This window comes from Podarcis bocagei, assembly GCF_964188305.1.
Source record: "Podarcis bocagei genome assembly, chromosome: 5".
NCBI lineage: Eukaryota > Metazoa > Chordata > Lepidosauria > Squamata > Lacertidae > Podarcis > Podarcis bocagei.
The window spans coordinates 102,327,023-102,398,600 of NC_138129.1; the positions used below are offsets into that span (position 1 = coordinate 102,327,023).

The following is a 71,578-nucleotide window of genomic DNA, read 5'->3' on the forward strand; positions in this document are numbered from 1 at the left end:
AAATATGTTTGGGGCCTCTGTTTGGACTCTGAGTTTGAAGATACAGGCTTTGTGGAAATTCTTCAGCAGTTGCTTTCAAATCTCCTTGTGGGAAGAGAATATGCTTTGATGGTGAAAGACCTTTTTCCAGATTCGACGACTGACATAAAGGACTACCAACAAGACCGGCGAAGAGGGACTGAAAGGGATTTGAAAGCCTCGGACGTGAGGAACCCAGGCTGAGAATCTTGACTTTGGACTTTTATTGGGAAGGGACAAAAACCGGGGATGGGAGGGAGGGAAGAAGAGATTCTTAAAAACTCTCAAGACTTTTAGGTTTGGTTAATATGACTTTTAATTAGGATAAAATCAAAAATCGATGGAAGAGAACTTGGGTCCAACTTAGGAAAATCATTTTTTTTATTAAAGAAAAGGTAATAAAATGAATAGGATGGTTAAGAGGAGAAATACCAACTTGCTGATACAATCTTGGGAATTGGGATGCACGAGGGGGGGTGGGGGGAAGTCAGGGAACAAGGTTATGAAACCAGGATCTGCTGAATCTATACATGTTTGTGTTATTTTTGTGTTTGTATTGTCTTTATAAAAGTGGAAAACCCAATAAAAATTTTATAAAAAAAAAAAAAGAATTGAGAGGATGCTCATTCAATCTGCAGATAACACCCATCTGGGATGGGTAGCTAGTGCTGCAGTAGACAGAATCAGGATTCAAGATGATCTTAACAGATTGGAGAACTCGTCAAAAACTAACAGAAATTTCAATAGGGACAAATGGCAGGTTCTGCACTTAGGAAGCATATAAGACGGGAGACAACTGGCTGGCCAGTAGTTCATGTGAAAAGGATCTACAGATTTTAGTGGACCACAGGCTTAACATGAGTCAACAATATGGTGCAGCACCAAAAAAGGCAATGTTATTCTTTTGGACAAAGAGGTTCAACATTCATTCATTCATTTATTGATTTTATATACTGCCCTATAGCCGGAGGTCTCAGGGCAGTTCACAATAAAAATCACAATATATAACATCAAAAATAAAAATAATTCAATAGCCCCCCCCAAAAAAGAGCCACCTTTTAAAGGGTATAGGATGTTGATCTATCAAGCAAAGGCCTGGTTAAAAAGGAATGTTTTTGCCTGGCGCCTAAAGGTGCATAATGAAGGCGCCAGGCAAACTTCCCCGGGGAGAGCATTCCACAGATGGGGAGCCACTGCAGAAAAGGCCTGTTTTCATGTTGCCACCCTTCGGATCTCTCAAGGAGTCTGGTGTCTTTATGATGAGCCAACAGTGTGACGTGGCAGCTAAAAAAGCCAATGCAATTCTGGGCTGCATCAATAGGAGTATAGCATCTAGATCAAGGGAAGTAATAGTGCCACTGTATTCTGCTCTGGTCAGACCTCACCTGGAGTACTGTGTCCAGTTCTGGGCACCACAGTTCAAGAAGGACACTGACAAACTGGAACGTGTCCAGAGGAGGGCAACCAAAATGGTCCAAGGCCTGGAAACGATGCCTTATGAGGAACGGCTAAGGGAGCTGGGCATGTTTAGCCTGGAGAAGAGGAGGTTAAGGGGTGATATGATAGCCATGTTCAAATATATAAAAGGATGTCACATAGAGGAGGGAGAAAGGTTGTTTTCTGCTGCTCTAGAGAAGCGGACACGGAGCAATGGATCCAAACTACAAGAAAGAAGATTCCACCTAAACATTAGGAAGAACTTCCTGACAGTAAGAGCTGTTTGACAGTGGAATTTGCTGCCAAGGAGTGTGGTGGAGTCTCCTTCTTTGGAGTGTTAGGATATTTCCGTTCCACCTTAAAAGGGAGCAGGCTTTGTGAGTCACAGAGTCTGCGCATTTCCTGTTCACAGGAAGTTTATGTTTTCTTTTGTTTTCACTCTCTCTGTGTCTGGAGACACTGAAGCAGGCAGTCATGTTTTTTTTTTGTTCTGATCAACGCTGAATAAAACTTGTAGATGAGTGCGACTTTTGCTGTGCATTATCTGCTGATAGAGTGTGCATGAGCTCTGGAATGTGGCAAGCTATTTCTGGAAGCTCGTGTCGCTAATTGTTGATACTGTACGGGAGATCGATGGATCGTCCGGCAGCCGGCTTGGGGGCCATGATGGACTTTGTCTCCCTGGCAGTATCCCAACAACAGGTTTCGGGCCCAGATTCACGGCACTTACAGGAGAGTAAGACTGCGATGGACTGCTGAGAGGTATGTGGAGGAAAAGTGAAAGTGAGGCTTTTTGTTGCCGCGGCAGAGTCTCTTTGATGTCCGGCTGGCCTAATTGGTCTGGGAGCTGCGCCAATCAAGCTTCGTGGTTTATGGATGCCGAGATAAGGAGTCTCTGAAGTGAAAAAGACTCACGGCTCCAGTGAATAGCTGAAATGGAGTTTTTCCAACTTCTGAAGCTAGAGAGTGCCCAAAGTTAAATCGGCACAATTATGAGACCTGGGCTGTGTGGTGTGAGAGTTTGCTGCGTCAGTTTGGAGTGTGGCATACTGTGTCTGAAGCCCCTCCAGTTCCTCTGACAGATAGATGGCTGGCCCAGAATTCGAAGGCCATAGACATAATAGTCTTGTCTGTCTCTCTGGAGGACATTAAGACGCTAGCTTCCACGACTGCACATAAGATGTGGAATGCTTTGAAGATAGCCCATCTGCCAGTCATCCCAGCCCAGAGTTTGACTGCATCGGAGGTCCTGGCTGTTTCCCAGAATGCGAGTGAATGCAGGGATGCCGAGGGCACCGGTTGCAAGCTGCGGGGGGAGCTGACTGTGATGTCATCCCAGGCAGCATTCCAGCCTCCAGGGGGAGCCAAGGAGTCGGCAGCTGAGAGCTCTGTTTCTCATGGGAGCCAAGGTCATCCTCACAGATACCGAAAGGCTAGAAGTAAACAGAGACAGATGCCTGTAGATGGCCAGAAGCAGAGGGAGGGTGAAGAGCCCACGCCAGTGGAAAACAAGGCTTTGTTTGCTGGCACAGCTTCACCAAAGTCTAAAGGCAAGGCTGATGGCCAGGAGCAGGGGGGCAAGCTGCAAAAGCCCACGCCGGTGAAAAACAAAGTTATGCTTGCTGCTAGAGCTGCTCCAAGGGCCAAGGCCAGATTTATTGTGGACTCAGGATGCACCCGCCATGTAACGAAAGACCGGCATCTCTTTATCTCCTTCAAACCTCAAGAAGGTGAGATCCATCCTGGCTGATGTAAAGATGTTGCGAATCGCAGGAGAAGGGATTGTGAGACTGGCAAGTCTGCACACAACCATCAAAGGTGTACTTTTTGTTCCAGGTGCTGCAGACAACTTGCTCAGTGTCCCACAGCTTACTGGGCGTGGCTTTGAGATTTCCTTCAAGAGGAGCATCTGTGTCATCAGAAAAGGCAAAGAGGACATTTTGCATGCAAAGTTTATGGATGGCTTTTTCTGTATAACTTATGACGACAGTGCTGTTGCTGTGTTTAATGCTGATTCTTGTTGTGTTGCACAAACTAACAAAGTTCTTCATGCAGGATGCATTCATGATGCACACAGAAGGTTTTGTCACCTCTCTTGGAAGGCACTGGCCAAGATGCCAGAGATGGTTGAGGGTTTGAACATCAAACCCTGTAAGTTTCACATGAAATGTGTATCTTGTGCAGAGAACAAGGAGTATGCTACATGTACAACCACTGCCTGTTTGACTGGTTGTGCAAGAAGCAGACGACAGTGAGCCTAAGTTCCTGTGAGGCAGAACTCAATGCTCTGTCATTTTCACTCATGGATTGTGAATGGTTGATGCAACTGTTTAAGGACATCAGAGTTTCTGTGAAATGTCCTATACAAGTGTATCAAGACAATAGATCTTGTTTGGCTTTGCTGAACTCAGAGAGTTGCAAGCAAAGAACCAAGTACTTGCAGATTAAGCTACATCGTGCAAGAGAGTGTATTCAGAAAGGACTCATTCAGGTGTCCTACATGGCAGGAAATGAAATTCCTGCTGATCTGTTGTCTAAGGTTGTTAACAGAGAACAACTTAAGGTTTATGTACAGAGGTTGCAATAGGGTTAAACCACAGGTACTACAGGTTACACGGAAAGGGGGAGGATGTTAGGATATTTCCGTCCCACCTTAAAAGAGAGCAGGCTTTGTGAGTCACAGAGTCTGTGCATTTCCTGTTCACAGGAAGTTTATGTTTTCTTTTGCTCTCGCTCTCTCTGTGTCTGGAGACACTGAAGCAGGCAGTCATGTTTTTTTTTTGTTCTGATCAACGCTGAATAAAACTTGTAGATAATGCTCTCCTGAGTGTGACTTTTGCTGTGCATTATCTGCTGATAGAGTGTGCATGAGCTCTGGAATGTGGCAAGCTATTTCTGGAAGCTCGTGTCACTAATTGCTGATACTGTATCTACGGGAGATCGATGGATCGTCCGGCAGCCGGCTTGGGGGCCATGATGGACTTTGTCTCCCTGGCAGTATCCCAACATGGAGGTCTTTAAGCAGAGGCTTGACAACCATATGTCAGGAGTGCTCTGATGGTTTCCTGCTTGGCAGGGGGTTGGACTTGATGGCCCTTGTGGTCTCTTCCAACTCTATGATTCTATGATTTAGGGTTGATTTACACACACAGGTTATATGTGTCTAGATGTTGTGGCGTAGCACAGCTGACTAGCACCTGCCCCCCCCATCTGCCCCCCATCTGTCTCTAGATAGAGTGAGTGCAGAGCATTCACATCCCAAGTGTCCTGTTCCTCCCATTGCTGCAGTCTCACATTCCAAGAGACCCCCAAACTTCATGTCTGGTGCACTCTGCAGCATAAAACAGCCTCCCCGCCTCATGCTCTGCCAACCCCCACCCCCACCTAGGCAGCCTGCAAAAGTTGTGCCTTTCGCCTGTCCACTTACCTCATCCTGTACTGCAGTTCTGCCCCTCCCTCCTGAAATTCTGGACTTTTGTCTCCATCTCTCCCCTCAGGGAGGGGCTTTCCTCATTTTCAGTCTGGCAAGTGAGTCTCCATTAACAGCCTGCTTAATGGGTTTATGGCTGAGCCAATCTAGTGATTAAATCTTGTTGTTCTGCCAGGCAGTTTTCTGGACACAGAAAAACTGGTTTAAACTGCAGGATCCCCACTAAATCCTGGAATTTAGGGGAGTCTTTCCACTGTAAACTTATAAGAGGATAGTTTTAATATATTTTTTTCTGGGGCTCTGATATTTGCACTTTTAATTTTCACATCATGCTGAGTTTGCTGCTTGACTGTTCTTTGCTCTAGTCAAACTGCTAATTCTATAGTTTATAACAGTTGAGGAGAGCAAGGTACTTGTCTCACTGAAATATACTCAGAGTCGCAAAGTGATTTCATGCTCTTTATTCAGCTCATAGTGGTGAGGAGGAATGAATGCAAGTCCCCTCAAAGTATCTGCTTTATATACATTATTTACACAATGGGCTGCACATGATTGGCTAATTCTGGAATTCTACTGTAAGCCAATCAGGTTGTGGATTCACTTATATCTGGAGCATGATTGGGTGGTTCCTGCCAACCAATCATACTGCTGCATTGTTCTTGGACCAATCAGACTGCTGCAATTTGGATCCTATTGTTCTAGGACCAATCAGACTGCTGCAGTTTGGATCCTATTCAACTCAGTACATAACACTCACAGTATCTAATGGGCAGAGGGACATAGGAGAATTCGGCTAGCCAGCTGAATGCCAGCCTCTTTTCTGCTTTTCCCCACAGCAACAGTAACTCAGATTGCCTTGCTACCCTCTCATACATGCAGAGTCGGCTCACTCGTGAGGCAAGGTGAGGCGACTGCCTCAGATGGCAGGATCCACAGGGGCAGCAGACCCCCATCTAGATCTTTATTCTCCCCTTGTTCCTGATGTAGATTTTTCCTGGCGGGCAGAGGGGTGCCATTTTGGGTTCGTTTCAGGTGCCAAAATGTCTTGTGCTGGCCCTGCCCAAATACCATGACCATTTGGGACTTCATCAAGGATTAAAATGCCAGTGTAACCTACAGAATGAATACACTGTGGGACTGCAGGCTGTAACATGGGCTGTGGGATACTGAATTGATTGTCTGGGAGAGGGTCACTGAGTGGCTGTTGGGTGGGAAGGCATTTCTGGAGTAGAGCAACTAGATCTCTCTGCTAGCCTCCCCCCTGCCATCTATCCAAGGCGGTGACTGGAGAGAATGATTGCAGTGGGGTTGCCTGTGGAACTGCTGCCTGCAACTGCAATGTGATGCTTGTCCCACAATCTGTCAGATGCTGGCTTACCCTGGAGCAAACTGAGCAAAAGCTTGCTTGGTGGGGAAGAATAACTGGAATGAGGTCACTGCAAATGAGGCTGTGCCTCTGCCCTTCCTGTCCCACATGCCCCTGCTTCCTGACCTGGCAAGTCCAAGATGAACAGCGAGAGCTAAAGGGCTCTTTCCTGGAGGCTCTCAGCTGGTGTCTCTGCCGACTTCCAGCCAGGTTGGACTGTCTTGACTGCAGCTGCTGCTTTTTCTTCTATTAAAAAAATGAAGTCTATGCAGCAGAGTGAAGAGATGTGGATGACCCAGAAAGTCTACATCTGCCTCCAGTGGACAAATAATCCTTTGAGAGTACGACCACCCCATCTCTAGGATTGTATTCTGGAATTCTATTCTCCTTGTTGGTTTCTTTGTGCCCATTTTCTGTCTCCTGCAAACAACTTGAGAGCTATCCATACAGTGTCAGTGTTTTGGAGAGAGGCATCCCTAAATTTCTGTTTGTAAGGAGGAAGATTAAACCAGCCCTCTTTTTATTTTATTTTTAAATTTTAAATTTATTTTTTTTAAAAAAAATACTCTTAAGGAGTATTTATTTAGACACCTTTTGTTGTATTGTATTTATTTTCCAATCCACGTTTTTATTTTAAAGGGGAGGTTTATGGTTTTATACCATAAACTGTTGATTCCCCCCCCCCCCGCATTCCTTTTGTTTCTGTTAGGTTAATATTTTAACCAAGAGGTAGGAATGAACAGGTAATGTGTAATGGATTGATTGCTTTCTAACAGCCATCCTTCCACCACCTAGCGGGAGTCCCAGAAAAAGGCTACTTTGTGTGGTTCTCTTAGCTCTTCTAGCTCCCTCTGATGGGGGAAATATACTATTACGATAGTTTCATTTTTAAAATTCAGATGGCTTTATGGAAAAATATTTTTTCTTGTTTGCAGTAAACACTTTAGGAGTTAGGGGTTCATTTGATTAGTGTTTTATTTCCTCCCAGGAATCAAATGAGCCAACTTTTTGTCCTCACACTTTTAGAAGAAAAGCCCCTTGTGTATAGCAATCTTCCGGGGTCTCTGGGTATGAGACTGCATTTTTTGTCATCCGTTGAAGGGGAGCCAGGACAAAACATCACCAGCCGTACCTCTGAGGCCAAAAAAACAGTTTCAAGGTTAGCATGAAAAGCCCTTCCCTCTCCACATAAACAAAGGCTCCAACTGAACTGCACAAACTGTTTGCCAAATACCTTTATTGTCAGCAAAAGTTAGGCGAGGCAGTTTGGGATAAAGAAGGTGGTCTGCAATTTGGGTAGTGCAGGCTTTGCAAAGCGGATTGATTAATTCAGCCTCTGACCCCCAACCCCCCGCGGCTGGTGCTGGCCGTGTCTTTGGCTAATATCCCAGGAGATGGAAAGGGCAAGCCACTCTCCAAAGCAAAAAGCAAATCACTATCTAGTTATGAATAAACCTCAGACACTCAGGGAGGCACACCCACAATGGGATACTTTGCAAGTAACCAGAGTCCCCTCCTTCCCCACCCCCACAGCAACAGACACAATGTACCCCTCACATTTATACTTATCAGCCAAAAAGGGACAAATACATCCTTTGGCAGATGGCCTACACAGGTCTCCGAAGGCCTTCACCTCCTCTCCCAAGTCATGACAAAAGCCCTCTCCTGGGCTCACAAGCCCACAGGTTCCGTCCAGAGATGAGATTTCAAGTGGGAGCAACACAGCTCTGGCCAAGCATGCAGGAGTCCAGGTCAGCCGGCAGATGGAGCTAGCTGCTGCATTTGCTCCCAGGATGGCTGAGTCTTCGCCTGCTAGACGATAGCTGGGGCTGTTTGGAATCTAGATGCTATACCAGCAGCCCCAGAAGAAGATGGCTCAAAAAATGAAGCAAATCCCCTGCTTTGCTCAGCTTGTCCTACCCTCGCTAGGCAGGCAGCCATTAAATGACCCACACTAAGCTGGAGCGATAGTTGGCTGCAGAACGTCCCTGGAATAAAGCCTGGTTTGTGTGACCGCAAGCAGCCATGTGAGGACAGCTCAGGCCATTGCCCAGGACACACTTGACGGATGAAGGGAAAAGGAAAGGAGGACCCAGGGGAGAGAGGCGGCTCTCTGTGCTTTTATAGCATAGCCTTTGTTATAAAAACAGAGGAAGGAATAGAACGCCAGCCTGACCCAGGGAGGAGACAGCAGGGCAAGCACAGCTACGTCATCCGCTCTTGTGACAGGGCCAAGCCAGGAGTTGATTTCACTATATCTAAACACACACGGAGATTAGTCTAAGAGAACAGAGTGGAAGTGGGCTGAGCAGGAAGCGGAGATGGAGAGAAGAAGCTCTCAAGGCTGGTCTTTTGCTTCAGAGTCTTGATCATAGATGTAGCTTCCGACAGCACCTGTGTTCACACCTGCAAAAACAGCAGAAGCATCAATGGAGGAAGATGGTTGAAAGCAGAGAGGCCCAGTTAACACCCAGCGGGCAGAAGAGGAAAGCAGAATGCACAACTTTCTGTGCTAAGTTTCTTTTCTGCTTCAAATGGTGTTGCTCCTCCCACTTGGACCAAGAGGAGTACGCAGATCTGACTTGTAACTGCCATCCCATGTGAGAAAGAAAGCCTCTCTCTGTTTGGGGACATAGCACAGCACTGACTAACTTCAAAAATACTCCATGTATGTGGGCAATGATGTTTAAGTTTGAGATAAAACTGGTATCTATTATTATTATTATTATCATCATCATCATCATCATCATCATCTTCTCATTGTATTTTCTTTTAATTATCTCTTACTACATCAGTTTATGTCAGGCCTGCTAACCTTCTTGTCTCTTGTTTAACAACCGAGTTCTAGAAAATCCATCTGTCCCAATATCAGACTCACCTTTTGGTCCAAAGAGGATCCCATAGCATGGCTTGTGGCAATAAGGCTGTCCATCATGCTGGAGGGAAGGAAAATGGGAGAGAAATACATTGCTGTAAACCATAAGACTAGTCTCTCCACCACTGGAAGGCTTATTTGGGTGGCCAACTATTGCATGACCAAGGAGCCTTTCCTACTGGCCAGTAACAGGTATGTGTGGAAGTGCTGGGGGAAGGGAGAGGCAGGGGTCTTTCTCAAAGACCCCTCCCAAAAGCAGATGCTGGCCAAGGATCCAACTTGGCCCATGTGGCACCGATCATAGTGAAATGCTGAATCTCCCTGCCTGGACATGGGTTTGTGCCTAAGGACCAGGGCAACCCAAAAGGCTTGGGCCGGCCTCTGTTGTGGCTGGTACCCAAGGATTCTGCATGTCTGAGATCTCATAGGCCAAAGCCATTAATATGAAGCAGTGGTATACTGTGCCAGAACAACATGGGAGCTTTCGCATCCAGAGCTGGAACTCTTTGGCTGTGTCTACATTATGCCTTTATAGCCCATTTGAAACACGTTTCCCCTTCAAACAATTCTAGGTACTGTGGTTTGTTATGGATTGCTGGGAATGGTAACTGTCAGGGGTAAACTACATTGCCCAGAATCCTTTGGAGACAGAATGAGATTTAAATGTACAGTGTGTATAGCCACTAGGAACAGTGCAGAACTGCAATTTCCCCCTCCTATTCTATTTATTTATATTCTGCCTTTCTCCTTAACATGAATTCAAGGAGCCATACAGATAAAAGAGAAACAGCTAAAAATACCGGGGGGGGGGGTAATTAACATACAGATAATTACAATTTTAAAAAAATCGCAGTCATTTCCTTTAAAACAGGCAGCTCCAGTTGGAGCTTCTGAACCGTTTTCATAGGAACTCATTTTCACGTAGAACTCATTACAAGACCCCAAACAGGATCTAACTACGGCGTGTGTCACAGTGGCCCAAGCCAAGATCTCCACAAAGAGGCACACCTGGCAACTAACTCTGCCGCTGCACTTCCAGCCACCTCAGAGACCTGGGCTTCCACACTCAGGGCTGAGTCCAGGAGCACACACTAAATGCAAACTGGTGTTTTCGGGGGGGGGGGGTGGCCCCATCCAGCACAGGCTTCCTATTGTCTGTTCTGCCTTCACAGTGACCAAGAGCACCTCTGTCTTGTCTGGATTAAGTTTCAATTTGTTCACCCTCATCCAGTCCATTACTGATGACAGACACCAGTTTAGAACCAAGACACTTCCTTGGAAAGCTGAAAAAGTAACAAAGAGTTGCATAAGAAGGGAATAGCTAAAGGAGGGAGCAGAGGGTAACTATTTTAGGACTTTAAAAGGCCCTCGATATAACGAAGGGTCTGAAGGAAGTAAAAAGAAAGGATATTTCTCGGTACTTTCACTTTCAAAAAAACCTGCGCAACAAAGTAGAACTTCTGTGCCTCCATTTTAACGGAAAGATAGAGTTACCCAGCTATAAGTAAAACACGGAAAGTTAATATCAGGCAGCATAAATCACTGTCTCACTATTTTTTACCCCTGCTTTCAAACAAATTTAACTGTTTAAACACAACGGGAAGGATTGTCTGAAAGAAGATTTTACCTTCGTAACTGGTTCCTTTTTTTTATGTGTTTCCGTGGAATGAAATGAGAAAGAGCTGCCTAACAGGCTGCATGAAGGGCACGATTATTATCCGGAGCTATGTGAACCAGGATTTGAACTAATAAACTACTCCCTGTTATTTTTTACTCGTCATCTCTATTTTTATTTTAATAGGGGAACAGTCTGGATTAATAAAAAACTACTTCATTTTCTTCTTCCCTCTATTTGTTTTGTTTAACCGAGCTTAACTTTGACATTCTCAATTACGGATCCCTCAGTAACTTTTGGGTTTATTTTTGGGATAGTTCCTTCCGGGTATCTCCCCTCTCTTTGAATATATTGGGTATCTTTGGACCCCCTTATTCCCTTGGATCTTTTTATCAATAACTTCAGAAATTTTGACCATCTAACTGGATCATTTCCATTGGATTACAATATACAACTATTGGACTTTATTGGTAACAGCCAATATACAGATACAGTGGTACCCCGCAAGACGAACGCCTCGCAAGACGGAAAACCCGCTAGACGAAAGGGTTTTCCGTTTTGGAGGCGCTTCGCAAAACGAATTTCCCTATGGGCTTGCTTCGCAAGACGACAGCCCATAGGGAAATCTCCAGGACAGCAGGGAAGCGCAGCGCGTCTTCCCCACTGTCCTCGGACCTCCTCCCGCCGCCCGGCTTCGGAACGAATCTCCGATGCCGGGCAGGGGGGGGTGCCTCCTCCCGCCGCCCGGCATCGGAACGAAGCTCCGATGCCGGGCGGGGGGGGGGGAACGCCTCCTCCCGCCGCCCGGCATCGGAACGAAGCTCCGATGCCGGGCGGCGGGGCAGGAACGCCTTCTCCCGCCGCCCGGCATCGGAACGAAGCGCCGATGCCGGGCGGGAGGGGGAACGCCTCCTCCTGCCGCCCGGCATCGGAACGAAGCTCCGATGCCGGGCGGGGGGGGAACGCCTCCTCCCGCCGCCCGGCATCGGAACGAAGCTCCGATGCCGGGCGGGGGGGGGACGCCTCCTCCCGCCGCCCGGCATCAGAACGAAGCTCCGATGCCGGGCGGGGGGGCGGGGACACCTTCTCCCGCTGCCCAGCTTCGGATGGCTTTCCTGAAGACTTGGGGTGGGAGGAGGGTTTTCCTTCCCACCGCCAACATTCAGAATGCTGTTCTGAATGTTGGCGGTGGGGAGGAAAAACCCTCCTCCCACACAAGCCCCGGGAACAGAGGGAAAGCGCTGCGCGCCTTCCCCTCTGTTCCCGTACCTGTCCTGAAGGCTTGCGGTGGGGAGAATAGCCCTTCTCCGCACCGCCAGCCTGGCAAGTGGTTTCCCTAGGAACGCATTAATTGATTTTCAATGCATTTCTATGGGAAACTGTGCTTCGCAAGACGAAAAACTCGCAAGAAGAAAAAACTTGCGGAACGAATTAATTTCGTCTTGCGAGGCACCACTGTACTGGATTTCAATAACTGGATTATAATAATTGGATTTAGCCTAAGTGGTGGCAAGAAGAAAGAAGAAAGGAAGAAAAGCTTTGGTGTGGGATCGGCCTCTTTAAAGTTGAAATTCATAGGTTAATAGGTGTTCCACCATACAAGTTGAAACTATATTGGGAAAATTTATTTAGGAAAAAAATGTTTATATAAATTAACTGATATATAAATTTAAGTGTATGAGAATTTAGGAGGAGGATCTATTTATATACTTTTCTTATTTTATGCATCATTTGAGGGAAAATATTTTATTGATTGTATATTTGGATTGAACATTTTATTACTGTGGACTGTAAATTAAGTATTTGGAATTTGATTATAATACACAAAAGAAAGGAGGTGATGGGGGAACGCCGGCAGAGAGGAGAGGTTCAAAACAAGAGTCAGATCTCAAAGGGGAAATTATGAAAATGTTTGCAGAGGTTAATTCCAACATCAAGCAGAGCGAAAAGAACATAGAAGCGAAATTGGAACAAATGGATAAGAGAATGGGCCAAATGGACAAAAAAACCGATGTTACAGTTAATGAGCTAAAAGGGCAACTAAAGGACGTGAATAAGAGGACACAGAACCTGGAAGAGGGAATGAAGAAGACAAGAGTGGAAATGAGGGAGATGAGGAAGGAAGAAGAGAGAATATGGGTGGGGATGTCAGAAATCAACAAAACTCAAGAGGAGGTCTGGGATGCGATTTCCATGAATGAACTCAGGCAGAGAGAAGTGAATTTAAGATTGAGACTTGTCCCAGAGCAGCAAGGAGAAAATATTAAAGAGAAATTAATAAAAGAAATTGCACAATGGATGGAGATGGATATAGAAGAGGTGACGAAATCTGTGCAAAGTGCATTTCGATTGAAGACAAGATCAGCTAAGGCAAGAAAGTTTCCAGGAGACTGCCTGATTACCTTTAAGGATAGGGAGATGAGAAACCAAATTCTCCAAAAGAATAGAGAGAAGAGACTGAATATTGAAGGAAATTATATAATTATTTTTAAAGACATCTCGATCAGGCTTCTTAAACGGAGAGACCCATATAAACCAACAGTACAGATTCTAAAAAAGAATAACATAGAATTCAGATGGGAATACCCGGAAGGTATTTCCTTTGTCTACAAAAGTAAAAGACATAGACTCACGAGCTTGGAAGAATTAGGGAAATTTTTGAGAAAATACAAAGAGCTACGAAGTGAGGACGAAGAAGCAAGAGGAGTGGAACCAGGAATGGAGGCTGCAGGAGGAGTGGATCCGGAGGAGATAGAAAAAGAAAAAAGGGAGGAAGAAGAAGAGGTAGACGAATTATAAAATTTATAACAAAGAACTCAAAATGGCTAAAACGGAGTTGAATTTATGGACTTGGAACATCAATGGGATTAACGATAAAAAAAACGAAATAAAATTGAACAACATTTTAAAAAGAAAAATTTGGATATTATTTGTCTACAAGAAACTCATGTGGCGAGAAGGCATAAAAAAATTTAATCAACAAAAGACTGGGAAATGAATTTGTATCTTCAGATAAGAGTAAAAAGAGAGGGGTAGTTTTGTATATCAGGAAAAATATCGAAGCTCAACAAATCTTTAAAGACGAAGAAGGCAGAGTTATGGCTGTTCAAATAAAGTGGCAAGGAGAAAAAATAATAATTGTCGGGATCTATGCACCAAATGGAAACAAGACAGACTTTTACAAAAATCTAGAAGAAAAACTGTTCGAATATATGGATCAGAAAATCATAATAATGAGAGACCTGAATGGAGTGGTGTCAATGGAAATGGACAGATTGAAAACAACTGGGGTGAGTAAAGATGGAAAATTACCTAAGACTTTCTTTTCAATGATAAAGAACTGTAATTTGATTGATATTTGGAGACTGAGACACCCGCTAGAGAAACAATTTACGTTCTATTCTGAACCAAATCAATCTCTGTCAAGAATAGATCAAATTTGGGTCTCAAATGAACTAACTCCAAGAATCTCGGAAGTTGAAATTCAACCAAGAGTAATTTCGGATCATAGTGCAATAAAATTCGAATTAAAGGGTTTTGAAGAAAGAATGTTTAGATGGAGAATAAACGACCACCTTTTGGACGACCAGAAGGTAGTAGAAAATGCTCAAAAGTATTTGTCGGAGTATTTTTTGAATAATTGCAACAAGGGAACAAAAATGAACATGGTATGGGACGCCAGCAAAGCAGTGATGAGAGGATTTTTTATCCAGCAGAATGCTTTGAAAAATAAGAACAGAGAGAAGAATAAGAAGGAAATATTAAAACAGATAATGGAGAATTAACAAAAATTGATAAAGAAACCAAATAATGAGAAGATAAGACAGAGTATAAAGACCCTACAAACACAATTCACAATGACGATAAACAAGGAAGTAGAAGGGAATATAAAAAGAATGAGACAAAGAAATTTTGAATTTGCGAATAAATCAGGAAAATGGCTGGCGTGGCAGATTAAGAAAAGAAAGGAACAGAATACAGTAAATAAAATCATTATTGACGGCACAGAAATAGAAAACCCGAAAGCAATTAGAAAAGGATTCTTGGACTTTTATAGACAATTATATAAAAGCAAGGAAAAGAATAATATGAGAAAGATAGAAAGATTTTTAAAGGAAAAAGAAGGGCAGAAGATCCCGACGGAGAAAAAAGATTTTTTGAACGCCCCAATTGAAACTGAAGAAATAAAGGAATTGAAAAAAGGGAAAGCTCCAGGACCAGATGGATTTACAGCCAGATATTATAAGGAAATGAGAAGCACCCTACTTGTACCATTGAAAGAAGTCATAAACAACATATTAAAGAACGGTGAAATTCCAGAAACATGGATCTCCCCGATGCTTTTCAACATCGATGAACGATGAACATTCAACGCCGTTTACCTTCCTGCCGGAGCGGTACCCCGATGCATCTCCCCGATGCTTTTCAACATCTTTATGCGCCCCCTCACCCAGCTTGTTTGGAGTTTTGGGCTGGGTTGCCATCAGTATGCCGATGATACCCAACTCTATCTGTTGATGGATGGCCATCCTGACTCGGCCCCAGACACACTGACCAGATGTCTGGAAGCTGTGGCTGGATGGTTACGTGGGAGCCAGTTGAAGCTAAATCCTTCGAAGACAGAGGTCCTGTGGCTGGGACGGGGCGATATGGGATTGGGGGGCAACTCCCATCTCTTGCGGGGGCGCAATTAGTGCCAGCACCGTCCGTTAAGAGTTTGGGTGTAATCTTCGACACCTCCCTTTCCATGGAGGCGCAGATTGCAGCTATAACAAAGGCGGCATTTTTCCATCTCCGCCAAGCTAAGCAGTTGGCTCCTTACCTCTCTCGCCCTGACCTAGCCACTGTGATCCACGCGACGGTCACCTCCAGACTGGATTATTGTAACTCGCTCTACGTGGGGCTGCCCTTGAGACTGACCCAGAAACTCCAGCGGGTGCACAATGCTGCAGCGAGACTCCTTACGGGGTCCTCGCTGCGATATCACATTCACCCGGTGCTATACCAGCTGCACTGGCTCCTGGTGGAGTACAGGATCAGGTTTAAGGTGCTGGTTTTAACCTTTAAAGCCCTATACGGCCTAGGACCCTCGTACCTACGGGACTGCCTCTCCTGGTATGCCCCACAGAGAAACTTACGGTCTTCAAATAAAAACATCTTGAAGGTCCCAGGCAACAGAGAAGTTAGGCTGGCCTCAACTAGAGCCAGGGCTTTTTCGGCTGTGGCTCCGATCTGGTGGAACACTGTCACAAGAGACCAGGGCCCTGCGGGACTTGACATCTTTCCGCAGGGCCTGCAAGACAGAGCTGTTCCACCAGGCCTTTGGCCAGGGCACAGCCTGACTCCCTCCCTCGGCAATCTTCCAACAGTGGAAGAATGGAGAAGGAAATTGACTGAATATGCAGAATTGGACAAATTGACTGGGAAGATTCAATATCAGAAAGACCAAAAGTTTATCGAGGACTGGGGGAAATTTACAGAATATCTGAAAAATATATGTGATGTACAGACAACGCTTGTTGGTTTTGAAGAGACTCTGTAAGATAGTAAGAAATACTGCAAAAAAGAGAGTAAGAGGAAAAGGAGTTGGGAAAGGCAATATTATGTTTAGAAATGCGTTAACAAATAGAAATTTTACGAAAGATTGACAGAGAAACTGAGGGAAGTCAAAAATTGAAGCATGAGTGCAAAATAATTTGTTGACTGTATAAAACTTGTTTGGAAAATGAATAAAAAATATTTAAAAAAAGAAAAAGGAGAAATAGAGCTGGGTGTCATCAGCATACCGGAGCTACCAAACTCCCAAACTCTCCCAGCAGTTTCATATAAATGGTAAATAGCAAAGGGGACAAAGCCAAACCCCGAGAGACCCCCAGGTCAACCTCTCAGAGGCCGTGGGGCACCTGGGCCCTTCTTTGCTTGCTCCTTTTGCATACATACAGCTGCTCTTTGGACACAGAAGAATGCAGCTTGTTTGCTTTTCAGAGCAGTAGCAGAGGAAGCTGTGCATGCCAAAACCAACTTGAGTTCATAGGGGAAGAGCTGCAGCCAGGATTTCTGGCTACAAAGCAGGGCTCGTCATCAAATTGCTGTATCAGTTAGCAAACAGGCAGCTAAACATACAAGGTTCAATCTGCCTCTAAGTTTATAACTTCTGACAGTTCTCACATTGCATTTTTCCTTCTAGAAGATGAAATGCTATGTCAAAAAAGCACTTTACACACATGAAGAACATATAAATGTTATCTGGCTCTGGAAGTGTATGCTGGGAATCCACAACAACTGTATGAAGTGGCTCAAGAGAACCTAAAATAGGAGGGAGTGTTTAATATTCCAGAGCAGACAAAGGACTATGCTCTGTGCAGGTCACAGGGACTAGAAGTACACTATGAGAAGTCACAGTCATTAAGGCAGGATGACTCCAAAGTCAGAGGAGATGGAGTGGACCTTTTCTGAAAGGTGAGCAAAACCCCTCTCTAAACTGGACCGATACATACTGTGTAAGCTCTTCACAACTAAGTTTGGAATAAACCAATGCCACATTAACCTGCCACTGGTAAAAGCCAGTTAATCAGAGCCTCTTCCTCATTATCTTTATGTAACAAGCATTTCTTGCTAATGGTTTTTACCGATTCTCAGAGGGCTTTCACAACCATGATATTTTGGAAGTGCACATGTGAAGTTGCTCAAAACCATAGATCACTCCAGGATACATTTTGTGTGTATCTGCTTATCTCAAAGCATGTTATTAACCCAATCCTCAGGTTGTAAGCCATTTCCCAAACGTCTGGTGGCATTCTCACAGGCAAATGCTTCTGTGTTTTTACTAAAACCATGACCCCTAACAATGCATTTCTAGTGACTGTGTTGCTATTATGGTGAGTGGTTTGAAATTTGTAGTGTACAACCTTTTATGAATTGAAAACAACACCTATCCCTTAGAGTAGGAAAATCTCCATAAGAAAATGCACATAGAGAGAGATTCTATTGGATTGATGTGCGGGGGGGGGGGCAGTGTTTTCTCAGTATCCTTCACCAATATTACTTCTAGATAAGGAGAAAGCCATTCAGAAAAAAATGAAACTATCATACAAAAATTGTGAATATTCACTTTGTGACAATTTTATCAAGCACTACATGTCTTTTAAATGTGCAAAATATCTGCCCAACCCGGAGACACCTGTGTTGGAATGCAGCGTTTGCACCCAAGCCTTACCTCAGCGTGGCCTCCAGGGATCAGAGTCTTTCCACAGCGCTCACAGCGCAGGCAGGGGCGGTGCCAGTCCTTGCCCAGTGAAGTCACCTTCTCAGCTAGAACAGACAAGAAGTGGCATGCGAATTTGCAAGTCAATCTGTCCTCATGGCAACTTATGCCACTTGTGCCTCACAGAAAACCATCAGACAAAAAAATCCTCCAGAGATCAGACAAACCACATCCAAAGCAGTGCCGGAAGGGTTTGACACAAGAATCTCAATGCAACATTCTGGCCACAATTCAGCATCCTCAGAATCTCAGCTCCCCTTTTCCTTTAAAGCAAGTTTCCACCCAGTCTGGGTGAAATGAAAGGCTTGCACATTTAGGGCAAAATCCCCAAAGCTAGAAGGAGGCTCAGTTCCATGGACTGAGAGATGAGGCCACAGTGCTCTTCATAGCTTCTTGCCCCTCGCAGAAGCAGAATAGATACTGCATACAGCAATGCAAATCTTTATGATTTATATAGGGCACAGAATTCAACTTTTCTAGGTGCAGAATCCTTGTTACTTTGTTCCGTTCAGTCCTGTGTACAAGGGTCAGCAGGAATTCCATCCCATTATGCACATCAATAGTCCCATTAGAAATTGCCCCACTTTTCTAACAGAGTGAGCATGCTACTTAAGTATAAATCTAGAAATTGTAGCCAGTCACTGGACCGATCAGTTCTCTGCCAAAAACTTCCAAGAACAGACCTGGTGGAACTTGCTCCATTTGGCCATTCTTTGCTCTGGCACAAATCTATAGGCCAAGGTAGAACTTGGTGTGTACCCTTACAGATTGGAGTCTTAGCAGACTGGAATGACCCTTAAATCCTTTGTTTCTTTAGCCACCAGCACACACAAACCCACTCCCTACTATGAAATCAGGATGTGAGGAACATAGCCCCCCAGAGTGCAGGGGATGAGTTAGACTCAGAGATTGAACTAGGGACCAACTTTGCAGAGAACTGCCTGTCAGAATCAAGAAAGGGCAGTTCAACCCCCCTTTTTGGAGAAGACTCTATTAGCTCTTAAGGAGAGGAAGAGTTGGAAAGCAGTCAAAGCGTTGCTAGGCAATCAGCAGATAAGCAGAGGTCTGAGTCTGGGTTGAGTGAGAGTGAGCAGGAGGGGGGAGGTCAGCCTCTCAGTCCTCAATTCAGGCATTTGGATAAAATCAGAAGGCAACAGAAGAGCAAGAGGGAAAGGCAGGAGTCTGGCGTCCTTCCTGTTGTGGGAGGGGCGAGATTTCAGACTGACCAACAAACGTAAATGCGAACAGGCGAGAAGCTGGGCTCTGGATGTCTTTTTGTAAATATACCTACGTAGAACTGCCAGAGAGTCAATTACTTCTTATCGGAGCTTGCTTGTCTGCCAGAGATGATATATTCCTTTTTTGAAAAATCAAATGTTATCTGCCATTCCAGGCCATGACCATTTCTGGCTTGGTGACGCTGGTTTCATCCAGCTGCAACATTTCACTGTATTTCCGAAGCCAAGGTGGGGCAGTTGCAGGACAGGCCAATACTCACCAAAGTAGACCTTCTTAGAGCAGCGTGGGCAGATGTTTGGCTCCCCAGTGAAGGTGGTAATGCTGGTAGCTGAAACACAAATGGGAAGCATGAATTCTCCAAAATGCTCAGCTCCAACCTCAAGAACTGGATCTGACAGACCTTGATCCTCTTCAGCCAACCAGCTCTGAATGCAGCATCCAAGGAGGAGCCATCATACTGGACAACGCCTCACCTATTCTCCTGGAAGGACACAATCATCTTGTGGCACTGAGGTAGACATCCTCTCTTGTGGAGCTGTGTGAAGAGTCATTTTTGGCTGATGAGGTCAAAGGCCTTTGTCAGGTCTAGGAAGTCGATGCACAAGGGGTGTCTCTGCTCTCAGCACTTCTCCTATAGCTGACACAGTGAGAAATCTCACCTGTGGCTCCAAGAAGCTGCCAGCATGTGAAACGATATTGACTGCCCGGCTTAACCAGGTGAAGGAACCAAATACAGGCTCTGGCAGACTAAGCGGACAAGAGTGGGTCCAATGGTAAAGAAGGCGGTTTCTGCCTGTGCTGTGGACATAAGTGAGGGGCAGATGGGGCTTGTCACCCTGGAAAGGGAGCCCATCCAGGAGACGGAAAACTCTGATACTAACCCTCTGCTGCGTTGTGGGGTATCTTTGGGAGAAGAAAAGGCTAAGGAGTAAACCCTAAATCAATCCAGAGTTGAGTCCTTAAGATGGTCAGATGGCACACTGTACGCCTCCTTCTGGCGACTCCTGCAGCCAAGCTGGTGCCAAATGTCTTGCTCTGCTTTCCTCTGGACCATGTCAGCCAGTGAGGCCGAGAGGGGGCAGCCCTGGACCTCCAGACACACTGCCCAGGCTTGTGCTGCAGGGAGGTCACTTTGGTGCTGCTAATGCAGCAAGAACGTAGGAGGCAGCAGAAGCTCAACCTGATTGGCGTAAGGTTCAAGTGCTACAGGTTGCCTTCATTGTTGGGAGAGAACATCACGTCTCACTGGTCAGTTTCTGCCCACCTTAAGCCAGGCAGCTTCCAGTCAAGACAGTTCTTACCTGCCGCTGTCTGCAGGTTTCAATGGGTGCTTGGAGCTCAGAGCATCACTTGACAAATGTACTGAACTACTGCACCAGGCAATAAAGAAACAAACCCTCTTGTACCTTGCAATTTGAAATGTCACTTTTCTCTTTCTCTCTCTACCATTAAAACACACAGATATTCACAATAAAAAACAGCACAGCACAGCACAGCACAGCACAGCACAGCACAGGACCCACCCTTTCTTTCTAAACAGCCAGTTTCCAAAGCCTGTTGGAACAAGACAGTCTTCACCAGTCAGCAGAAGAACAACAAAGTGGGAACCAGTCTAACTTCTCTAGGAAGGAAGTTCCAAGTCTGTGAGCAGCCACAACCAAAAAGGCCCTGTCCTGCCTCACCACCCAGTGTGCCTATGAGGGTGGGAGGGACCGAGACAAGGGCCTCCCCCAAAGATCTGAGAACCCAGGCAGGTTCTTACGAGGGAACATGGCTTTTCAGGTTACCTGGACCTAAAATGTATGGAAATTTTCTCCATTTCTGTAGAACTGCAACATACACACAGCACTGAGTATGCAAGGAGCAACAAAAATGGATAGCAAGCTAGTTTTCAGAAATCATGAAATGAGCCAACCACAGAGTCTCCCAATTGCTCAGCAGGGAATGGAAGAAGCAGAGGTGCCTAGGCTGTTGCCTGCCACAATCCCAACGCCCTCGCAGCACCCCTTCTCCTGCTTCCTGGGCCAGCTGCCTTTTCTGGGACCCAATGCTCACCTTTGCTGGGTCCCTTGGGTGCTGTGCTCGCTTTCTTTTCTTCCACTTTGGATATGTGCTCAACAGGGCCTGGTGCCACTTGCCCTTCAGTTTGGGGCTTATCATAGATGTAGGATCCTGCCCCTCCAATGTTCACACCTGGAAAATGGAGCAGGAGAGGTCAGAAGGGCTTTCTGCCCCAAAAGAATTGCTTTCCCGTTCTCCACAGCCATGTCTATGTATTTGAGGGAAGCCATAAACACCTTCCCATCTAGACCATGTTCCTGGTTGCAGCAATGGGCAAAAAGGTTCCTCAGCCTAGCCCAGCCAGCTAAAACCAGCATCAGAACATACAGGGAGCCAGCAGCTTCATAACTGAGTCAGACTACTGGTCCCTATGGCTTAGCATACTGACCTGAAGACAGCTCTTCAGGATCGTTCAGACAGGGGTCTTTCACAGTCTTACATAGTGAGTTGAAGCTGCCTACAAAATTATGTGCTCTCCCAGTGAGCGCCAGCCCTTACTCTGTCCCCAGTGCTTTCAAAGTTTTGGACCCAGCAGCAAATTCCTCTACTGGCACTGTCTGTGTTGGAGGGGTGTTTTCAACAGTAATCAAGATATTGTTGAGAGCCTGTGCTACTAAGGATCTGAACATCCAACCTAAAGGCCTCCCTTGTTCCCTTATCTTAGAAAGCCAGAGTTTAGTACTGCAGATACTGTCACTATCCAGTAACATGTTAGGGGATTTCATCATAAGAGCTCAATTCCTAAACCCAAGGAAGTCCCCTAACAGCAAATGTTAACATGCAATTCATGTTTTCATTATTTCCTATTGGTTTATTTTGTAGTTTGTATAAGTTAATCTGTTTTTAAGGGGAGAAGGTCAGAGCTGCCTTGGGAGTGGGCCCTAGCCAACAGAATGGCTGGAGCTGGTTCCACTGTGGGGGTTGCACTGGGACACCTGATCCCAGTGATCCCAGGCACGGGGAGGAGTTGCCTGAGTGCCAGACCACGTCGTTATTAAGGAGGCTGGTTTAGTCATTGTCTTAAGAGCATCCCTGCCTCTGGGATAATAAGCAAAAGCATGCAGTATTTTTCACTTCTTATTTCATTCATGAGGCAAAAACACTGGGGGTGGGGGAATAGGACTTGTGTAGTTGTAGCAGGGAAAGAGTGGAACATCCACCTCAGCACTTCTCTGTTCCACAAGTTTACATGTAATGTTTTGCTCTGCTCAAAGTTGCTCCTATTTAAAATAGAGCACACCTCAAACCACAAGGTGTGCCACACCAGAGATATGTGAAGACAGACATTATATAAACTCAAAAGTGATGTCTCTAGTTGGCTTTGGTGATGAGAAGGTGAGAGAGAGAGAGAGAGAGATCAGCATTTGTGTCTGGAGTTGAAACGGTCAAACCACCCAGAAAGAGAAACCTACCTTTTGGTCCAAATAATGTTGCGTAACAGGGTTTGTGACAATACGGCTTTCCATCGTGCTAAGACAGAAATGGCAACTGTTAGATTAGCCAGTGTTAATAAAAGACTATTAGTTTCAAAGAATTGTTCACTGAAGGCTGATAAATCACTAAATCATAAAGGGAGGGCATTGACTATTTCATGTGAACTTGAGTCTATAAAGAATCTGGAGTTGCCAAAAGGTTTTGTTATTTTATTTTAGATTCTAAATTTGCCATCCACTCACAAAGTGCTTGTTGTAAAATTTAAAAACAATACACCAATATTTTTAAAAGATACTGAGAACATAAAATACGCACACAGTTTTCAGGGATATTTAGAAAATCACAAAGTTAGAGCAAAGGCATGGCAAAAAGAACAAAAAACCACACACATATAGACAGTAGCGATGAGAACAAGGAGTTCTAACTCCCATGGACTTCAAAAGAGAAAGGCCGTTCCAGTTCCCAGAAGAGTTGCTGGTACTAGCCAAACATGAAGGAGAAGGGCACATGGGGGCTCAAAAAGCATCTCACCTCAAATGAGAAGCAAGTGAAACATATTAGGGATGAAAAAAGATATGAATGAGAACACCAAATAATAGATGACAAACTTGAAAGGATGGGAAATAAAATCGACCAAAACGCCAAATTAATTGAGTTGACTCTGAGATTGAGAGGTATTCCCTAAGAGACCGAAGAGATTATAGATGAGGAAATTATTAAGGAGCTAGCCAAGTGGTTACAGCTACAAGAAGGCAAAATACTTAAGGGAACTGAAAAAATATTCAGAGTAAAATCTAGTGTGGCAAAAGCCAACAAGCGGCTGGGAGACTGTTTGGTATCCTTCAGTTCGAGTCAAATTATTGGTCAAAAAATATGGAAGGCCAGGAAAAAAGTGAAATACACGAGTTCTGTGACCCGGAAATTAGCAAAAAGTTAAATATCTGGGCATATGGCTCACAGTGAAGAACACCAATTTTATTTCAGGCTAATTATGCCAGCACCTGGAAGGAGATAAAAAACAAACTGGAAATCTGGAATAGGCTAAATATCTCCTTTTGGGGAAGAATTTCTACGATAAAAATGAGTGTGCTTCCAAAAATGATCTTTTTGTTTCAACTCATCCCAGTTATAGGAACAGCGAGCTGCTTCAAAGATTGCCAGAAGGATATATTAAGATTTATTATTCCCCGACCTGGCCACAGTGATCCATGCAACCGTCACCTCCAGGCTTGACTACTATAATTCACTCTACGCGGGGCTGCCCTTGAAGCTGACCCAGAAACTCCAGCGGGTGCAGAATGCTGCAGCGAGGCTCCTCACGGGGTCCCTGCCATGGGAGCATATTCACCCAGTGCTTTTCCAGCTGCACTGGCTCCCAGTGGAGTACAGGGTCAGATTTCAGGTGCTGCTTTTGACCTTTAAAGCCCCTCACGGCCTTGGACCCTCGTACCTACAGGACCGCCTCTCCCGGCATGCCCCACGGAGAGCCTCGAGGTCCATAAATAGCAACACCCTAGTGGTCCCGGGCCCTAAGGAAGTTAGATTGGCTTCAACCAGAGCCAGGGCCTTTTCAGCACTGGCCCCGGCCTGGTGGAACGCTCTGCCTCATGAGACCAGGGCCCTGAGGGATCTGATCTCTTTCCGCAGGGCCTGTAAGACAGAGTTGTTCCGCCTGGCCTTTGGCTTGGAGCCAATTTGATTCCCTCCCCCTCTTTCTTTTTCCTTTTTCCTTTTCTCCTCCTGTGATGAGGGTGCATTTTAATATTTTAATGTTTCAATATTTAATGTTGTATTTTAATCTTGTTTTTAAGTTGTATTCATTCAACTTGTCTTTATTATTGCTTGTTAGCTGCCCTGAGCCCGGCCTGGGGAGGGCGGGGTATAAATAAAAATTATTATTATTATTATTATTATTATTATTATTATTATTATTATTATTATTATTGGAATGGCAGAAAACCTAGTATAAAGCACAAATTATTAATTGGTATAAAAGAAAGGGGAGGGTTTGCAGTACCGGATCTGAAACTGTCTCATGAAGTAGCTTGCCTTTCCAGGATACAGGAGTGGATGACATTAAAAAAGACTGGACCTAGAAGGGTTCGATAATAGATATGGCTGGCATGCTTATCTAGGTTATGAGAAGGCCAAAGTGCATAAAGGTTTCTCAAACCATGTGATTAGGAAATCATTGTACAGTGGTACCTTGGGTTACAAATGCTTAGGGTTATGAACTTCACTAATGTGGCTTAGTCCTGCTGGCCACGTGACCCGGAAGCTGTACGCCGGCTCCCTTGGCCAATAAAGCGAGATGAGCGCCGCAACACCAGAGTCGTCTACGACTGGACCTAATGGTCAGGGGCCCCTTTACCTTTATTCTCCAAAATGTATAGGCTCCTCCTTGACTGGGAGGACAAGGAGGAAGAAGTAAAATCCGTAATGGTGCAGTGGGCTAGGGACTTTGGCTATAATATCCAAATGGAATCATTGGAGAGGCTTGGGAGGGAAAATTTAAAATTCACTGCGTGTTATGATTTAAAAGAAAAATTGCATGAAAATGCTCTACAGGTGGTATTTAACACCTGTCAAACTGGCCAGAATGTTTAAATCTAGGCCAAACACCTGTTGGAAATGCAGGGAGGCAGAAAGCACAATAATCAACATGTGGGGAAACTGTAAAAGAGTTAGAGCGGCATCAGCAAACTTTTTCATCAGGAGGCCAGTCTACCGTCCCTGAGATCTTGTGGGGAGCCAGACTATATTTTGAAAAATATAAATACCCTGCAAGCCGGTCCCACAGCTGCCTCCAGACCTGGAGGAGGAACGCACTCTGCATGCGCTCAGGAGCGCGTCTCGGCGCTGCCCACTCACCGGCATTCTTGACAAGCCGATACGCCCGGAGCTCCCAGGCGACGTGCACCATGTGCTGCAGCCCGTCGTCTGAGGCCAGGTTGGTGGGCAGGCCGCGCACAGCTCACCCTCAAGTTGCTCCAGCACGGCCACTGAGTGCGCCACCAGCAGCAGCGCCGAGCCGTGATGCGCCCGTCACAATGTGCCCGTCACAATGCCAGGTTTACCTCAGCGCGGGGGCGGCGAGGCTTTGGAATGGCTGCAGGAGCTTCCTGCAGCCAATCCAAAGCCGTTCCAGCGTTGCTGAAGTCAGTCCTCGCGCACGGCAAGGTGTTCGTGGCTTCTTTTCAATGAAACGCCACACCGGTTTAGCTCAGCGTGGGGACCGACCGAGTGGGCGGCAGGGTCCATGGGCCGGATTTACCAGCCTGGTGGGCCGCATCCAGCCCCCGGGCCATAGTTTTCCGACCCCTGAATTAGAGAAATTTGGGAGATAATTTACAACAAACATTAAAAAAAATGTTCTTTCCCCAAGATGCCTGAAGCCTTCCTGCTAGGAACAATGAACAACTAAATTCCAAACAAATTTAGGATAATTTTCATGTATGCTACAGTATCAGCTAGAATTTAATTGCAAAGGGTTGGAAATGAGATGCTATCCCATCCAAGCTATACTGGCAAAACAAAATGCAAGAATATGCAGAACTAGCCAGACTATCAGCAAGGTTTTGAGATGTCACTGATCAAAAATTTAATAGAGAGTGGGATGTGTACAGTTTATTTAAAAGAACATTGCAAAAACATAAATCCGTTGGCAGGTCTGGATTGACTTTCTGCATGTAACAAGAGAACTTTATAAAAGCAATGTTATCAAAATAACCTAGAAGAGATAAAGCGTAGTGTGTAGTAAAAATAACGTAATTTGGGAACCACAATGCAGGGACCAGAGGTCATGTGGAAACCAACTACAAACTTACCTACAACAAGCGCTAATTATGGAATGAATGATTGTTTATTTTTTTCTTTCTGTTGATTACCGGCACTTTGTGTTGTGTAGTTTTTTTTAAAAAAAACAATAAAGCATTTTTTAAAAAATCAAATCAAAATATCAAATATCAAATGCAAGCTTTTGAAGTCAACTGAATTATCCAGCTCACATCAAAATCTAAGCTGGCAAAAAATGTGATTGACTTGCCTAAGATCCAGGACAAAGCGCCGCCTTTCATATGGCAGGCCTACCAAAGCCGTCTGCACCAGCTGCCAAATATCCTTCCTTTTACTCATCTGGCAAGCAGCAGTAGCAGCAGCTTGCAGCGAGAAGAAAGAGGCTTGTTCTCTCCCTGCCTCCTCATCGCCCTGGGGCACCAGAATAACCTTTCAGCAAACCAGCACCTTTCCTGTTCCTCTCTTTTTTAAACTGTGTTTATTAAGTTTTATAAACAGATGAACAAAGCAAATAATTCAGCAATAACAGATTATGCTGTAAAGCAGCAATTTTTTGACATGGGCCTTTTCAGATGTTACATGTGTGTTTTCATATGCTTATAACAAATGGAAGATGAGAATTTGTCATTCATCCACAATTTTAGTGACAGGAGTATCATATTTCCCCATAGAAGGAACATGTCTATACTTGTTTATATTGAGGTTTTGAGATGCATATGTATGAGGATGTATTCAGGTATTGCATGTTTAGTTGTTCATTAGGTTTCATTCAGTGCTCTAGTACCTACGTACCGTAAATGTGCCGTGTTGCTCTAGCATGAACATCACAGGCATAGCAAACAATACTGGCAGTATCTGCACTTAACTGTCAACAGGAGTCAATTTGTGAGAGGAAATGGTGATAAGGCATGAACATATTTCTGCACTGCTTGTACTTCCATAGAAGGAAAAGCAAATACAGCTTGAGAAAACATCCTTCCAGTAGCAACAGCAGGCTTGTCATCAGTTAGCAGACAAGAGAGAAGCTCACCCACCACATGAAGCACGGAAAGAAAATTGCTGGGTGTGACTCCTCCAAGTGTGGGACGTGGTGCAGTCAGGAAGAAACCTTCCCAGCTCCCTGGAAGCACTCCAGTGTGCTGGCTAAGACACACCTTCAGAGAGAAAGTGCTTCTCGGATGAGTCACTTTTCTCAGATTTCACATAATGGGGAACCTCATGCCTTGAAAGCAGATGATTCCTACCTACAGCTCTCTATGTGGGCACACTTGATACAGTACCCAGATACACTTTCCTTCTGCTCTCTCTACAACATTAATTGGGGAATAAATGGTGTTTGCTTGAGCTGACGGAGGCAAAGTGCCCCTAGGCCAGGAGCAGAAGAGCTGAAGCAATAATAATTTCTGGTTCCCAAGTGGGAAGGAAGAGTAGAAGTCACCTTCCAACAATTTACAATGACTCGAAGTCTAGGCTTAGGAGCATACGCCAAGCACTTTGGAGCAGCAGCAGCAGCCTTGAGGGAGGGAGCTGGCCGGGCAGCGCCTGGGCCCCCACGCAATGGGGGAGGCCCAAGGACTGTACAACATCCTGCTTCCCTCCTCTATAGTCAGCCACTCTCAGGGTTTTTTGTCTTTACACTGCCCAGTAAAGCTAAACATGGGAAACCATGCTTGTGGGATGAGGCTTATTGCACTCCGTGCCTGTTCTGCTCTGTGCCCACCCACAGTGCGGCCTACTTCTCAATTGCACCCAGCCTGCAGAAGGTGCCACTAGAGGCCAATGCATTTGTTTTGCCTTGCACTTTAATGGAATGCTAGGTGATTTAAATGCTCTACTCTGTGGCTGCTCTAACATTTTGTTATTGCTGCTGCTGCTTTGTTGTTTATTAAGGTGTTGTAATTATTTTGATGATTTTATTGTTTATACTGGGATTGTGAACTGCCCTTGTATCCCCATGTATGGATACAGTGTTCAAGGTAGAAATATTTTTATAATTAATCAAGGTATTGTCTAAGGTATGATTTAACCTCCTTATTTAGTTTTTAGAAGGAACAACAAGAGGAACCACCCTCCAGATTCAAATGGAGTATTTACACGTACAGACAGAAAGGGGGAAAGATAGGCATAAATCATTTCATAAACTTATCTGAAATGGCACAGAAACTTAGGAAAAAAATATAAAAATGAAAAGCTTTTGCTTTCAGACAACACAGAATTAGGTAGAATCATTACTTTCCTTTCTAATTTGTCGTTCCTGTTTCTTGTTCTGTACTGAAAAGATACTTCTGATGAACTATCCTTGTGCAAAGTGAAATTGGAAGCCCATCTTAACATGCAACAAATCCCACACAACCCTGTGAACTGGAAAGCGCCTACTGCGCTGGAGCCTCACAGACTGGGAGGTGCTGCCCCAATTGTTCCTCTGGGTAATTGTGACAGTGAAGAGCTGGAGCACCTTATCCTGCATGACACTACAATTGCCCCAAACATCTTGAGGGTAAACACTTTGTTGGCAGAATTCAGAAGAGAGGCTATTGGCTAAAATATGTTCACCCAGTTAACAGATCAAAGGCAAGCGCTCCCAGAAACTACCCCAATGCAGCAGGCCATGTCCAGTGGGACTCTTACCTCAGCATGCCCACCAGGAGTCAGGGTCTTGTTGCAGCGCTCACATTTCAAACAGAACTTGTGCCAGTCCTTTCCCAACGAAGTTACTTTCTCAGCTGCACAGCAGAGAAACAAGAAAACATGTAATCAAAATATGAACTTTCAGATACCTACAAACTGGCTCCCCATGCCAAACACCACCCAGCGCTTTTTTTCTGGCAGAACGCTCCAGAACGCAGTTCAGCGACCTTTTTCTTTCCCTAAATCAGAGCCCTGCGCCTTCTTCCCAAAGCCCAGGAAGCTTCTGCCTGGCATAGGGAGGGAGGCAAAATGCTCTGGCAGGATCCAAGAACCTTCCCACTTCCTTCCCCAAGCCAGGCAAGCACTTCCCACCTCAGAGGAGGCAGGAGGGCTGCAGGATCCTGTCAGAAGCCTTGCATCTGCTTCTCAAAGCCTGAGAAGCAAAATGCAGAGCAAGGCAAGGCAAATTCATGTGCAGAAGAGGCAGGGAGGGCAATTTGGATACTGCCAGGAGGGCTGAACCCTTTGCCCTCTTTTCCTGTCCCAGATTCTGTTCATCTTGAAAAGGCATGAGATGCTCCCCCCAGACTGGGATGCAACTCAGCTTGCACTGGAGGCTGATGTGTCTGCCTAGGGCAGAGCAGATAGAAAGAGGAACTGCCAAGTTTCCTAGACTGACCTTTCTGACCTAAGCTGGGCTGACCTTCCCTCCAGTCTAGACTGATACTCTTAGGGATAAGGGCCTCATTTCCTTCTTTCTTCTTCAACCTCACTTTGAGAGAGGAGACATATTTTGTGTTTCTCCTGCTGAGATGCAAGAGAAACATGGAGAACAAGAGAGAGAAAAGGAGGACCATTTCTCTCTGTGGACTTTTTGCACCTCTTGTAAGAGCCAAGCATGTGGGAGAGAAGTCACACCTTTCTTTCCAGAGCTCTCCATGGGGACAACCACAAGGAATGGGTAGCTAGAAAAGTGTTGTAATGCCCTTCAATCCTACACTGCTTCCAGGACCCAGTTGCTGGATGCTGTCCCAGTGGACAGTCCTCTACCTAGGCAGTTGAAAAATAGACAGAATTACAGTGGTACCTCGGGTTACAAACACCTCGGGTTACAAACACTTTGGGTTACAGACTCCACTAACCTGGAAGTTGTACCTCGGGTTAAGAACGTTGACCCAGGATGAGAACAGAAATTGCGCGGCGGTGGTGCAGTGGCAGCAGGAGGCTCCATTAGGCAAAGTGGTACCTCAGGTTAAGAACAGTTTCAGGTTAAGAACGGACCTCCGGAACAAATTAAGTTTGTAACCAGAGGTACCACTGTACCAGTTGAAGAACCCTCTATCCTCTATTCCTCTTGCTGCTGCTGCAATAGCGTCTCAGAAAAAATAGTATGAACCCCCTTTATTCCTTTCTCTCTTGGGGACTGAAGCACCTTATGACTAAAAGAACCTCATTCACTGTTAAACCAGTATTTGACTTGCAGAGGTTTAATTCAAGTTTGTGTTCAAGTCAGTTAAGATATTGGGGTGAATCCTAGATCACTGAAAAGAATCTCTCTGTTTTCAAGTTCAACCCCTTCCTTTTTGGAAATTCTTAAATTGCTTTTGCTTGCAATGCTTGTTGGAATAATTGGACATGAGAAGGGGTTGCTTTCCTTCATAAGTGTAAATCATCCCATGGATGTGAAAGATTAGCCATTCCAGTTGCTTTGCTAACAGCCCAGTGCCCCAACTATATCTGTGATTAATGTATGTCAGTTCAGTAATGTTTGTTAGTCTATGAGTTATCCGTATGTTGGTGTTAGTTGTCAAGCATTGCTGGAGTTTATCTGGAGCAACGGAGATACTTTGTAATTGTATGTATCGATATATATATATATATCTGTATCTGCAAAAGCCTACAAGTTGTATATATCCACGTCCAGAACAGTTTTACTAAGCCTTATCTTCTGCAACAGTAAAAACTATTTGGACCTTAAGCTGCTTCCATGTGGTTACTGGAACTGGGAGCAACTTTTTAAATATTTATATTTTATTAGGGTGATTTCAATCAAAATAAATATAGTGATACAGAAAAAAGGAAGAGTGAGAGGGACAAAAACAACAACAAAGATACATATAAAAGTGGGAATTTGGAGGGGGGAAGCAATATACAATTTTCCCATACATTCTTATATAAATTGGCATAGTTTATTGTCCTAGTGCTTATGTAAATATTAATAGCCTCCTGCATTTTGTATAAACTCATTCCAAATGTTATCGTATTTATCCATATTTATTTATGCACCTGTCAGCAGTCTGTTCATAAATTGTCAGTGATGTCATATCGTCAGTCCATTGATTGAATGGTATCAAAGCTTCATTTTTCCAACTCCTCAATCTCTTGGCCACCTTTCGGGCACAGAAAATCCATTTCCATTGTCCCTTTGACAATTTCCATACAGCAGGTATATAGTTCAATAAAATATTATCCACTGAAAGATTTAACTTTTTCTGCATAGTCATAGTTACACAGTCCAGCATTTTCTCCTAGAACTTGTTAAGTAAAGAGCACTGTACAAACATGTGTTTCAGAGAGGCATTGTCCTTGCCACATCTCCAACACTTAGCTATCTTAGCTACCCCTTTTTTATACAACTGTAAAGGAGTCCAATAAACTCTAAATATTATCTTCTGATGTATTAGCCTTAATTTTAAATCTAATGACACCTTGGGTATTGAAGCTAAAACATTTTAAAACATTTTCCCACTGTCTGAGTAATATTGAAAATTCCAATTCTTTATTCCAATCATCTTTTGCAGTCTGCATATTGAATTTGTGTATTGTTAATAGATATCTATAAAAAGTAATTGCTGGCTTTTTATTTTTGAATAGTTGTCCAATTTCTCCAATATTTCAGGTGTCTCAGAAGCTGAAAGGGGCGATGGCTCAAACACACTTGTTAGGAGATGTTGTACTTGAAGATATTGTCATTGAGCTGCATCTGATAGGTGGTATTTTTGTCTTAAAACAGCAAAAGCATAAAATTCATCTTCCTCATCTATCAGTTGGTCCAATGTCAGTACACCTTCTTCCATCCAATTTTTCCATATCACCATCTTTTTTTGCAATTCTTAGTGTGGGGTTTCCCCACAGGGTAAGTTTAGCATGTAAAAATGAAACAAATTTGTTTTTATTAGCCAATGTATTCCATATTCTTCTGTGATTTAATTGTTTCCAGAGTCCCCTGACATTTCAGATATTTTAATCCTAGTATTGTCCAACCAACCAAAGGTGCTACGTACATATACTCTAGCGTTGCCCACATTGGAAAATTATGGCCAACAGTGGAATTCCAATATTTAGTACTTGACAGTAGGTAAACATAATTATATAATTCCAAATTTGGGATTTCGAAACCGCCTTCTTTAATTTGTAGCTGCATTCTCTGCAAGGATATTCTTGGTGCTGCTGAGCCCCAAAGGCATTTCAATGAACAATGAGTTTATCTTTTGAAAATATGATCCAGATATAAAAACTGGAAGTCTTATCAAGATATAAATGAATCTGGGAATAATATTCATTTTGAGAGCATTCGCCCAAAGGGTAAGGTTCAATGACTCCCACCTATCAATATCGGAAGAAGCCTCTTTATTAATTTATTCATATGAACTGTAACTAACTGTGTTTCATCTCTTGACATTAACATACCTAAATAGATTTGGAACAAACCTGAAATTGTTATTCCTTGAATGAGTGTGCAAACTGGGAGCAACTTCACTGTAAGTGTATCTCACCTGAGATTCCCAACATGGCTTGCTGTCATGGCATTTGTAAACACAGAATAGTTGCTTCATCACAAAAGCAAAGTGACTCTGAAAGCTCAAGAGGTTCAGACACCATGTAACCCAAGCTCAGAACCTCAGGCAAATTACTTTGGTGCTGGTATCCTGACAGGGAGAAGAAAACAACACCCTGATAGCACATTCAGCACCATCCCCTTGCTGACACTCAACAGCAATAGCCACTGGCATCTCCCATATCAGCAGCAGAGAACGTGTACAGCCAGTGTACCCCAAGCACCAACCGGGCAGGGGGAGAGAATGCAACAAAGCAGCAGCTGCCATCTCAGTTACTCTTAGAACTGAAGTCCTCCCTGACACTGTGTGGATCAGGTATCTGCCTTTTAATATTTTAGGCTATTTTCGAATTAGAGCATACATGCTTAGGCTTTCCAGCTTGACTGCAACATTATCAGCTGCCAGGGACCGCACTAAAATTCTCTCTTGTGCATAGGATAACAGGCGAAATGGAGCCTTCCTTCCTGGCCCATTTGCCTCACATCAAACACCAGAGGCAGAACCTCAAGCAAAGGAGAAGGCGCATGCGGCCTTTGCTCTCACATACCAAAAGCTGTGGCCAACGTGGCAGAGTCCGGTCTCTAGGGTGACTACACATTTTGGTGGCTAAGAAATCCACATGCTCTGGAAAAATAGCGACAAGCCATTTTGAGCCTTGGAATAAAAACACCAGATTTCAACCCCATGGCACAAAAGCTGAGACTGGCCCAAGGTCACCCAGCAGCTGCAGGTGGAGGAGCGGAGACGCGAACCCGGTTCCCCAGATTACGAGTCCACCGCTCTCAACTACTACACCACACTGGCTCTCTAGACCTGCAGGTCCCATTTCCTTCATATCCTGCCTAGTCTCTCTGTAATTCCTTGACAGTTCAACTTGTCCTCAATAGTATGACAGTGAAAGCACTGAAGAACAAGAGGAAATGAATCAGACTTACAGCTCTTCCTCCTCAGAAAGGCATGGTGCCCATGGGGGCCATCCAAAGTCAACTGCCTCACTCAAAGCAAAGACCCCACCCTCCGCAGGAATCCAAACAGAGGCAGATTTTCTACTGACAAAATGTCAGATGCTTCCTGGTCTACTTCCAGCTTCTTACCCAAGGAATCCAATTCCTTTGGGAAGTCACTTCCCCAAGAAGCACCATAGTTATCACCACTAGCTTAGATGTTCTTAAAGGAAGAGTTCCTAGAGTAGAGGCCTACCAACGGCTAGTCACTATTGCAGACAAACACAACCTTTATGTCCATAGGCATTGTAATTCTCAATGCAAATATGCTGATATGTACATATTACTTTCACACTCTGTGGGCAGTTGGTTGTAAATGGACCCATGGAAGTGGCAGGGAGGGAGGGAGGCAGCTGCAGTCTCACAAATTATCCGCTATGTTATGTTCTCTCACAAATCTCACGAGATCCACAAATCATTATTGCATTATGGTCTTTAGAACTCTCAGCAGTTTTTAATACTTTAGGGTGGCAAATTCTGGCAAACTGCTTGTGGAATCTTGAAAGAAACAGAGTTTTAAAAGTTAAGTTGCCCCCACAGACCATGTTGGCCAAGTTTCTGTGCTACTTTGGAAATGTCCTGAAAGTATCAGTGCTATCACCTCTGGGATGCCAAATGAAGCTGCTGCATGAAACTGTCCAGAGGTTGGACATACCAGTGTGATAAAACCAACCTCTATTTTTATTTTGCTATCAAACTAGCCGTTGACACTGTGGCCAAGTGAGTGAGGATAAGCCGCTTGTGACAGAGTCCAGACAAGTTGATTAGGATGGCAGGGCTGATGGCTGTCTGCCACTTACGGTTTCCTCTCTCCCCACCCAGCACCCACGGGAAGGTGTTTGCTGTTTAGAAAGACTGCAGGACCCAGGGTTCTTCTAAGTTATAATTACATATTTACAGGAGAATATGCTTGCTGCTGCACGCATATACATCGTGCCATAGTAGTACTGCAGGAGTTGCCACAGTCACACATCATCACCACTGCTTCATTAGTCATGGCTGCTATTAACCCTCCATTTCATGGGACACAAATCACATGCTTAGAATTCAGGGAAGACAGTGGCTTTGTTTTTGGGTTTTTTTAATGATATTTATTGAAAAAAGAATTTTTTAAAATTACAAAGAAATAAAAAGACAAAATTACAAAGACAAAAGACAAAAACAGAAAAATAAAAAATAAAACCATCATTTTCAAATTCTTCAATTTCATTACCTTCTTTCCATGACCTCCACCTCCTCCGATCTCTTGTATCTTGATTAATAATTGTCACAGCAAATCCTTTCCATAATTCATAGTATTCTGTCATTGCATTACCTTACTCTATTTTCATCTTATCTTATAAAAAACCTTAAAACTTAAGACTTAAGTCTTATTTTTACCAGCTTCTCATAACCATAACCTTTTTACCTGATTCTTTAAACATTTTTACAAGAGCCAAGTAATTTCATTTCAACATTTTTCCAACGTTCATAAAACATTTCTGATAATAAAAAGAAAGAAAAAGAATAAAAACAATTCAATCTTCTTCCAGCGTCCCCTCTCCCCGGTCCCGGGATTGTCAGTCCTTTTTTTATCCCATTAGTCTGGCACATTAACCTGGTGATCTTATATCCGAGGCCTTCAAATCTCTTCCATGTCCCTTCCGCAGCTCTTCTTCATATTTTCCTTTCACTCGCGGGAACTCCAGCTTTGTAGTGTTTTTGACCCATTTCAACAAATCAGCCCCTTTCTCATAGTCCAGACTAGACTCCATGTGGTATTTTAAAACATGTTTCAGATTCCCTCCAAGATTGGGAGTCCCAACAGCTCCAAACCTCTGACGGCCCATTGCCAGACTCGGAAAGTCCAAACATCCCTGCATAGGGGGGTCAGTCCAACCCCCCATTTCCAAATCAATCCAAACTTTGTCTTTCCAAATCTGGTTTTTTCCAAGTTCATTTGTCAAATCCAAAGGCTCATTTTCCTGCTGGGCCAAAAGTCCCTCCATCCCTGGCGCCCAAGATTCAGCAAGGTCCTCTTCTTTCAGTTGTTCTGTCATGGCACACTCCTGTTTTGGTTCCTGAGTGGGCTCCATATAGTTTCCCACTACCTGTTCAAAGGTTCTGGCCGCATTAGTCATAAAATCCGTCTTCTGACTTAACTGATCCAATAGGGCATTTATTTTACAGAAAGCACCCAACAGTGCTTCTGAAGGCATTGTCCTACAAGGTCACAAATCCTTTCCCACAGTTGTAATCAGTAACAGCTGCAAGTTCCCAGGATTTAGTTACAATTTCACAGTTCCCCTCTAGGGGGGGAAACTTCTGGTTGTTCTTTTTCTTGAAAACAATAGCAACAAAGTTTCTTTTTAAAGATATTTTGTCCATATTTGTTCTTTTAAAAGACGAAAGGAAACAATGGAGTCACAATGTTTCTCTTCTTTTAACTATCTGTCAAAGACATTTGTTTCTGGTCAATGAGCTTCAAACATCAATTCTGACACCCCGCTCCAGGGTCAGGACGGTGGAAAATTACTTTGCTTTAGCTTCACTTCTGCAGGTTTAAACAGCTCAGGAAAAAGTCCCCCTTCTTCTCCTGCTACCGAAGGGGGGTTCAGCGATTTTAAATGATGAAAGTCGATCCTTTAAAAGTGATTTTTAAGGCTCTAGTTTGCGTTGTCTTTGCTTTGTTCTGACTACAAGGAAACGGAAGGGTGACTTCCTGTTTAAACCTTCCCGTTTCAGTACCAAATTAGGGTTAATTTTAAAGTCCAAATTCCTTTTTATTTCGCCAGTTCTTATTTGAAGTCCAAATATTTAATGTTCCAGTACTCACGGTTGGTTATTTTAGATGCCAAATTGTCCCAGGAAAAAGGCAGCACTCTCCGGCAACGGCTATGCGGCTTCGCTTCACAGAAAAAGCAATTAACTCACAGCACCACGCCACTTCCCCCTCTTCACTTCGGAGCCCGTTTGTGGGTTCCTTTGTGGGTTGGGGGGGCGCTAAGGGTGCCCGCCGAGTCCCACGGTCACAGGCTTCATCCGCCTGTGATTTCCAGAAGGGTCCCCGCTACGCCGCAGCGGAAAAGACCCGTTTCATGCGAAGCTGGTCCCTCCAGTCCAGAGGGAGTCCGCCATTGCCGGTGGCGCCACCCCGGAAGTCCTCCAGGGAAGACAGTGGCTTTGCCCTTGTTCTGGGTTTTGCAGAAGCAGCACCTCACAGCAAAGCCCAACTGGGAAGTGCAAAAAACTACATGTCCCTCTGGGAGGTGGGAAGGACAAAGGATTTCTCTCTTGGAAAGGCAGCAGCAGTGCCTCGTGCTGCTCCCTCCTGCAAACAACCTTCCGTCCCTGCCACATGCTACCCATAGAGAAAATAAGGGGCCACTGCTTCTCAGGCTCTTCAGGATTTCATAGAAGGCAGGTGTTATGTACTGAAGTTCTCACCCAGCAGCCCGCGTCTTGCTAGGAAGCCAGTTCCAGTGCATCATGAAGAGGCCAGCAGTGATGAGGCATCCTCCAGTGAAGACGATGACGTGCACCAGACAAAGTGGGAGTGCAGGAAGTTCCAAAAGAAGTCCAAGGGCCAATCAGAATGTGCCGGCTGCGGAGGCAACCATTCCCGTGCCAAGTGTCGATTCAGAGACGCCATCTGTCTGAAGTGTTCCAGAAGGGGCCACATCGCTAAGGTCTGTCGATCGGCTCCGTCTGACACCCCCCCTTCACGGACTCGCAAGTCTAAGTCTTCACTCCAGTCTACCAAGGAAAGCTGTTTCGCTCTCACCAACTGCCGCTACCCGTCTGGAACCACGATTGGCCAAACCGACTCGCCTACGCGACGCAAGCTGAATGTCACGGTGCTCACTGAAGGAGCTCCATGTGACATGGAGATCGACACCGGGTCTGCCCTGTCCATCGTGTCTTGGAGCACCATCAAAAGACTGGTACCCAGAGTGTCCAAAAGGCAACTCGACTCTCACCGTGTACACCTGAGAGACTACCAGGGAAACGACATTCCCGTTGTAGGCGTTGGCCGATTCCAGATCGCCTTCAAGGATTTTTCAGGCCTGCTCTGACTGGTAGTGGTCGAAGGTCAGCGGCCAAGCCTCCTAGGACTAGACTGGTTTGATGCCCTCGGCCTGGAAGTCACCGGCATCAACTGCATCTCTAACGTAGAGACTGAGGGTCTGGTCAAAGACTTTGCCGAGGTTTTTGACGGCACTTTGGGGCAATATACAGGTACGCCCATCTCCTTTAGCCTTGATCCACAAGTCGCCCCCATCAAGCTAAAGCCACTCCAGGTTCCCTTTGCTCTCAAGGCTAAGGTGGACGAACAACTGGACAAGCTGATCGCCCAAGGAGTTTTGGAGCCGGTTGACCACGCCAAGTGGGAAACCCCCATCATCATGCCTGTCAAGCCAGACGGGTTGGTGAGAATCTACGCTGACTACAAGTGCACGATCAACAAGGCACTTCAGCAGCACGCTTATCCAGTTCCTGTTGTCCAACATCTGCTGCATTCCCTGGGTGAGGGTAAGGTCTTCGCTAAGCTGGACCTTGCCCAAGCCTATCAACAACTGCCCGTCGATGATGCCACTGCTGAAGCCCAGACGATCGTCACCCACCGAGGGGCATTCCGTTCCTGCCGTTTGCAGTTCGGGGTGAGTGTGGCTCCTGGCATCTTCCAAAGCCTTACGGAGCGTCTCCTGCAAGGGCTTCCGGGCGTGGTGCCATATTTTGATGACGTCTTGGTGTCCGCAGACTCACACCAGCAGCTGTTCGAGTGCCTCCGTGCCATGCTAACCAGGTTCCAGGAGGCCGGGCTCAAGGTAAAGAGGGAGAAGTGCCAGATCACCGTTCCACAGGTGGAGTTCCTGGGCTATCTTATCGACGCCTCCGGCCTTCACCCGACCACATCCAAGATCCGCGGTATCCAGCAGGCCCCCACCCCAAAGAACAAGATGGAGTTGCAGGCATTCCTGGGACTGCTGAACTTTTATAACATGTTCCTGCCCCACAAAGCCACGGTGGCTGAGCCTCTTCACTGACTCCTCAGCATGATGACACCTTGGTCCTGGGGTCATCAGGAGACGGCGGCCTTCAAGGCGGTCAAGGCTCTCCTTTCATCGGACAGTGCTGGTACAGGACAGTGAAGCCAGGCCGCTGGTCCTTGCCTGCGACACCTCACCTTTTGGCATCGGCGCTGTCCTTAGTCACCGTTTTCCAGATGGAAAAGAAGCACCGCTCACCTACTTTTCCAGGACACGATCTCTGACGGAACGGAATTTCAGCCAGCTCGACAAGGAGGCACTGGCACTTGTGGCTGGAGTGAAGAGGTTCCATGAATACCTCTACGGCAGGACTTTTGACCTCATCACCGACCACAAGCTGCTCCTGGGTCTTCTCGCTGGTGATCGACCAACTCCACCGGTCCTCTCGCCGCGCATGCTGCGATGGACTGTTTTCCTGGCTGCCTACCACTACTGGCTCGTCCATCGCCCGGGGAAATCGATGTGCCATGCCAATGCCCTCAGCTGTTGCCCTCTTCCAGCGTTTGTGGAAGACCCGGCTCCTGCTTCATCGCTCCTCCTGACTGAGGATCTTCCGGCAGCGCCTGTATCGGCTGCCACTGTGGGCTCTGCATCTGCCCAGGATCGCACCATCAGCCGTGTGTTCAACTGGGTGTGGAGGGGGTGGCCACAAGGGCCTTTTGCATCGGAGTTCCAGCCCTTCGCAACCAGACAACATGAACTCTCGGCTCATCGCGGCTGTCTGCTGTGGGGAGACCGCGTCGTGATTCCCCAAAGACTCCGTCAACGCGTCCTGGAGGCTCTGCACATTGGCCACCCAGGAATCATCAAAATGAAGGCGTTGGCTCGGTGTTACGTCTAGTGGCCTAATATGGGACACACCTGGGAGATGCCCAAGACACCCTGGTCGAGGGTGCACATCGATCTGGCCGGCCCCTTTCACGGCCGGACCTTTATGGTAGTGGTGGACGCCTATTCCAAATGGCTGGAGGTGGCCCTGATGCCCTCCCCCACTTCCGAGGCCATCATCCGGGTGCTGCGAGGCCTCTTTGTGACGCATGGGTGTCCTGATGTCCTTGTCTCCGACAACGGACTGCAGTTCACGTCAGGCACTTTTGAGCGGTACCTTTTGGGACTGGGCACCCACCATGCCCTAATGACACCATTTCATCCGTCCAGCAACGGGCAAGCAGAGAGAATGGTGCACTCGACAAAAGAGGCACTAGCGCGTCTGGACCGGGGAGACTGGCACGAGCGGATCGCCGAATACTTGTTCGTACAACACATCACCCCTCACGCGGCCACAGGGCAGAGCCCTGCCAAACTGCTTATGGGCCGCCGCCTCGGGTCCCCGCTCGACGGGCTGCACCCAGACTTTGCCGTGGCCGAACCCCCAGGCTGTGCCAACGCACCACGGTCATTTGTTCCAGGAAACAAGGTATTTGCCCAGAACTTTGTGGGGGACATTCATTCGATGCCAGCCACAGTAGTGGGAGTCACTGGACCTCGCTCGTACCAGGTGGCACTCGAAGACGGACTCTTGTGGCGCCAGCTCATAGACCAGCTTAGGTGCAGGGTTGGGGACTTGGACACTACCGCGGCGCCCCCAACTGCGCTTGTGGCTCCGGAACAGACACTTACAGATGGTGAGGCTCCACCTACACCTCTCTCGCAAACTGCCGGCGTGGAGCCAAACCAAGCCACTTCAGATGGTCTGCCGGACTTACCACAGACTCAGACCACTGCTGTGCCTGACATTCCGCCAACTCCACTTGCGGAGGTTCCACCCACAGCAGCAGATCCAGGGGACTTGGTTTCAATGCCACCTAGGGTCGCACCACAGCCTCAGCAAGAATTGGGTGGCCCCCCGGACTTGGCTACCAGTCCCCGGCGGTCTGACAGAGTTTCCAAGCGCCCAACTTATTTAAAGGACTATGTTGTTGGACATGTAACACTATTGGAGGTATGTGAAATGTAACCGATATGCTTTTGTGCCTAATTGAAGCATTACATGTAGTGCTGTATATAAGGAAACCATTACGATTGTAACTAACGCCTTATCTCGGTGGGGAGTGGTGTTATGTACTGAAGTTCTCACCCTGGGCCAGCAGGGGGATACTGTAGATAGTTATGCAAATGAAGGATGGAAGGTGACGTTCAGTGATTGGGTAGTTTTTATGCAAATGAAGGATCGAAAGTGACGTTCAGTGATTGGATAGTTTTAGAAAGTTGCTACAGTAACATTGTACTGGAGCTCTATATAAGCAGGCTGACTGAGCCCTTCAGTTCAGTTCTGTTCTTGCCTCTGAATAAACAAGAACTGTTTGAAGAATCGCTGTGTCGTCTGATATGTTCACCCACAGCTTAACATCAGGAGCAGTGAGACATTGATGGGACTTTCTTCTGAAGCCCAACTTGTGGAACAGAAGCCACCTCTCCCTTCTTCATCCTTCTCTTTGTTTGCTGCAAGGAGCTGGACTTAAGAAGGAAGTCTTTTGTAAAAATAAATAAATAAACTATGAGAAAAGAGGGACATGGTTTCTTCAGCTTCTCATCCATTCTTTGCAGGATGTAGCAGTGAGGTTCAGTGAGCACTTTTTCCAAAGGTTTAAATTAAGAACATAAGGAAATCCCTGTTGGTTCAGACCAAAGGCCCATCTAGCACAGCCTCCTGTTTCACAATGGCCAAACCAACCCCCACAGGAAGGCCACATTCTGGGCCAGCACTCTCCCCATGAAGGATTCCCAGCAGCTGGTAAGGACCACACCCTACTGCATAATACAGTAGTCTAAGGAGAACTGGCTCTTCGTGGCTCATCCCATGGGGCTGTTGAAGCTCTGCAGGAAAAGAAAGACAAACAGAAGGTGCTTCTCCCTTAAAGCCCTTCAGCACAGCTGATGTAGTATTTTCTACAATAACCTGGACATGGGATTAAAAGGTGGTCCACACAGTCCTATATAGCTTTCTAGATTACCCAACAAAGATGCCCTTCTTCATAACCATGCTCTTTCTATAGTGTCTACTCGCAAGTATATCCCATTTAGCAAAGATCCATTGTGTTGCTAAGTGAAAGGCTTCTGTTTGCAAATTCAGCCTATGTTATTGCTTCCTGTTGATCTGGGCTAGGGATTCGTGATGAGTACTGTACTTCTGATTTGCTCCTTGAAATTTCCCTGATGACACTTTTTCTTCCTGCAGGGGGAGATCTTAAAATTACTCATGTCCTCTATTTTTTATTTGATTTTTTCAATGGTTAAATAGTGGGAAGGGCCATAGCTGGGTGGTAGAATACCAGAAAGACACCCACCTGAAACCTTGGACAGCTGCTAATAGTCAACAATACTGAGCTACAGGGATCAATGGTCTGACTTGGAATGAGGCCGTTTCCTCTGAGTCCTGCAAAGCATTGGAAGTAAAAAGCCTATCTTAGCTACAAATTGGGGGGGGGGGACGCTGAAGGTTTACTCTGAAAATCATGTAGCTGCTCCATAGTAAGTAAGTAAACAAAAGATGGCAAATCCAGAGAAAAAGCACCCAAATGAAAAAAGCACTTTGGAATGAAAACAACCAGGCACTTGCTGTTCCATGCACACGTGCACATGGTATCACCCCCGTCAAATGTTCACTATATGCTTCAACCTAAACCAGATCATGATGATTATGTAATCTCTGGAACTTCACAAAAAAATCTTAAGGGAAAATCTAAAAATGCTTTTACTTGCTCTCTTCATACTCCACACCAAGCTTAGCTATTCACTGTGGTACTGTTTTCAGTGGTACAAATTTCTGTACAATTAGCCACATTACCCATGTTGCAGCCAAAACAAAAAGTTCTGTAGCATCTTAAACCACAAACACCATAAGCTTTCAAAGAGCTCTTCATTTTAAGTATCTGAGAAACTGCTAATGTTTTTGTCATTCAAAATCAATGGAGCAAACTAAGGGAAGAAGTGATGGTGTGCTATAAAAAGGAAAGCAAAAAGAAAGAAACCAGACTGCAATCAGTCCAACTTTCTGGGCTGCTCATAAAGGGAACATAGGAAACAAAATCCAACCCAGAAAGCAAAACTCGGCCTCTAACAAGCAGCCAGTGCAGGAAGCAGCAACAACACGATGCCCCGGAGACAGCCTGCCAGCAGCCAGACAGAAGCCCAGTGTTCTTTCCAGAGAGGAAAGTGAGCTGGTCATGAAGCAGAGAAATGTTTCCTACTGTACGGAATGCAACAGTTCAGAAAGTAAAAAGATGACAGCCTGCTTTATTTCTTCCAACTTCCCTGCCTTCATGGCTGGAAGACACAGCAGGCAACTTAGTGGGAAAGGAAGGGGGGAAGCCAGCATCTGGGACGTAGCCAAGGGTCAGGGGTATCTATATGCAGTTGTTAATTCCACACACGGGATTAAGCTCGACCATATCCAACGCATGCATTTCCAAAGAGGTGGCAGTTCCACGGATGTCATTCTTTCCCCTGCTGCTACACAGCAGCTGGCTGGGCGTATGCATTCAGAGGCATGTGGTGGCTGGTGGGCTGTGACGACAGTTTCCAGCAGCTCAGCTACAGAAGAGAGAGCTTGTTCCAAGCTCCTCTAGAGGAAGGCCAAGACCTCTCCAAATCTGCAAAAGGTGCACCTGTGGTCTGAGAGCCAGGGAGCTTTGATATTGGTCTTGGGGTCCTTCCCAACTGTGAGGGCAACCCTTGCAGCAAGGCACGCAACATCAGGAAGGCCTGCGGAAGGGCAGCATGGCCCAGGAAAGAAACTGCAGGCAGCGGCATGTCACCCAGTAAAGTTCTGGGAAGCAGCAGCCTCAGAGGGTTTTCATAGTTTGGTGGGAAGAAGACACTCTGAGGAGAAGCACTGGGGAAAAGAGGGCAGGCACTTAGCCTAGGCCCTCTATAGTAAAAGGGGATAATTATATCATATTGAAGGAAATCATTTCCTGTCCCTAACCTAACACCCAGTGTTAGGATCTGGGATAGGAAGGTTAGGAGCCGTGGGGCTCCTGGGACCTAGATTGTGGTCTGTCTAAAAGTAAAATGTCTAGGCGCTCCTCCCCCCCCCCACTTTTATTTTTGCTGCCTTGCTACCAGATCAGGAAGCCCTGTAACAACAACAACCAAAAAATCTGCTGGGTGAATTGGTGGTCTGCAGGGTAGCATGGGAGCAAAAGATGCATCTCTTGCTGCGGCACTGCTGGGCAGATTAGGTGTTTGGCAAGGGTAGTGCTACAGAAAAGGATGTGTGTCTTTTGCTGCCGCTGGGCCAGCAGACCAGCTGACTGCAGCCAGACAGGTGGAGACGCTAGGTGCCAAGGGTGGCTCCTGGACATCTCCATCTAGTTGCAAAAGGCTGATTGCCAGTCGCAAAAAGCAATGTCCTTTTCCAGGTCAAAGCACAAGGAAGCCTCACCCTGCAGTTGTAGGTTAGCCCTGCTTTATAACTTTACAAATGCATAACTGCATTCTCCACTGTCTTTAAATTAGTCAGTTTCTGTTTTGTGGGTGGGAGCTTTAATTAGAGGTTTCATTTCACTCTCAATGTGGGTGATCTAATATTTTATGCCTTTCAACTAACTGTCCAAATATTCATTTCTCAAATTCAGAGTATTTATGAACCAAACACTGTAAACATTTAATTTCCATCCCACTTTCCACTTTCCATCAGCCCTTGTTTTTGCAAAGGTACATTTTAATCAAAAGACCCACTTCGTTCCTATAAGCCTCAGAAAAACCCTCTTCAGGAATCTGCCTGATCGCACAAGGGTGAAAACCCCCATAGAGAGCACAGGTGGACGTACAAGTTCTAACACTCAGGATCTCACCTCCTCAAATTTGCTTCTCTCAAATTATGGTCCAAACTGTATACAATGCAAGCTCGTTCTGGAAATCTGTACTACAAAATGAGAAACTTTGATTTATCCATGCTAATCTTTGTTAGGGATTTGAAACTAATACATTGCCTTGATTAAAAAATCAACTCATTCTGGTTAAAACTATTTCTCCAATGCAAATTCCTGCTCCAAAAGTGACCTTTCTCTCTTCTCTTTTAAAAATTAAACCTAAGTTATCTTACACTTGTTCTGCATTACAGGTAGTTGGCCTCAGGATGTTTTTCATACAGTGATTAGCTCCTGCTCTTTGCAGCTCACCTTCAGCCACAACTATCTCTCTGCTACCAAGTGACCTAGTTGTTTCTGTGCGAATGAGCCTGGCAATCTTTAAATGGGTACAGTTTGGTTTGACAATTATTTCCCCTCTGTGAATATGACTGTGCGCTCCATCTGCTCCTCCTTCGTCTTTGTCAGGTTAAGCAGACTAGAGAGTTGTTTTCCGTTTCACTTTCCTTGTACAGTGGTACCTCGGGTTAAGAACTTTATCCGTTCCGGAGGTCCGTTCTTAACCTGAAACTGTTATTAACCTGAGGTACCACTTTAGCTAATGGGACCTCCCGCCGCCACTGTGCCGCCACCGCGCAATTTCTGTTCTCATCCTGAAGCAAAGTTCTTAACCCGAGGTACTATTTCTGGGTTAGCAGAGTCTGTAACCTGAAGCATCTGTAACCTGAAGCGTCTGTAACCTGAGGTACCACATGAGGTACATGAGTCCTCAGTACTCTATGCAATAACCCCCATTTTCCTCCTTTCTTAATGAAAAAGGCACATCACACCACAGCACCCCCAAGCAGTAAATTTTCAGCCATTCTTTGACAAAAATGTGCTTGACAGAATTTATTTTAAAATGAACAAAAATGTGAAACAGGATCCTTGATGGGACAAGAAGAAGAACAAGTCTTTTGCCTATTGTGTTCACACCTGTCTGTCTTGAAAGACAACGGAGTGTAGTGAATGATTAATAAAACAATCCAGAAAGTCTCTCATTAACCATAGCTTCCCATGTGCTCCAAACTGGGAAACTATAGTCATCAGCTTTGGAGCAAGCCAGAATATTAAACTACTATTTGAAGTGGTTCATGATTAATTAGAGTTTTCCTCATCTGATTGTTCACTCCGTCAAGGGAGTTGTGACGGAGCTGAGTTAACAGGCAAAAGGCTTGTTCATATCTTGCTTTATTAAGGAGAGATAGGATCCTCCTAATCAGACTCTATGAGTTGAGATTCAATAAAGAGTGGTGCAAATAGTTCCTAAAGCAAACTGAAGGCATTGAGAAGGAATAAGGCAAACCTAGAAGTTGGCAAGGGTTGTACAACTTCACTCATACTTGATTCCCAGGTCTTTTGCCAAACCCCCTGTTATGTCCCAAGCCACTGTGAGAGCTAATAATTCTCCCTCAGTCCACAAAAGAGAAAATGGAAATCAAACTCCTTCTGTTTTTTTCAGGGAGGCATCAACAACAAGCAATAGGAACCTACATTTCAGAAACTGTCATTGCAATTCACATCCTGGAGAAAAAATACACCCATGGCAGATTCAAGACTAGTGTAATTCAGGTTCAAGACAACTTTCTCAAATCTCTCCTCCTTCTCAAATCTCTCCTTCATGCAGTTCAAACTGTGAAAAAGGGAGAGATCCACTGTTTGGCTCCCAACCTTTCCTCAAACAGTGATCCACACATTCGTTTGTTCTAACAGTCAAGATAGGTAGTTGAGAGAAAACCAACATTCAGGAACTCGTTGCTTATCAGCTTGCCAGGCTTTTCAGAGACAAACTTATTTGCTACATATTTAATTATATTCCCATTTTTAAAAAAATTTAACTTTCAGGGTTTGTAATAAACAAAGCTTGGAAGAGATGATAGCAGCTGGACGGGAAGTCAAAAGGCATCTGCAGTCTGCAGGACATCCTCCATAGTCCAATGGGTAAAGAAGAAGAACTAGCTTCCAAACTCAGTCTCTCACTCCTGGATACAATACATACAACTAAGAACTTTTGTAGGCAGGCTTTGCAACCCCAGTTCTGTGATTCATTCACAAGCAATGCGCTCACAGATGACGTTTTTGCACCCAAACTAATCAATAACACAAAGGTATGTCTTCTCAGCTTTATGAACTACTGACACAAAGAAGGGCTCATCCATATCTTGTAGAGCCATGTGGGAACCCAGGTTGATGAAGACACATGGAACAGGCTATGGGTTAACCCACCGCTCAAATCTATATTGGCCAAAACACAGGAGATGACACTAAAAACAATATTTTGATGGCACAGCACACCCCTTTGTTTGCACAAGATTGACTCCCCTTCTATCACCATCAGCTGGTGAGTCTTTTCCAAGCTGGGCACCACCATTCATATGTGGTGGACCTGTGCAAAGATCACCCACTTTGGGGAAGAGATATTTGCCACCCTCCTCCATCTCCAGACACGAGCTGCCACCTTTCCCAACAGTGACTCTCCTGTCAAACATCAATTATAGACTGCATACCAACTCCTACCAAAACATTCCTGGCCTAGCAGCGGCCAGATCAGAACTAGCAGCCCACTAGACATCAGTGCACTGTCATACAACAAATGGCTAAACAGATTATGGCAGATACATAGTCCAGTCAGAAAAACTGACCGGCATTTTTGAGTCATGAGAGGCACTACCCAAAAGACTTGTTCTATGCTACATGGCATCCATTTGTAGAATTCATTAATAGTAGAGCTTCCTGCAGCCAATCAGAAGCTGCACCTTGGTTTCCAAATGTTTTGGAAGTTGAACGGACTTCCAGAACGAATTCCGTTCGACTTCCAAGGTACAACTGTACACACGACCTAAGTATTTCCAAACACAATACAGTGGTACCTCAGGTTACATACGCTTCAGTTTACAGACTCCGCTAACCCAGAAATAGTGCTTCAGGTTAAGAACTTTGCTTCAGGATAAGAACAGAAATTGTGCTCCGGTGGCGCAGCGGCAGCAGGAGGCCCCATTAGCTAAAATGGTGCTTCAGGTTAAGAACAGTTTCAGGTTCAGAATGGACCTCTGGAATGAATTAAGTACTTAACCCGAGGTCCCACTGTAGTGATTTCTACAGCTAAGAGTGAGAGCCAGGCACAATACTGTATAAGAATTCATTGTCGCATAGAATCATAGAACCTTGTTGATGCATTTCATTAGAAAAAGCACAAGTCCATGTGGGAATCTTTCAGGAAATATCTCTAAAGAAGGGACAACAGAAACCATTTCTGAGGACCCATTAGTAGGCGGAGGCCTGGGCCACAAACAGGAGAACTATCACATGCCAATATAAGGGAAAATGTTAAGAAATGAGTCCCCAAATGCATGGGGTTAAAAGCAGGTCCTGTGTCTGCAGATACCTGTCTTATTGTACCAGGAACAACTTGTATGTTTGTGTGCTCCCTATTCACCTCACCATCTTCCTCTGCTCACACATCCAGCTTCAGCAAAGCTTTTCTTGTTTAAAGCACTGCTTCCAGAAACATCTGAACTGAGATACTGGGATCTGAGCAGTACCAAGAAACCAGGATATCAAACAGCATCTCCAAGATCACTCAGACCAGTTTCCCAGTTTGGATAGCAAGAGAAACTATGACTTAAGAAACCAGGAAAGCTCTGTCAAAGCTGGGAGTGCAATGAAGACCACATGGCTAATTCCTGGTCCAGTATTGTTCTGCCTAAACCAGGCCAGTAACTGGTCAAGTATCTTTCCTGAGAAATTCATTCAGGTTTTCAGTTCTGACTTTAATGCTTCCCATGCATATTTCTCACAGGAGTCATTAAAAAAAAAGATTGTCTCTCTCATATCATGCTCAAGAGAACAGAACTCCCCCAGAGAGCAGAAGAAAGAATATGTGTTATTCCCATCACAAACATGATCCCAAGGAAAGGGGTAATGAGTTTTTTCACCCCCACACAAATGTCTTTAAATAGAAAACAGTGAATTCGTCTTCCTTTGTGTGTTTACTTGCAGATGGTGGGAGAGAAACAAGCACACTGGCTAATGCATAACTCCTTAACAGAAACAAGCAGGAAGATACCATTGTGATGTCATGCTTCACAGAGCCTCAACCAATTCCAGGAAGGAAAAGCGAACAATGCACAGCAAATCCTCAGCATGGAATTGATGCCCGACTGGGTGTAACAAGGGAATGCTGCACCCTAATTCCATTAGAAAGTGATCTGGTGAGCGCTTGGGTCCCCTAAAGGCAGTCTAATTTAAAACTGCAATTCCCAGAACAAAAGCTGTCCAGACAGAGAACAGAATCTGGCCGGGCCATTATGCAGTGGCTACAAACCCACATTTTGAACCATCTGCTGCTGAACAAGAGGCCATAATGTTCCCTTGACAAAGGCAAGAAAGTGGCAGTAAAAGAGGACTTGCCTGCATTCTTCGTGCCTCCTTTGACTGACTGAACTAAACAAACCAACACCCAAGATTTAGAAATTGCCTTTCTGAGGTGTTCAGCACTCGCTTAATTTAACACACGAAAACAGTCAAGCTGCCAAGTTAAGGACCCTAAAATGATGTCCAGAAACCCATCAGGTGGTGGCTCATGAACTGCCCGGGTCTCACTTATTCACCTTCATTCTGTATTAATGGCATTTGGGGCAGAGAATATGATATTCTGGTCATCCTGGAAGCAGAGCTGTAGCTAGGTGATCTTGCGCCTCTGGCAGAACCGTCCAGATTGCACCCTCTAGCCATGGACAAATGAGCTCTTCTTGCCGCCTCTTCTCCAACCCCCCCACCCACCCATTCAATTCACCCTCTATGTAAAACCATTTCTTATGAGGCAATAATCAATATTTATAATGGACATATTTTTAGCCAATTTTGTGCCCCCCAATTGCCTGCGCCCCTGGCGGGGCCCACCTTGCCACCCCCTAGCTATGGTCCTGCCTGGAAGATGGATACATTAGATTTCCAAACTCTCGTGCAATATACAAAATTAATGTGTGGTTCTATGCATGGGGAGCCCCACTGCAGCCTACTGAGGCTCCAGTTCTCTCTGTCCTGCTCTTGGCAACAGAGGTTCTAAAGAAGGATGCAGGATGCGTCCCAATTCCTTGACCTCAGGCACCTGCATTGCATGCCTAGAAACAGCTTCCAATAACAACAAAAAATGGGAACGAGCCAGTAGCAGCCGCTCACTGCAAGCCTATGGTATGCTAAGTGGGATGGGGTGAAGTCGGGGAGTGGCTCCACTTTTCTACAACCGCCAACACACTCGACATGCTCTTAGCAAACGGTTTCACCCAACACTCTCTCTCTCACACCCACCGGCCTGTTCCTGCTGCTCATTTTTAATTGACCATTTTGTTTAGGAGACATCTGCATGATTAGCCCCGTGCTCAAAAGAGGAGCGGGTAACCTAGCAACAATCTGAGTTCTGTAAGAATGAAGAAGACACGTCCACTGTTTTCTTTCAGTAGGAGAGGGAATCTGGCAGGAATGAATGCGCCGGGTGGGAAAGTGAATTTTTGACAAGGAGAAATGATTGGAGGAGGAGGCCTGCGAGAGCAAAGGATTCGATAACGAGAAAGTATTTTCTGTACATTTGGACTAGTGGAGCGGCTTGTGGTTTGGCTGTTGCATAAGAGCATCCCTGCCGGGTCTCGCTCCGGTCCCGGCAGATCCCCAGAGCGGCCGCCTATCTGCTTCTGGGCACTCGCAAGGCGGGCCTGCTGCTCCGCGCTATACTGCCTCTGAAGAGGGAGGCTCCATCGAGCCCAGAAGCAGCTCCTTCGGGCTCGGGGGCAAGAAGCGCTTCGCCCCAGAGGATGGCGCGGCCAAGGGACCGCGCGCGCACGAGGAGCCACCGAAGGCGTGGCTAAGCGCAAAGCTCGCCAAGGCGGCGCCCGCCGGCTTCTTCTGCTTTGTCCCCGCCCGGGCATGGCCTCTGAGCATGGGCAGAGCGCCCGGGCGCGGCAGCCAGCATCTTCGCTCTGGCGGGCGCGTCTTGGGGAGAGATGGAGGCGAGGAAGGAGCCACTCACCGAAGTAGACGGTCTTGTCGCACTTGGGGCACTTGGATGCCATGGCGTGCGCGAGGCGGACGAGCGACAGAGTGGAGCGTCTCCGGCGCCGCCGCCCGACCCCCCCCCCGCCCGCCGCGCCCCGCCTCCGCCCGCGCCCATTGGCTGCGCGCTCCGCCCGGACCGAGAGGGGGCGGGGCCCGTGGCGCGGGCGGGCGAGGAGCGCCCCCCCCCCAGCAGACGGGCGGGGCAGGGCGGCGGCTGCGCTGGGCGCCGCTTCCCGCGGGGCGCGCCTCTCCGGGCGGAGCCCCCGGGAGAAGCCGGCGAGGGGGAGGCAGGCGGCGGTGCCCTTCCCTCGCCCGGGGCTGGTTCCCTCTTCCATGGGACAGCCCTCGAGGTTATCCTATCTCCCTCCGGCTCGTCTTCACCCAGCCCCTCCAACTGTTCCTCACAAGGCGTGGTTTCCAGACCCTTGAACATCTTGGTTGCCCTCCTCTGCACACCTTCCTCCTTAAATTGGACACAGGATTCCACGTGTGGTCTGACCATGGCAGAATAGAATGGTCCTTCATCTGGACTCTCGACTTCTGTTGATGCAGCCTAGAAGAGCATTAGCTTTGTTTGCTGCTGTATGACATTGTCCACTCATGTTCAGCTTGTGGCCTAATAAGACCCCCACCTAGATCCTTTTCACATGAACTACTGGCAAGCAAGGTGTCTCCCATCTTCCTGCCTAAGTGCAGTCCCTGGGCTGGACTCATTTGGAACAAAATCTTGGGGAAGTGCGGGGGTTGTTCTGCTATTGCTTCCCTGATCCAAGTGTCTAATGTGTTTTAAAATGTCCTTAAGCAGTTGGTGGTGTTAAGTTGTGGGTGATCATATCAGACGACACAGCAATTCTTCAGACAGCTCGTTTATTCACAGAACAGAACAGAACAGGGCTGAAGGGTTCAGCCAACCTGCTTATATAGAGCTCAACTACATGGCAACAGTAACAACTTTCTGTAAGGATCCAATCACTGAATGTCACTTTCAATTCCTTATTTGCATATGCAAATAAGTGAAAACTATCTACCTGAGTGAAAACTATCTACCGAATCCCCCAGCTGGCCCAGGGTGAGAACTTCAGTACATGACACCAGTCCCTACTGAGATAAGGCATTAGTTTTTGCTTCACAGAACTCTAGCCCAATGGTTGCCATCAATTTGATTTGAATTAATTTTATAATGAAATGATTTTAGAATGTATTATTTTATTATTGTTAGCCGCCCTGAGCCCGGCTTCAGCTAGGGAGAGCGGGATATAAATAATAAAAATTATTATTATTATTTATTATTAGTTACAATCGTAATGGTTTCCTTATATACATACAACACTACACGTAATGGTTCAATTAGGCAAAAAAGCATATCGGTTACATTTCACTCACTTCCATTAGACCGACAGTGTTACATGTCCAACAACATAGTCCTTTAAATAGGTTGGGTGCTTGGAAACTCTGCTGGACCGGCGGGGACCGGTACCCAGGTCCGGGGGGCCACCCAATTCTTGCTGAGGCTGTGGCGCAACCCTAGGTGGCATTGAACCCAAGTCCCCTGGATCCGCTGCTGTGGGTGGAACCTCTGCGAGTGGAGTTGGAATGTCAGGCACAGCAGTGATCTCATAGAATCCTAGAGTTGGAAGAGACCACAAGGGCCATCGAGTCCAACCCCCTGCCAAGCAGGAAACACCATCAGAGCACTCCTGACATATGGTTGTCAAGCCTCCGCTTAAAGACCTCCAAAGAAGGAGACTCCACCACACTCCTTGGCAGCAAATTCCACTGTCAAACAGCTCTTACTGTCAGGAAGTTCTTCCTAATGTTTAGGTGGAATCTTCTTTCTTGTAGTTTGGATCCATTGCTCCGTGTCCGCTTCTCTGGAGCAGCAGAAAACAACCTTTCTCCCGCCTCTATGTGACATCCTTTTATATATTTGAACATGGCTATCATATCACCCCTTAACCTCCTCTTCTCCAGGCTAAACATACCCAGCTCCCTTAGCCGTTCCTCATAAGGCATCGTTTCCAGGCCTTTGACCATTTTGGTTGCCCTCCTCTGGACACGTTCCAGTTTGTCAGTGTCCTTCTTGAACTGTGGTGCCCAGAACTGGACACAGTACTCCAGGTGAAGTCTGACCAGAGCAGAATACAGTGGCACTATTACTTCCCTTGATCTAGATGCTATACTCCTATTGATGCAGCCCAGAATTGCATTGGCTTTTTTAGCTGCCGTGTCACACTGTTGGCTCATGTCAAGTTTGTGGTCAACCAAGACTCCTAGATCCTTTTCACATGTACTGCTCTCAAGCCAGGTGTCACCCATCTTGTATTTGTGCCTCTCATTTTTTTTGCCCAAGTGCAATACTTTACATTTCTCCCTGTTAAAATTCATCTTGTTTGTTTTTGCCCAGTTTTCTAATCTGTCAAGGTCGTTTTGAAGTGTGATCCTGTCCTCTGGGGTGTTAGCCCCCCCTCCCAGTTTGGTGTCATCTGCAAATTTGATCAGGATGCCCTTGAGGCCATCATCCAAATAAAGATGTTGAATAAGACCGGGCCCAAGACAGAACCCTGTGGCACCCCACTAGTCACTCTTCTCCAGGATGAAGAGGAACCATTGATGAGCACCCTTTGGGTTCTGAGTCTATGGGGAGTTCGGCAGACCCTCTGAAACGGTTTGGTTCGGCTCCCCGCCCGCAGTCTGTAAAAGAGGTGTAGGTGGAGCCTCACCATCTGTAAGTGTCTGTTACGGAGCCACAAGCGCGGTTGGGGGCACCGCGGTAGTGTCCAAATCCCCAACCCTGCGCCTAAGCTGGTCTATGTGCCAGCACCACAAACCTCCATTTTCGAGTGCCACCTGGTACAAGCGAGGTCCAGTGATTCCCACTACTGTGGCTGGCACCCAAGGAATGCCCCCCACAAAATTCCAGGCAAAGACCTGGTTTCCTGGAACAAAGGAAAGCGTTAGCACAGCCCGGGGGTTCGGCCACGGCAAAGTCTGGGTGCAGCCGGTCAAGAGGAGATCTGAGGTGGCGGACCATAAGTAGTTCGGCAGGACTCCACCCTGTGGCGGCATGAGGTGTGATGTGTTGCACAAACAAGTATTCAGCGACTTGCTCGTGCCAGTCTCCCTGGTCCAGGCGCGCCAGTGCCTCTTTTGCTGAGCACACCATTCTCTCTGCTTGCCCATTGCTGGATGGGTGAAATGGTGCCATTCGGGCATGGTGGATGCCCAGTCTCAAAAGTGCCTGACGTGAACTGTGGTCCGTTGTCGGAGACAAGGACATCAGGACACCCATGCTTTGCAAAGAGGCCTCACAGCACCCGGATAACGGTCTAGGTAGTGGGGGAGGGCATCAGAGCCACCTCCAGCCATTTGGAATAGGCGTCCACCACTACCATAAAGGTCCAGCCGTGAAAGGGGCCAGCAAGATCGATGTGCACCCTCGACCCGGGTGTCTTGGGCATCTCCCAGGTTTGTCCCTTAGCTGCCGGTGGCGCACGCCTCGATTCTTGGCACGCTTGACAGGCGGAAACCCAGGCAGTGATGGCATCGTCCATGTTAGGCCACCAGACGTAACACCGAGCCAACGCCTTCATTTTGACTAATCTTTGAGTCTTTGGGGAATCACGACACGGTCTCCCCACAGCAGACAGCCGCGATGAGCCGAGAGTTCATGTTGTCTGGTTGCGAAGGGCTGGAACTCTGATGCAAAAGGCCCTTGTGGCCACCCCCTCCACACCCAGTTGAGCACACGGCTGATGGTGCAATCCTGGGCAGATGCGGAGGCCACGGTAGCAGCCGATACAGGCACTGCAGGAAGATCTTCAATCAGGAGGAGCGATGAAGCTGGAGCCGGGTCTTCCACAAACACTGGAAGAGGGCAACAGCTGAGGGCATTGGCATGGCCCATTGATTTTCCCGGGCAATGGACGAGCTGATAGTGGTAGGCAGCCAGGAAAACAGTCCATCGCAGCATGCGCAGTGAGAGGACTGGTGGGGTTGGTCGATCACCGGCGAAGAGGCCCAGGAGCAGCTTGTGGTTGGTGATGAGGTCAAAAGTCCTGCCGTAGAGGTATTCATGGAACCTCTTCACTCGACCACCTTCGACCACCACCAGTTGGAGCAGGATTCCTTTTGGTGTACTGACCTCCCTGCTGCACCAGGGATTCCCTGCCTGAGCTGCTTCAGGTCATGGCAGATGTTCTCCTGGAGACACCTAGGGGATTTTAACATCCATGCCGACACGACCTTACAAGGGGCCACTCAGGACATCGTGGAAAGCGTGGCCTCCATAGGGCTGTCCCTGAATACGTCTGGCCCAACACATAGTCATGGACATGCCTTAGACCTGGTGTTCACCTCTAGTGGCGTGGGTGATCTGACACTAAGTAAATGTGAAACAAAAGTAGTGCCATGGTCAGATCACTTCGTGGTGCAACTGGACTTCTCCGCCACCCTTCCCCTCTGCAGGGAGGTGGGACCAATTTGGATGGTTCGCCCCTACCACTTAATGGATCCAAATGGTTTACAGAGAGTGGTAGGGGATGCTTTATCCCATGTTGATGGCCTTTCAGCTGATTCCCTGGTGACCCATTGGAATATGGAGTTAACCAGGGCTATTGACTGTCTGGCTCTGATGCGTCCTCTCTGATTGCATGGAGCCCAGACAGCCCCATGATTTCCCACAGAGCTGAGGGTGTTGAAATAATCGCTGAAACGGCTAGAGCGCTGTTGGTGGAAAACTCACTCTGAATCGGACCGGACATGGGTTAGAGCTCAATGTCGAGCCTACCAAGAGGCGATGGTGACGGTGAAGAAGACTTTCTTCACCGCCTGTATTGCATCTGCAGAAAATAGTAGCAGGAGACTCTTTCAGGTGGTTCACAATTTAATGGAACCACCTTTACCTTTGGGGCCTTGTAAACACCCCAAGATCTCCTGCAACGATTTTGCAAAGTTTTTGCACTTTTGCAGTTCTGCATGCCATACCTTGCCAGCAGCTCACAATCTTAGTTTTCTGGCTCAGCAGAAAGCTGCCATCAGTAGCCCTGCACACATCTACGCCCAAGTAAGTTTGAACACAACCCAAATCTTTAACCTTGAATTTCTTGCCCAGTTGTGTGGAAAATCTTTTGATTTGATTGTTTTCTTTTGCCATACGCAAAAGGTCATCAATGAAAACCAAACAGAATTCCTGCTTGTCTCCTGCCCCATGAACATACATGCAGTTGTCAGCTATGCTGCGTTTAAACCCTAAAGATACCAGGGTTTTGTCCAAGCACTTGTTCCAATTGTAGGCAGACTGGCGTAAGCCATACAGAACTTTGTGTAACCTATACACCTTGTCTGCGCCTGTCTCAAAACCTGGCGCTTCAGACATATACAGCTCTTCCTCCAGGTTTGTATTCAGATATGCAGTCTGGATATAAAAATGATTGACTTTGTACTTGCGTTTCGCTGCAATGGCGAGGAGCAAGTGCATGCTCTCCCTCCGTGCAGTAGGTGCAAACACCTCATCAAAGTCAAGCCCTGGCCTCTGGGAAAAACACTTTGCTACCAGGCGTGCCTTGTGTTTAAATCTGCCTGAAGCAAGAGGCTTTAACTTGCATACCCATCTACACCCCACCGCCTTTTGGCAGCGAAGTGGATGTGAACACCTCGTGCTCCTGAAGAGATTGCATCTCTTCTTTCATTGCCCCTTCGCAGAGCAAAGCTTCTTCTCATGGCAACTCTAATATCCTACTTCTTGGTAACTTTGAGGTTCACAAGCTGCCTGATACGCTTGAGCTAAACCAGCTTTGTTATCAGTCAGGCGGCACCCCCTTTGTGCTTCTTTGTTGTTGTTTTTTAAATCATTTTTATTGATTTTACAATAAAAACAGCCAATTAATATATCCATATCATAATCCAATTAAAAACAATAAACTAAAATAAAAAACGACCAAATTACTGTCAGAATTATTAATTATAATTTTTGGGGGGGCTCCCCACAGTCTGGACCTTTGAAGTGTATCTCCAGTATCTTCATTCCTGCCTTCTTCTTGTTGTTTTCATATTTTCCACATCTCTATCTTAACGCTTTAAAGTTCTCCGTCCCTGGCTCTGCGATTCTCAGTCATGTCAGAAATCATATATCCTTTCATTCGTCGAATACAGCTTTATTTGTGTGTGTGTGTGTATGTGTGTGTGTATATATATATATATATATATATATATATATATATATATATGGAGGTTTTGGTGTTTTCGGGTATCTTCCCGTGTAAGAGTTGGGGTGTCTAGGCGACGTTTCGACGAGGTCTCACTCGTCATCTTCAGGCTGGTGCTTTCGGCTTCTTGTTACTAGAACAGAGCAGGATCTCAGTGTTTGAGTTCCTATAAATACTGTTGAGGGGGTGTGGTGTATAGCCTCCAACGTTCTGGGCAGAGAGGAAGTTCCCAGGTTATTGTGCCTTTTCTTCTTTTGTTCATTAATTACTTGAGGGATATCTTGAGTGATTTCTTGAGTGATATTCTGAGTACCACTTAGGAGGGTCATTAGGTGTGGATTAGTTGCTAAAGCTTTCGTGTCTTGACCTCTTGAGCTTGTGAAGAGTTTTTCTGAGTTTTTCTGAGAAGAGTTTTTCTGAGAAGATGGCTGTACTGCACTTAGTTGTGCTCTGGCTTGGCTTCGTGTATAGGGGCGAGCTGTGGTTTTGTGCCCTGTGCCAGCCAGATCTGTGTAGGGATTGCAGGGGGGTGCAGCATCCGGAGGTGCCACTATGGTTTGGCTACTGGATGGTATCTGTAATTTATCTGTGGAGAGGGTCTGGGTTTGGGTCTGGTGTGGTTGATTGGAGATGGCGTTCTGTGTGCCTCTGGTTCTGGTGTCGGTTTTTGTGGGGAGGGCTAATTTCCAGATGTCTGGCAGGCGGGACGTGTCGTCACGCTTGTTCATGTTGTGAGGGTGTTTCTCTATCTCGATGGCTTCCATGATTATTCTCTTGTGGTGATGTTCCATGTTAAAGAGCAATTTGGAATCTGCAAAATTAATTTCGTGTCCTGTTTCTTTCATGTGTTGGTAAAGAGAGGAAGTTTTTTCTTCTTTTTTGACGGCATTCTTGTGTTCTGCGATACGTGCATTTATTCGTCTGTTTGTTTGTCCAATGTACGTGGCTGGGCAGACTTTGCAGGGTATTTCATAGACCCCTTGGTTTTCTAACTGGATTTTATCTTTTGGGTTTCTGAGGATATTGGCTATTTTTTGGTTGGTGCAAAAGGCTGTTTTGATATTGTGTTTATGGAGGATTTTGCTAATTTTATCTGTGGTGCCCTTGATATAAGGAAGGAGGGCCATGCCATTGTTTTCTTCTGTGTCTTGGTTTTTGGGGGGTGTTTCTTTTTGGATTAGCTTCGTAACCCTGTTTTGCTGGTATCCGTTGGCGATTAACACATTTGAGAGATTCTGTAACTCAGTTGTCAAGTGGTCTTCGTCAGCCAGGCGTTTGGTTCTGGAGATGAGAGTCTTGGCTACGGAGTTTATTTGTGCAGGGTGGTGGTGTGATTGTGCATGTAAGTAGCGGTTGGTGTGTGTTTTTTTCCGGTAGATAGTGTGTCCTAGGGAGCCATCAGGTTTTTTGTAGATTAGGACGTCAAGGAAGGGAAGTTGGTTGTTGGCTTCTATTTCCATAGTGAATTGTATTTTGGGGTGTAGGCTGTTGAGATGTGTGAGGAAGCTATCTAGTTTTTCCTTCCCGTGTGGCCAAATTACAAAGGTGTCGTCAACATATCTGAGCCAAAGTTTGGGTTTGTGTTCTGACTTGTCTAAAGCATTGGTTTCAAAGTGTTCCATGTACAGATTTGCGATGACCGGTGAGAGGGGTGATCCCATAGGTGCTCCTTCTATCTGTTTGTATCTTTGTCCATTGTGGATGAAGTACGTGTTGGTTAGGCAGTGGTTGGTCAGGTCCAGGATGTATTCGGGGGGATTGTATTTGTTTTGAATGGCTGTCAAGGCTTCATTAATGGGCACTTGTGTGAAGAGAGATACAACATCGAAGCTCACAAGTAGGTCATCGGGATGTAGGTTTTGCTTCTTTATTGTTTCTATGAACTGGAAGGAGTTTGTAACGTGTGAAGCGATAGATTCTGCATAGGGCTGAAGTTGCTTAGCGAGAAATTTAGCGAGATTTTGTAGAGGTGAGCCTATGGAGCTGACTATTGGTCTGAGTGGTGTTCCTTCTTTGTGTATCTTGGGGAGACCGTAGAGTTTGGGGCATCTGGATGATTTTTCTCTGGGGATGATTCTTAGCTGGATTTCTTCACTGATAGGAGAGGCTTTTATTTTGGATTTGGTGGTTTTTTCCAGATAGGTGGTGGGATCTGTTTTTATAGGTTGGTAGGTAGGGTCTTGGAGTAGATTTGATAGTTTTGCTTGGTAGTCCGATGTGTTCATCACAACAGTGGCATTACCTTTGTCTGCTGGGAGAATGATTATGTTGTTGTCTTTCTTCAGGTTGGTGAGTGCTTTCTGTTCTTCTTTGTGTAAATTGCTTCTGGGTGGTTTGCTGGAGCAGAGGATGTTGGTGACTTCGAGTCTGATTTTATTGGCTTCATCTGGGTTGATTTTGGTTAGGCTAGCTTCGACTCCGCATATGATGTTTTCCGTGGGGATGCGTCTCGGGGCGACTGCAAAGTTGAAGCCTTTGGAGAGTACTTTGGTTTCAGTTGAGGTGAGGATCCTGTCTGATATGTTATGTACTGTTTGTTTCATGGGTTGTTGTGGAGGGTGGCTGGGCTTCTGGCGTTTCTCTAGTTTGTGGAGTTTGTTGGTGTGTGTGTCTGTCTTATGTGAGGACTCTGTTTCAGCTCTCCAAACGGCTAGTTGTTTGCATTTGTCCCAGAGTGCAGGGTGGATTTTGTTACAGAGTTTGAGGTGAAGAGTGAGCAGATCTTTGTTGGTTTGGTTTAGTAGGTATCTTTTCTTATGTAGTAATTAATGAACAAAAGAAGAAAAGGCACAATAACCTGGGAACTTCCTCTCTGCCCAGAACGTTGGAGGCTATACACCACACTCGTCGAAACGTCGCCTAGACACCCCAACTCTTACACGGGAAGATACCCGAAAACACCAAAACCTGCATTCCTGTACCCGTGAAAATCTACGAAAGCATATATATATATATATATATATATATATATATATATATATATATGCAGGTTTTGGTGTTTTCGGGTATCTTCCCGTGTAAGAGTTGGGGTGTCTAGGCGACGTTTCGACGAGGTCTCACTCGTCATCTTCAGGCTGGTGCTTTCGGCTTCTTGTTACTAGAACAGAGCAGGATCTCAGTGTTTGAGTTCCTATAAATACTGTTGAGGGGGTGTGGTGTATAGCCTCCAACGTTCTGGGCAGAGAGGAAGTTCCCAGGTTATTGTGCCTTTTCTTCTTTTGTTCATTAATTACTTGAGGGATATCTTGAGTGATTTCTTGAGTGATATTCTGAGTACCACTTAGGAGGGTCATTAGGTGTGGATTAGTTGCTAAAGCTTTTGTGTCTTGACCTCTTGAGCTTGTGAAGAGTTTTTCTGAGTTTTTCTGAGAAGAGTTTTTCTGAGAAGATGGCTGTACTGCACTTAGTTGTGTTCTGGCTTGGCTTCGTGTATAGGGGCGAGCTGTGGTTTTGTGCCCTGTGCCAGCCAGATCTGTGTAGGGATTGCAGGGGGGTGCAGCATCCGGAGGTGCCACTATGGTTTGGCTACTGGATGGTGTCTGTAATTTATCTGTGGAGAGGGTCTGGGTTTGGGTCTGGTGTGGTTGATTGGAGATGGCGTTCTGTGTGCCTCTGGTTCTGGTGTCGGTTTTTGTGGGGAGGGCTAATTTCCAGATGTCTGGCAGGCGGGACGTGTCGTCACGCTTGTTCATGTTGTGAGGGTGTTTCTCTATCTCGATGGCTTCCATGATTATTCTCTTGTGGTGATGTTCCATGTTAAAGAGCAATTTGGAATCTGCAAAATTAATTTCGTGTTAATTTTGCAGATTCCAAATTGCTCTTTAACATGGAACATCACCACAAGAGAATAATCATGGAAGCCATCGAGATAGAGAAACACCCTCACAACATGAACAAGCGTGACGACACGTCCCGCCTGCCAGACATCTGGAAATTAGCCCTCCCCACAAAAACCGACACCAGAACCAGAGGCACACAGAACGCCATCTCCAATCAACCACACCAGACCCAAACCCAGACCCTCTCCACAGATAAATTACAGACACCATCCAGTAGCCAAACCATAGTGGCACCTCCGGATGCTGCACCCCCCTGCAATCCCTACACAGATCTGGCTGGCACAGGGCACAAAACCACAGCTCGCCCCTATACACGAAGCCAAGCCAGAACACAACTAAGTGCAGTACAGCCATCTTCTCAGAAAAACTCTTCTCAGAAAAACTCAGAAAAACTCTTCACAAGCTCAAGAGGTCAAGACACAAAAGCTTTAGCAACTAATCCACACCTAATGACCCTCCTAAGTGGTACTCAGAATATCACTCAAGAAATCACTCAAGATATCCCTCAAGTAATTAATGAACAAAAGAAGAAAAGGCACAATAACCTGGGAACTTCCTCTCTGCCCAGAACGTTGGAGGCTATACACCACACCCCCTCAACAGTATTTATAGGAACTCAAACACTGAGATCCTGCTCTGTTCTAGTAACAAGAAGCCGAAAGCACCAGCCTGAAGATGACGAGTGAGACCTCGTCGAAACGTCGCCTAGACACCCCAACTCTTACACGGGAAGATACCCGAAAACACCAAAACCTGCATTCCTGTACCCGTGAAAATCTACGAAAGCATATATATATATATATATATATATTCAACTGTATATATATATTTCAACTGCCAGTGCAGCTTTCCCTGACACCATTCCAGTCTTCCATTCCAGGCTGTTGTCCAAGTCTATCGTCTGAAGTTTAATGATGCAGCAACTCCGAAGTTGTTACATCATTCCAATCCAGGCTGTTGTCCAAGCTTTTCGTTTGAGATTTAATAACATAGTAGCTTCCACATTGTTAACTTATTGCTGTAAATTGTTGAGCATACTGTTTGCAGTATTGCAATGTAAATGAACTGTATTCCACAGATATAAGTCATTTGGCGATTGATCAGCCTCTCGGAGACCACACAACCCCCCCCCCCGGACCCTGGGGGGGGGCTGCTGGACATCCATTCAGCCTTCTCTCTTGCTCATAATGAAAAACATCTGCAAACAGCTGCACTATATGTTGTCCCAAATTGTTATCTCAAGTCATTGTAAAGTCAGCCAGCAAATATTTCCTGCTTCCCTCAAAAAAGGGAGGAATTCTCATTTTTCCGTGCTGCGTCATATTAACAAGCGCCGTCTTGTTTCTTCTTTCATCTTTATCAAGTCTTTCAAGTCTAAGTAAAGCAGTTGAATACTTAATTATAAAAGTCCATCTGTACTCTTTTTTAAAAAAATTAGGTTTCTTAATGAGGCTTGGCATAGAAAACCAATTGTAGATAATAATAAATAACAACAATAATAATAATAAATAATAAAACAACAACAATTTATACCCCACCCATCTGGCTGGGCTTCCCCAGTCACTCTGGGCGGCTTCCAAAAAAATATTAAAATACTGTAATACATCAAACATTAAAAGCTTCCCTAAACAGGGCTGCCTTCAGATGTCTTCTAAAAGTCTGGTAGTTGTTGTTCTCTTTGACATCTGGTGGGAGAGCGTTCCACAGGGAGGGCGCCACTACCGAGAAGGCCCTCTGCCTGGTTCCCTGTAACTTGGCTTCTCGCAATGAGGGAACTGCCAGAAGGCCCTCGGTGCTGGACCTCAGTGTCTGGGTAGAACAATGGGGGTGGAGACGCTCCTTCAGATATAGTGGACCGAGGCTGTTTAGGGCTTTAAAGGTCAGCACCAACACTTTGAATTGTGCTTGGAAACGTACCCAGTTACCTGGGTCTTCTTTTTCCCACTTTTTGAACATGGGGACAACATTTGCCCATCTCCAGTCTGCAGGGACCTCCCCTGTTCTCCAAGAATTCTTAAAGAACATAGACAAAGACTCTGAGATTATATCCACAAGCTGCTTTGGTACCCTTGGCTGCAGCTCATCAGACCCTGGAGATTTGAATTCATTTAAATCTCCAGGTGTTCCCGGACCACCTCTATTCGCCGCTCTGAGCCCAGCCATGGCTGGGGAGGGCGAGGTATAAATAAAAATTATTATTATTATTATTATTATTATTATTATTATTATTATTATTATCATCATCATCATCATCATCATCATCTTGGGCTGCAGCTCTGTGACAGATAGCAGAGCCTGGCCACAGTCTGGTGATGCAGTCCCTCAGAATTCCACCAGAGGGCTAGAGCCTTTCTCTGATTGGCTATCAAGACAGCAGCCAGAGGGGAGGTGGAGACAGCACTTTGGGAGGGAGAACAAAAGGAGCTGTTTCTGAGAGAGTGTTCCTACTGGATGTATTATGAGTATTAGCCTAACTGTAAAGGCAGCTGTGCTGTGAGGAAAATGTCTGGTGGCCATTTTCTGCCTTTGGAATAGTTTGCTTGTGTCAGAGCTGGGCAAGAAATGTAGAACCAAATATATTTCAAAAGCATAATTTGCTTCCCACTGAAAACAGAGAGAAGCACTCAAGAAAAACTAAAATAGTTTTGGAAACTTATTCTCACAGAACCTTGGATCAGACCATTGCCTGTGGAATTGCAACTTACTGCCTGGAGGTTAGGGGGGCAAGTGGCTCTGGCGCCCCCTCTCCTCCCCCACCCCCATCTTTCAAGAGAGGGAGGGGTGAGCAGCAGCTGCTCCCCCAAGCAACAGGTGGTGCCAACTCTCATGTCTGTATGCTCTGTGGGCAGCCCTGTTGAGGTCCAACCTCTTCCTTGTGGCTGAGAGAGAGAGAGAGAGAGAGAGAGAGAGGAATGAGCAGCTGTTCTTGCAATAGACAATGGGTCCACTCACCCACTTTCGGGGTTAGCACCTTGTTCCTCCTAGAGGGAGGGCAGACACATGCCACCGGGGGAGATAAGCCACTGGAGACATGGCTGGCAGCACTTTGCAACTGACATGTTCTTCACAGGATGGGGGAAGGCAGGAGACCAAGGTACAGCTGCTTCACAAAATACATAGTGAGGACCGGCACCAGGTCTGTGGAGAACCTGGCCCACGCAGCCTGGCACTCAGAAGAGAAAGGAGCTGCAGCTGCTTTGCCTCGTGGTGGGGCTCTTTAAAGTGTTGTGCCATTATTATTATTCTTCTTAAATAATTTAAAACTGAGACTGGCACCTGTAGCTGTGGACCCCAATGCTTGCTGGGCCCTGATAGGTGCTAATGATTGCACATCTGATTATGATTGCACTAAAGAAAATGCAAAGGTTGAGCTGGCGCTGTAAGTTGTGTTTCTTATAGGGCTAGTAGACCCCTGGGCACGAGACACAAGAGAACTATCAGTCTCCTTCATAGAATCATAGAGTTGGAAGAGACCACAAGGGCCATCAAGTCCAACCCCCTGCCAACCTGAGTCCAACCCCAACATCGAGTCCAACCCCCCCTCCTTCACCAATAACTTTTTGTAATCGCAACCAAATAACTTTTTGCAATCACAACCAAATAACTCAAGTAATGGGACTGAGAGTGCCCATAATATGGAATGTACAGTAGGTGTCATTTGTTAATGATTTACATGACAGTAGAACAACATCTACAACAGTAGGTGTAACAGGGGTGGGTTCTGAAGACATGGCAAAAAGTCAGTATTTCAAAGAACAATAGAATCTGAACTCTTTGGAGCAGGGGTCAGCAAACTAAGGGCTGCGGGCCGGAATCGGCCCAATTGCCTTCAGGATCTGGCCCACAGATGGTCCGTGGATTGGCGTGGGGATTCTGATCATTCAGGCTGTGCCATTCCCTCCCTTCTCCCTCACACACACCGCAACGGCGCCTCCTCCTGCCCTCCTTCTGGCTTCTCCCCGCCCTGCCTAGAGGAGGAAGGGGGCTGGACTTTGTTGAGCCGCAGTTGGCTGAACACCATGTTAAGCAGCCCCTCTCCGGAGCCAGCCCTTTTGCGCTGCTCAGCATCCGGCTGCCACCAGCCCCTGCCACTTGCAAGGCACAGGTAACCTATGTCCTTTTATTTAAAATGCATCTGTGGAATCTTTGTGGGGCCTGTGTCCTGGCATGGAATGCTGTGTCCTTTTATTTAAAATGCGTCTCTGTGTTATATGTGGGGCCTGCCTGGTGTTTTTACATGTGTCCTTGCATGGAATGTTGTGTCCTTTTATAAATTAAAATGCATCTCTGGGTCTCCTTATACAGGGGGTTGTCGAATACACTGAAGAATGTGGTATATGTGACACTATTTCTGAGCACTGACTTTTTGTATTTTAGTTTAGTAGTCACTATTGCTGGTATATTGTTTTTGTAGCTCTGTATTTATTGGTATTTGACTAAGAGCATAGGGACGCGGGTGGCACTGTGGGTTAAACCACAGAGGCTAGGGCAGGGATCTGCAACCTTTAAGACAAAAAGAGCCACTTGGACCCGTTTCCGAAGAAAAAAAAACTGGGAGCCGCAAAACCATTGCATGCGTGCCGCTGCCCTCCGATCTGACAGCGTGTGGGAAGGTGACGTCGGGACGGTGCGTGACTAACGCACGCACCGCCCCCATGCGACGTCACAGCCAGTACAGCGCTCGCCACAGTGGGGAGTGTCGGGGCGCACAATGCGCCTCCTCCCCTCGCTAGTATCCGCCCCGGAGCCGCGGCAAATGTGTAAAAGAGCCACATGCGGCTCCAGAGCCGCGGGTTGCTGACCCCTGGCCTAGGGCTTGCCGATCAGAAGGTCGGCAGTTCGAATCCCCACGAAGGGGTGAGCTCCCGTTGCTCGGTCCCTGCTCCTGCCAACCTAGCAGTTCGAAAGCACGTCAAAGTGCAAGTAGATAAATACCGTATTTTTCGCTCTATAGGACGCACCAAAGTGGGGGGTTCTTGTTCTCCCCCTCAAAAACAAGGTGTGTTCAAGAGCAGGTCGGGGAACAGCACAAAGGTGCGCGCAGCCTTGCCGTTGCCCCCCGAGCTTGTGGGGCTGGCGGTGGGGGAAAGCGCTGCTTTCCCCCACCACCAACCTCAAAGATCCATGGAACCTTTGGAACGCAGCTTCGGGGGCAGCCTTTCAAGCCTCCGCAGGGCGGCGGCGGCTTTGTGCAGCTTGTGCGCAGCGCAGCACTCCCCGGGCTTCGGGCTGCAGGCAGCTGTCCACAACTCCCGCTGGGCTCCGCAGGCTTGCGGATAGCTGCCCTAAGCCCGGGGTGCACAGCGCCGCGCTCCCCGAACTTCGGGCTGCAGGCAGCTGTCTGCAAGCCTGCGGAGCCTGGCGGGAACTCTCACCGGGCTGTGCAGGCTTGCGGATAGCTTCCTGAAGCCTGGAGAGTGAGAGGGATTGGTGCTCACCGACCCCTCTTGCTCTCCAGGCTTCAGCAAAAGCCTGCATTCGCTCCATAGGACACACACACTTTTCCCCTTCATTTTTGGAGGGGGAAGCTGGAAGCTGTCTGTGGACAAACGCCAGCTCCCTCGGCCTATAAAGCAAGATGAGCATGCAACCCCAGAGTCGTCCGTGACTGGACCTAACGGTTAGGAGTACCTTTACCTAATAGCAATTTTCCATCCCTAGGAAATCATGTCAAGTAAAAGAAAAGTTGACTCCGAGTGCAGGGTTTTCAACGAACAGTGGACTTTTGATTACCTTTAGACTTAAGACTGATTTATTTAGTACACTGTGTCTTTCAGGACGTACAGTTACACATAGTACTGAAGAAATGGGGGGGAAATTGCATCAACATTTGCAAAACTCCTCGAAAAAACTACATAATTTTTCATTGGCACTTGACGAAAGCACTGATGTTCATGATTCTGCACAATTTCTAATTTTCATTTGTGGGACAAATGATAATTTCAAAGTCACAGAGGAGCTTGCTGCACTGCAAACCATCAAGGGAACAACAACAGGAGAGGATATATTTGAAAAAGTTTGCGAAACTGTGCGTGATTTGGAGCTGGACTGGGCTAAAATAGCCAGTGTGACAACTGATGGTGCTCCTAGCATGATGGGGTTTATGAGAGGAGAGGTTGCACACATTAACCAAGAGATGGACAAACACAACCATTCACATCCAATAGGCATACACTGCCTCATGCACCAACCAGCAGTGTTGTAAAAAATCACTGAAGTTGGACTCTGTCATGAAAACTGTGGTATCTTGTGTTAACTTCATTAGAGCTCATGTACTAAACCACTAAACAGTACTAAACCACTAAACTAAACTGCCAACCTAGCCGTTCAAAAGCACGTCAAAGTGCAAGTAGATAAATAGGTACCGCTCCAGTAGGTAAACGGCGTTTCCTTGCGCTGCTCTGGTTTGCCAGAAGCGGCTTAGTCATGGCCACATGACCCGGAAGCTCCCTCGGCCAATAAAGCGAGATAAGCGCCGCAACCCCAGAGTCGGCCACGACTGGACCTAATGGTCAGGGGTCCCTTACCTTACTAAACCACAGTTTCAGGAATTTCTGTCTGAGTTGAATGTTGAACATGAAGATCTTCCGTACCATACAGAAGTGTGTTGGCTGAGTCGAGGAAGAGTTTTGAAACGTTTTTATGACTTACTTCCACATGTTTATGATTTTATGCTTATGAAAAACGATAAAGTACCAGAGCTCAAAGATGCAGAATGGAAATGGCTGCTTGCCTTTCTGACAGACGTAACAGAAATACTCAACACTTTTAATGTTCAACTTCAAGGAAAGGGGAAGCTCAACTGTGATATGTTTTCACGTGAAAGCGTTTCAAGCAAAATTCAACCTTCTCATTAAACAAGTGAAGGAAGAAAACTTCTGCCATCTCTCCACAACTCAAAACCTGTTGGCGGGAAAACCACCAGTTGCATTCCCAAATGAAACGTGTGGATTTACTGGAAATTTTGCAAAAGGAGTTTCAAACTCGATTTAAAGAGCTTCACATCCATGAGCAGGGCATACAGCTTTTTCGGAACCTATTTTATTTTGACATTGAAACTGCTGATCCAATTTACCAAATGGAATTGGTCGAACTACAGAATTGTGACTCTGAAAGACACTTTCAAATCAAGCAGCCTCACAAATTTCTATGCATCTTTCCCCTCTGAGACATTTCTGAATCTCAGGAACCATGCACTCAAATTTGCAACCATCTTTGGCAGCACCTATATCTGTGAACAGACTTTTTCCCAAATGAAACATCTGAAATCTCCAACTAGATCCAGACTAACTTGCATCACTTGCTATGATTAGCAGTGACAAATATGGAACAGGATATCAACCATCTCATTAGCTAAAAGCAGGCCCATACTTCCCATTGAATTATTTATAAGTTTATTTATGTTGATTAAAATCGTTCTTCATTTTAAATATTGTAGTTTTTCCTGTTTTTTGTGCACTACAAATACAATATTAGCAGTATGCATAGGAATTTGTTCATTTCCGCCCCCCCCCCAATATAGTCCGGCCCCCCGCAAGTTCTGAGGGACAGTGGACCGGCCCCCTACTGAAAAAGTTTGCTGATCCCTGCTTTGGAGCGATGAACTCAGTCTTCTTGACACCACCTGCACTGAACAGCATAGAGCAGCTCATTCTCAGGTTTGTCTTCTGAGGCATCAGCACACTCTTGTAGAAGAGTGACTAGTGGGGTGCCACAGGGTTCTGTCTTGGGCCCGGTCTTATTCAACATCTTTATCAACGACTTGGATGATGGACTCAAGGGCACCCTGATCAAATTTGCAGATGACACCAAACCGGGAGGGGTGGCTAACACCCCAGAAGACAGGATCACACTTCAAAATGACCTTGACAGATTAGAGATCTGGGCCAAAACAAACAAGATGAATTTTAACAGGGAGAAATGTAAAGTATTGCACTTGGGCCAAAAAAAATGAGAGGCACAAATACAAGATGGGTGACACCTGGCTTGAGAGCAGTACATGTGAAAAGGATCTAGGAGTCTTGGTTGACCACAAACTTGACATGAGCCAACAGTGTGACGCGGCAGCTAAAAAAGCCAATGCAATTCTGGGCTGCATCAATAGGAGTATAGCATCTAGATCAAGGGAAGTAATAGTGCCACTGTATTCTGCTCTGGTCAGACCTCACCTGGAGTACTGTGTCCAGTTCTGGGCACCACAGTTCAAGGACACTGACAAACTGGAACGTGTCCAGAGGAGGGCAACCAAAATGGTCAAAGGCCTGGAAACGATGCCTTATGAGGAACGGCTAAGGGAGCTGGGCATGTTTAGCCTGGAGAAGAGGAGGTTAAGGGGTGATATGATAGCCATGTTCAAATATATAAAAGGATGTCACATAGAGGAGGGAGAAAGGTTGTTTTCTGCTGCTCTAGAGAAGCGGACACGGAGCAATGGATCCAAACTACAAGAAAGAAGATTCCACCTAAACATTAGGAAGAACTTCCTGACAGTAAGAGCTGTTCGACAGTGGAATTTGCTGCCAAGGAGTGTGGTGGAGTCTCCTTCTTTGGAGGTCTTTAAGAAGAGGCTTGACAACCATATGTCAGGAGTGCTCTGATGGTGTTTCCTGCTTGGCAGGGGGTTGGACTCGATGGCCCTTGTGGTCTCTTCCAACTCTATGATTCTATGATTCTAAGTCACTGTTTCTTCTGGTGACCTGCTTGATTTTTCCCAGGCATGTTGCAGTTTAGTAAAGGTAAAGGGACCCCTGACCATTAGGTCCAGGCGCGGATGACTGGGGTTGCACCGCTCATCTCGCTCTATAGGCTGAGGGAGCCGGCGTACAGCTTCAGTGTCATGTGGCCAGCATGACGAAGCTGCTTCTGGCAAACCAGAGCAGTGCACGGAAACGCCGTTTACCTTCCCGCTGGAACAGTACCTATTTATCTACTTGCACTTTGATGTGCTTTCGAACTGCTAGGTGGGCAGGAGCAGGGACCGAGCAACGGGAGCTCACCCCGTCGCGGGGATTCGAACCACCGACCTTCTGTTCGGCAAACCCTAGGCTCTGTGGTTTAACCCACAGCGCCACCCGCGTTAGTTTAGCTTTAAATGCGGATAGAAGCCATAACATATGAACCAGACGGGCATGAAATCACCACTTTGCCTCTATCCAAGTGGCCCCAAACCTTCTTTCTGGATGTCTTTCCTAGGTCTGGCTGAGGGGAGTTTATCTGTGCCCTTAGTTTGATCAGGTACACCCTCCTATTAATTAGGGTCTCCTGCTACACCCAAAGGTTGGGGGTTAGGGTCAAGTCTGTGTGAAAGATGGATGAGGGTTTGGAGTGGGTGAGAGTTGAGTGAAGGTTGGGTTAGGGGATTAGGTTGGGGTGGGGTGAGGGTTAGGGCTGGGGTTGGGGTAGGTTTAGAGGCAAGGGTGAGGTTTAGAGTTACTGTTAGATTTGGGTTACAGATAGGTAGCTGTGTTGGTCTGCCATAGTCAAAATAAAAAAATTCCTTCCAGTAGCACCTTAAAGACCAACTAAGTTAGTTCTTGGTATGAGCTTTCGTGTGCATGCACACTTCTTCAGATACCTGAAGAATCTGAAGAATATCTGAAGAAGGTATCTGAAGAAGTGTGCATGCACACGAAAGCTCATACCAAGAACTAACTTAGTTGGTCTTTAAGGTGCTCCTGGAAGGAATTTTTTTATGTTAGATTTGGGTTAGGCCTGGATTTAGTGTGATGGTTATGGTGAAGGTTTGTTAGGATGGATGTAGAGTTTGGGTTAGGGTGGGGGGAGGGGCTGGGGTTAAGTTAGGAATAGGTTTAGCAGGTTGGAGTTAGGGATTGGGGTGAGTTGACGGTTAGGGGGTTTAGGGTTGGGTTTGGGATTAGATTCGGATTCTGTACAAAAATATAAATAGAAAGTGCTGCTGCACTGGGGGGACAAAAGGCAACTAGCCATTCATTATTTATGCCTGTAACCAGGTTGCAGGAACCATGTGGCCAATAGCTTTTCTATCCCAATTTCTAAAACTGCCAGGAAGATGTGTGTTGTTCATCCATTTTGTATTCTAAAATTTCTACCTTTTTATTAATGATTAGGAACTCTGCCACATGCTCATTACAATCCTTCTTGGATTCAAGCCTCAGATTAAAGAAATCTCTCACAAATATACAATGCATACGCTTGTGAATCCATATGCTTTTTCTAAGTTTTGGAGCATCTTTGCCTCTTACCTTCTTTGGTGTAAATCATCTGGGGCCCTGTGAAATTTCTGAAGATGATAAACACTGCTCACTTGTTTTGGTTCCCCCAGGACTTTGAGTCTTCACCTCTATCGGGTTTTGATTTCTTAATACATTAAAAAATGCAAAAGGAAAAAAAAAAGCTTCCAAAAATTATTATTTTTTAAATGCACAAATAGAATGCAAAAATGCTAGTATTTCAAAACTTTCTCAGGATGCAAAAAACAAAAATTCAAAAATTCAAAAATCAAAAAATCCTGCCTGTACAGTGGTACCTTGGTTCTCAAACTTAACCCATTCTAGAAGTCGGTTCCAAAACCAAAGCGTTCCAAAACCAAGGTGTGCTTTCCCATAGAAGGTAATGCA

The 71,578-nt window shown here is 46.0% G+C and overlaps 1 protein-coding gene and 1 long non-coding RNA gene across 5 annotated transcripts; both read right to left on the bottom strand.

Annotated features, from left to right (window-relative positions):
* Window positions 1-935: 935 nt before the first annotated feature.
* LOC308586634 lies at window positions 936-5,301 on the bottom strand. Its single transcript, XR_014007985.1, has 2 exons — window positions 4,569-5,301; window positions 936-1,263 (listed from the first exon to the last, which is right to left on the bottom strand). It is a non-coding gene; the product is annotated as an uncharacterized lncRNA (long non-coding RNA).
* Window positions 5,302-7,471: 2,170 nt separating this feature from the next.
* Window positions 7,472-51,030, bottom strand: CRIP2 (cysteine rich protein 2). Of its 4 annotated transcripts, none has more exons than XM_081193347.1 (8): window positions 50,913-51,030; window positions 29,163-29,257; window positions 22,718-22,775; window positions 21,300-21,437; window positions 19,504-19,572; window positions 17,958-18,052; window positions 9,130-9,187; window positions 7,472-8,657 (listed from the first exon to the last, which is right to left on the bottom strand). In XM_081193347.1, exons 1-8 carry the CDS (start codon window positions 50,953-50,955, stop codon window positions 8,590-8,592), a joined length of 624 nt encoding a protein of 207 aa, XP_081049473.1. In that variant the 5' UTR covers window positions 50,956-51,030; the 3' UTR covers window positions 7,472-8,589. The 4 variants fall into 4 exon arrangements, with proteins under 4 accessions (XP_081049473.1, XP_081049475.1, XP_081049474.1 ...); XM_081193349.1 differs by lacking the exon at window positions 50,913-51,030 and adding an exon at window positions 31,449-31,482; XM_081193348.1 differs by lacking the exon at window positions 50,913-51,030 and adding an exon at window positions 30,081-30,117.
* Window positions 51,031-71,578: the final 20,548 nt, after the last annotated feature.

Bases quoted from the DNA above. Each gene is read 5' to 3' on its own strand.
- CRIP2 (XM_081193346.1), bottom strand. From the start codon at position 29,456: ATGCCAGGCAGAAGCTTCCTGGGCTTTGGGAAGAAGGCGCAGGGCTCT. The intron at 21,438-22,717 runs GTAGGTTTCTCT...TCCATTTTCCAG, and splicing joins AACATTATTTGGACCAAAAG to GTGTGAACATTGGAGGGGCA. The intron at 9,188-17,957 runs GTAAGGCTTGGG...CCTTCCCTCCAG, and splicing joins TCCCTGGAGGCCACGCTGAG to CATGATGGACAGCCTTATTG.